This window comes from Apium graveolens, chromosome 6 (assembly GCF_009905375.1).
Source record: "Apium graveolens cultivar Ventura chromosome 6, ASM990537v1, whole genome shotgun sequence".
NCBI lineage: Eukaryota > Viridiplantae > Streptophyta > Magnoliopsida > Apiales > Apiaceae > Apium > Apium graveolens.
Window position 1 is genome coordinate 92,616,793 of NC_133652.1, and position 72,089 is coordinate 92,688,881.

A 72,089-nucleotide genomic window follows, 5' to 3' on the forward strand; every position below is an offset into this window, starting at 1 on the left:
ATATATACACAGTTGTATGTATTTGTATTAAATGCAGTTTTCAGAATTTCTACAGTTTTCTTTATTCTCAAACGGCTGTAATTTACTTAAAAGTATTATTTAATCATTCTATTTACGTTTTAATTCAAGAAATATAAAAGCCCCCTGAATTCTTATTTTCACTTTACGCTTTCTTGCAATTTTTATTCTCTTTCTCTCCCAAAACTCTCAATCTTTCTCTGCAACCTCTACTCACAACAATGGCACCAGTAGTTAAGATTATGTCTCAGTCTGGATTTGTTTATGAAAAGAACAATTGCGTAGCCTTGGTGGAAAAGAATGAAGCCCACTCTGATTATCACAAGATGATGGACTTCATCAAAAACTGCAAACTAAGCTATGCAATGCTGGAAGCCCCAACTATGTATTGTGAGGTAATTGAGGAGATTTGGACAACAGCAGAGTTCAATTCCACAGATATGACCATTGCTTTCTCTCTCAAAGGTAAGGATTATTGTATTAACTGTGATGATATATAGTCTTGCTTTAAGCTACCTGAGAATAATGCCATGACACCACACACTGATAATGATGTATCTGCTATGTTAGATTCCATAGGCTATTCTTTTGATTCTGCTAGTTTAGGGAGCATTAGAAGAAAGGGCCTTAGGAAATAGTGGAGTTTTCTTGGAGATGCCTTTATCAAGGTTTTCTCTGGGAAGATTAGCAATTTTGATGCCATAACTTCATCTCTTGTTAATATGCTCTATATGCTAGTTTTTGATAGGTACTTTAATTTTAGCAACTATGTCATGCTAGAATTAGGTTCCATGTTAGGTAACAAAGCTAATAGACCTCATAACATCTACTATGCTAGATTTTTTATGTTATTGGCTAACCATATTGCTGAAGGTTTGGTCATAACTAATGAGAGAAATAAACTCAAATGTTGGGCACAAGAGAAAAGGATCCTTGCAGACCTTTTGAGAATTAACCTCAACAGCCAGGTGCCATTGGTATATTTACCAATAATGAATGCACCTCAGGTAAGTGAGGTAAATACTTCTGCAACTCCTACTTCTTCCAACCCCATTGTTTCTTTTCCTTCTAGTGTGGTAATGGAATTTGTCTCTTTGTCCCAACAGATTCCTACCAAAGTCACCAAAACTAAAATTCCAAAACGCAATCAAAGAAAACCACCTCTGTTGCTTCTCAAAAGACAACAGTTGTAACAACTACCAAAAACCCTGAAGGGAGTGAACAGGGTGTGAGTGGTAAGGGGAGGGGTGAACATCAAAAAACCCCCAGGACAAGGTGGGAGAGGTGAGTGGTACCCTAGCCAGCCAAGCCACAGTCTCTCAAAAGACTGTGGTGGTTCAAAAGGAATCAAACACATCCCTAGTTGCATCATCCCAAAAGGATGCAGCTATTGAAAATAGTCCCCAACCAAGGACACAGAACAAAAGAGGGAGGGACACTGAAGCCACACATTCACCTATCAAAGCCTTTTCAAGAAGAAGGAAGGCTAAAACCCTAGTTTCAACACAGGGGGCACACACTGCACAGATACATCCACCTGTATCTTTGCCTTCTCAAATTCAGCTTGATGTGGCTCCAGCAAATGTGGAGTCACAGCCCCATTCTCTCATAATAGACACACATCAATCACCAAATTCTCCATCACCATCTCTGGATGTGGATATGATATTCACATCAATTCCTGATTCTCCCTCTTTAAAACTAAGGGAGGAGCCCCACTCAAATCCTGGTGATCATCATCTTTTAGATGATTTGTTGGATCATCAGCCAATTCTTTCAGACCTAGTTGAAGAATCTGTGTCACCTCACTTAAAATCAATCCACACAGATTCAACAATTATGTCACTTTCAATATCTACATCTTTTCCTTCTTCAACGGATATCACTCATCCGTTGACAAGTGGTTGTTCTTCGATGGATAAGCTTAACAGCAGTTATCCATTGATATCATCAGTTTCTACTTCAACGGATACTCCCTATCCGTTGATGGTCTCTACACATATAACTGAATCAATTCCAAGTGTAGAAGACATGGTTACTTTACAATCACTTCTAGGATTGAGGGAAGGGAGTGATAATTTGAGTGAGAAGCTGGGTTGCTCCCAGGCAAAAGGAGAGGTTGAGAGTCAAAATATGCATGCTATTTCTTCCAGCATGGCAAAAGTGAGTGAGAGGAGTGCCACCTTAGTAGGTGAGGGTGAGGGTGAGGGTGTGAGGGTGTGTGTGAGCCAGGGGGGGCTCCTGATGCAAGAATATAGAGAAAATGAGAGAAAAGTAGGTACAGAAGCTATAAGGGTGGACCCAGCCATTGCTAGTGAGTCAATGATTGTGGATGATGCTGAAAAGGAAAGATAATTTCAGCAACATTACAAAGCTGTAATTGATAACATTTCCTTGGACGCTGACACTTTTACTCATCCTGTTTCAGCCTATCAACTGTTGGCTGCTCAGGACAATGTGGAGGCAGAGCAGACTTTGAACATAGTGCACACTTCAGAATCTCTTCAAAGAGATAAAGCTGCTGTTAATAGGATGCCTTCTCAAGCTGGTGAGCCATCTGAAGAGTTTGAAGTAAATTCTAATGATGATGACTCTATTTCTCTGGATGGGAGCATGAACTTAGGGGGAGATGAAGGCCCAAGTTGTGTTCCAAATTTAACTGAATGGGCATGGACAAAGAAATCTACACCATGATAGTTTGGTGTTGCTTTGGTCAAACAGGTTATGGCTATTCAAAAGGCCCTTCAGGAAACTTCATATGCTGGTACCAAGGCTATTCTTCAAGCTCATCTAGACTCTTTACATCTCCTGCAGTTGCAGCACATCAGACAGAATTTGAGTGTGGATGAACTCAAAAAGGATATTGCTGACTTGAAATCCTACAACTCTGAGAAGTTGGATTCAGTCATGCCTTATGGTACAATGCACGATTTGCTGCTGAGATTGAGGAAAGAATCTGATGCTGACAAGCGGCTGGCCAAGTTGGAAGACAGAGTTCAAGTCATTGAAAACTCTGTGGTCACCATTCTTCAAAATCAACAATCTCAGACAAATCTACTATTGCAACTGGCAAAAGCACAAGGCTTGACCCCTATCCTTGATGATAACAAAAAGGCAGAGAATAAAGGGGAAGGGGAAGGAGAGCCATCAATAAAAGTTCAAATATCTAAAGTGCTAGTTCCTTCCATCACCACTTCTCCAACACTTCAAATCAAATGAAAGCTTGATGGAATTGATCTAATCCAGATAGCAGCAGCTGAGATGAAAGTCAAAGAGCAAAGGAGGAGAATTGATGAAAGGTTGCAACAAATATTTGGTTCTACAACTTCAAAATTACAATCTGTGAAGCATAACACAAAGGTGGAGCCAATCATTATGGAGCTCAAGCCAGTAAGGAGGAATAAGGTTGGAGAGACTTCTTCAAAGAATCTGAAACCTATGGTTCTCAAGCCCAACAACAGATCCAACAAGGACTCTACAAAAAACCCTCTAAGCCTTGCTCAGTTGAAAGGAGTGGATTTTCCTCTTCCAAAGCCTGATGAAGACAAGGTTTTGGGTGGTAATATCATGAAGCACAAGGAGACCAAGGATGTGGTTGAAAGAATGAACATGGCTATCATCTTTAGAGAAGGAAAGAGTATCTGTGTGGTACAAGGACATCCCAAATTCTCAATAGCCAAGAGGGAAGAAGCCAGAAGGTTGAAGAAAGAAGCTGAAAAGCTAAAGGATGACAAAAGAGCACAAGCAAAGCTTGAAAAATAGCTAAAATCAAGTCAAGCTGAAGAAAAGAAAGAAATTGAAGACAAGGGTGAAGATGTAGGTATGGGGGACATGTTTAGTGATGATGTGGAAGAAAGAAGTGAGGAAAGAAAGGAATGGTAGAAAGGGAACAGAAAGAAGGCAAATGCAAAAAGGAAGATTGTAGATAAAACTGAAGAAACCCAATCAAAATCCAAACCACTACCTTCTATTCCTGAACCCATTATGCCTGACCCCTTCATAAACATCCATGGTGAAACAATCACTCCTAAGGAGGAACCAATTGATTGGGACACCATCAAATTACCCACCTTCTTAACCACTTCTCCGCCATCAAAGAAACAGAAAAGAAAAATTAAATCAACACCTCCTCTAACCTCAATCAAATTCACTCAGAAGCCTAAGCCTAAGCCACAAGCCTCAAAGGATGATTATGTTCACATTTGTGACATAAAGGAGTTTACAGACATTGAACTCTATCTGGATGAGCTGGAGGAAGTAAGGGGAATAGATGCCTACAGACAGCTACCAGAAAGACTAGTGTTCAAATACAAAGGAAGTGGGGAAAGGACTTGGCCCCTTTATAGAATTCTGGATGAAGGCTATTCTACCTTGGTTAGAGTCTACTCAGCTATAAGAAGGGATTATGGCTTTACCAGGACTGCCAAAACTGAGATTCTCAACAAGATTGCCAGCATAAGGAAAACTTGGTGGGAGTCCAATGCCTTGCCTAGAACATTACTCATCCCAGAGCGTGGAGTTACAGTTCATAAATCACCTCATTGGTTGATGGAGTTCAGAGACAATAAAGGAGTCAGAAGATTTTTCAGACTTGAAGATCTACTCAAGATTGCCAGTAATGAAACTCTCAAGGATATGCAATCTAAGTTGGACATCAATGAAGAAGATGAAGCTGAATTCTACAGACAACTCCAACTCCAAATAGAGGAGAATGACAGGAGGCTAGGGAAGAAAACAAGGGATCAAAGAAAAAGGAATTAATCTGCTCTAGCTAAAGGAGCACCCTTGGAAACAATGTAATTCTTCAATTCTATCTCAGTACATACACTTTTGCAGCACTTTTGAATTTCTACTTTATTTCAGTTCATATAGTTGTCAAGTGTTTTGTTATCATCAAGTTAAGCCCAAATTTATGCCTACAGTTCTAGTAGACATAAATAGGGGGACATTGTTAGATATATGTGTATTAGTTTGATGATAAGTTCAACAAAACACTTAAGTAGAAATCTGGTGTTTGTAGCCTCAACAGATAAGACCAGTCTGGCTATCCGTTGAAGGAGTAGCTTTACTTAGAAATAAGTTTAGTATTGTAGCACATTTCATTCTCTGTATTTAAGTTGTAATTCTTAGATGTTGTGGGAAATTATAAGTCATGTTGACTTCTAGTGGATATGCAAATAGGAGGGCTAATTGTAAATATTTCATGCCTTGCAATTTTGCATAAGTGAAGTAGCTGATATTAAAGGTCTTCAACGGATGAGAAACAAAGCTTCAACAGATGTCTCTAAAGCTTCAACGGATAACATCCATCAACGGATGAGTGCTTCAACGGATAAAGCTTCAACTGCTAATGCATCAACGGATAAAGCTTCAACGGATAAAGCCATCAACGGATGAAAGCTTCAACGGATGCTAAGTTCAATAACAGTTGATAGTGACAATTCATAAGCTGACAGAGGCACATGGGTTGACAGAGAAAAACTGGAATGTGGTAGCCTCTTGGAGGAATCAACAAAAAGCAACATTTCCATTCTGGTGCAAACAAGGAAGTATTCAAAGATTCACAGCTAAACCTAAATTGAATTGGATAGGGAAATGAAGAAGAAACATGTGAAGAATCTTTTAATTGTATTTTACAGTTTTGTCTTCACTTGTAAACTTGGTGATAGATAAACCAAGTAGTAGCTAGTAATTAGAGTGTGAATTTTCCAGAGCTGTTTAGAAAAATCCAGAGAGAAAATCATCTAGTTTGTACTAGGACGCAGCTGTGATTTAATTCTTTGAATCACAAATTTTCTGAAATAACACATCTCTGGTGGAACAATAAATCCACCAGAAAAGTTTTTAAGTTCTTTGTGTTCTTTACATTTGTATTTGAATATATATCTGTCTGTATTAGCTTAAAGTAATTCACACACATTTGTTCATTAAAACACTTAGCCTTAGAAACTGCTCAAAACTTGAAAAAGTTTTGAGATTTACATTCAACCCCCCTTCTGTAAATCTCATTGTTAGTTCACTGGGAATAACAACAGATATTTGAATTGATCATCCGTCGGGTACATTCTTTTTATCCGTCGGGTAGCTTTGTTGATCATTCGTCGGGCAGCTTTGTTGATCATCCGTCGGGTAACTATTTGACACTTGACTCCATTTTACTTATGCAGAATTATAAGACATCTTTTATTTACAATTAGTCAACCTATTATGTATATCTACTAGTAGTCAACATGACTCATATGCTACTACAGAATCTACACAAAGTTGTTTGCAGAAATGTGCTATAATACTTATTATTACATAAGCTACTCGCTCGATGGATATCAGATCATCATCCGTCGGGACTATATTAAATCATCTGTCGGGACTATATTTGATCATCCGTCGAGTGCTACAAAATTCACTAAGTTAAATCTACTAAGGTGTTTTGAATGACTTATCATCAAGTTCAAAACATATTCCTAAAAATCTCCCCCAATTTATGTCTACTGGAAATTTAGCCATAAATTAAGAGAAATTGATGATAATAAAACACTTCTAAAAATACAGATTGAAAATAGTAGATAAAACTGATAAGTGCTGCAATATTTACTGAAAATTGAACAATGCAAAGTATACAAAGAATAGCTCACAATCATTATCAAGGTGCTCCTCTAGTCTGAGCAGATAATCCTATTTCCTTGATTGTCTAGGTTTCTTCCCAAGCCTCCTTTTGTTCTCTTCTATCTAATTCTGGAGTTGTTTGTGGAATTCAAGTTCATCAGCTTCTGAGAGATTTAGCATTCCTTGTATTTCCAATAGAGTCTCATTGCTAGAGATACTCAATTGGTCCTCCAATATGAAAAATCTTCGAACTCCCTTTTTATCCATGAATTCCATCAACCAATAAGGTCTCAAATGCACTCTCTTTCTCGTGAAGGGAATATATAGAGTTTTTGGGAGTTCATCTTTGGCTCTATTACTCCTCAGCTCCTCAATCTTCTTTAGAACTAATCTTCTAGCAGTCACATTGTATCCAAAGTTCTTCTTGAAAGATGAGTAGATCTTTATTAGCACATATTGGCTTTCTAGAAAAATCCTGTGAAGTGGTCATATGATCTCTTTTCCTCCCTTGTATTTGAATACCATCCTTTCAGGGAGATGTCTATGAGCATCAATTCCTCTAACTTCTTCAAATTCATCTAAGTAGAGGTTGATGTCAGAAAACTCTTTGATGTCACATATGTACAACGTATCTCCTTTGTTGACTGTGGATTTAGATTTGACTAGGGTCTTTGTTTTGAGAATCACTGGTTTCACTTTCTTGCTAGCTCTTGTCTTTGTCTTCTTTGTCTTGAAGATAGGAAAGTTTAGCTCAGGAATAGGCAAGCTATCCCGTTCCACTGGCTCATCCTTTGGAATTATGGGCTTACCATGTATATTCCTAGTTGGATCCACCACCTTGAATTCTTCAAATACCATTGAGGGTTTTGATGTTTGAGTTATAGTTGTGGACTTTCTAGGAATATTGTCTTCCATTTCTTCATCATTAAAGTCCAATTTTCTCTTGGAATGGAGCTTGTATCTGAATCTTTTTTTTTGCTGTGGTTCTTCTTGCACTTCCTGATCCTTAGTTTAAGCAATTACAGTTGGTTGTACATGAATTTCTGTTGTGGTTTTTACAGCTTGAAGCTTGGCCAAGATAGCAGCTTGCTTCTTCTTTTGTTTGAACTTTTTAGCATCTAGAGTAGCTTGCTTCTTTTCTTGCCTGATTCTCTCTTTCTCTTCCTTATTAGCTTCCACAAACATGGGGTGACCAGCCACCACACAAATTCCTTACCATTTCTGTAAATCTTGGCTAATAATTTTTTGAGTGCTGAATTAGCTGGATCTTTGTAGAAGGTAATTGACCTAACCAACAGCTTCTTCTCATCTGGCCTAGGTGTATCATACACAGTATCCATAGGATTCTTGTATGAAAACTTTGAATAGTTTCTTTTAGGCTTCATGATGAAATCTGCTTTTGGAGATTTGATGCAAGATGTTTGACCTTTTTCCAGATAATTCATACTCATTCCATTCACAAAAATGTTAATGACTTTAGAGTGATGAATGAACGTTTTGTCTGGCTTCTGAATTGGCCCAAACTTTTGTTGAATTTCTGTATCTATCTTTCTCCATTTTTCTTTCAACTCCTTCTCAGCTGCTTCTACATCAATCTTTAGCAGTTTATCATCTGTGTTTAGCTTTGCTGCTACCATATTTATGATGTCAATGTTGTCCATGACTAGTGGCTTTTTGAAAGTAATTGCAGGCACAATCACTTTGCTGACTTGGATGTTTAGCACTTTCTACTCCCCCTCACTCCTTGATTCCTCTTGACTGATTGGGACAATAGCACTTTCTTTCTCCCCTTTTTGTTATCAACAAGTTGAGTAAAGGAAGAGGTTTGTGCTGCCACTAGCTTTTGAAGCAAGTCTGTTTACTGTGCTTGATGGAGACGTATAGCTGTTAGAGAGGCTTCCATAGCAGTCATTCTTTTATCCAAGGAATCCACCTTGGTTGCAAGATCAGTGTTCTTCCTTAGCTGTCTTTTTATATCAATCATTGTGGCTTCTGGAAGTTTGGCATCTAATCTTTCAGAAATATCCTTCTTTACTTGATTGATCTCTGATAGAAGTGATATCCTGGTTGTGTTAGAGGCCTTGGATTTGATGTAGTTGCAAAGAATTTAGATGTGCCTATAAGAGCTGTCTGGTGCCTGCATCTATGGTAGATTGAATATCATTGTGTATTTCCTGAATTTGATGAATGAGAGTGACCTTAAAATGTTGAAGATCACAGTCCTTGGAGAATGCCCATGAAGGAAGGCCAGATCTAGAGCTGGTGCCTGCTTCTCCCCCTATGTCCATGAGCTCCTCATTTTCACCATCATCTCCAAAGAAATCAGCAGATTCCCCAGTCTCATAGTCAACATCATCATCAGCTCTAGGTGGCATAGCTGTGATGGCATCCTTAGCTCTTTGCATTGATTGGGTGGTGTGCACCAAGTTCAGTATTCTTTCTGTATTTTCATTGCCCTGTCCAGCCATAATTTGATATGCTGGAATAGGATGAGTAAATGCCTCAACATCCAAAGAGATGGAACTTATAACAACTTGATTTTGCTGAGATAATTTCTCTATGTCTGCATCAGGCATTCATTAACTCACTAGCAATGATGTTCATCCTTATATCTCCTGTAACTGCATTTCTCTCAATTTCTCTCTCTTTATGCATCAAAGGCTCCCCTTAGCTCCCCACCCTCACCTTCACCATCTAAGGTGGGACTCTTCTCACTCACTTTTGCCAGTCTTAAAGAAATGGACTACATTAGTTCACTCCTGTTCTCTCCCTTTTCCTGGGAGAAACCCAGACTCTCACTCAATTCACTCCCTTCCCTCAGTCCTAACAGTGATCATATTACTACTAAGTCTTCTGCACTTGTGAGAATTGAAGAAATTTTAAGTTGTACAGAGAAACCCGACGGATGAGGAATATCCATCGGGACAGTAGTATGGCTATCCGACGGATGACTGCTGTCAAGCTTATCCGTCGGAATACAATCACTACTCGACGAATGATGAGTATCCATCGGGATAGAAGAAATAAATGAGTTTGGAGTGGAGACTAATATAGACTCTGTGCAGATTGATGATAATTTAGGCACAAAAGTTTCAACAGTCTCAGAAAGAAATGGCAAGTGAGCCAACAAATTATCTAAAAGATGATGCTCACTTGCTTGGATTTTTGGCTTCTCCAACAGAGTTAAAGATGGAGAATTTGGAAGTGATGTATTTATCATGTCAATATCCAGTGAGTGTGTGGGAGAATTTGGTGTATCAGGTGCTTCAATTATGAGAGATTTTGGCTGTGACTCCACATTTATTGGAGCCACATCAATCTGACTTTGAGATGGTGCAGTGACTGGGTCTTTAGCACCAGTTTGCACTGTGTTTGTGCCCTGTGCATCCCTAAGGGTTTTTGATCTTTTCTTTCTAGCATAAGTTTGTGGTGAGCTAGTGTCCCTACCCCTTTTGGCCTGTGCTCCTGGTTGAAAGCTTGTTTCAATAGTGACATCCTTTTGGGAGGATGAAACTAGTAATGAGCTTATTTCCTTATTAACAACCACAGTTTGTTGGGAAACTATGGTGTGGCTAGGTCTGGGTACTCTCTTCTCACCAGCCTTATCCTTAGGATTTCTTTGATTTTCACCCTGTCCCTCACCTTTCTCGCCCACCTTCACACTCCCCTGTTTTTGTTTAGTGGATTTTGCAACTGGTTTCTTTTGAAAGAAACCAGAGGGGGCTTTCTTAGATTTGGATTTTGAAATTTGTGATTTAGTAGCTTGGGTAGGCATCTGTTTGGTCATTGACACAGATGCTATGGCTACATTTGAAGGCAAAGAAATGTGTGAGGTTGGAAGAGTGGAGAAAGTATAAATTACCTCACTTACCCGAGGTCCCTCCATTACTGGAAAATAGAAGAGGGGCACCTCTTTGTGGTGGTCTGCTCTATTGAGATCTGCAATTATTCTTCTTTCTTGAATCCAACAATTCAACTTGTTGGCTGGGTTCTCAATCACAATGTTCTCAATGAGATGGTTAGCAAGCATCATGAAAAATCTAGCATAATAGACACTTTTACCTCTCTTATTGAGTTCTCCTAACTTAAAGCCTAACTCAAACAAAACCAAGTCACTGAAATTGAAATACTTATCAGTAACTAGCATGTAAAGCATGTTAAGCATGGATATGTTAATAGAGTCAAAGTTGCTAATTTTACCAGAAAACACTTTAGTTACCACATCACACAGATAACTCTATTCTTTCCTAAGACCCAACCTTCTAATTTCACTTAATTTAGAGGTAGTAAGTGCATAGCCCATAGAGTTTAGCATGTTAACAATATCAGTGTCTGTGTATGGAGCAGTAACAGTATTATCAGGAATTCTAAAGCATGCTTTGACAATATCACTGTTAATACAAAACTACTTACCTTTAAGAGTGAATGTGATGGTCTTATCAGTTGAGTTGTACACTGCAGTTGTCCATATCTCTTCTACAACCTCACAGTAGATGGTGGGAGATTCCAACATAGCATAGTTAAGTTTGCAGCCTTTCACAAAATCCATCATTTTGTGGTAACTTCCAGACTGTTGAATCTCCTTGTTCACTAGAGCTGTGAAGTTGTTCTTTTCATAGATGTACCCAGTTTGAGACATGATTTGATGACTGGTGCCATTGTTAGAGATTGAAATTTGCAGAGAGAGTGATTGCTTTTGAGGAAGAAAGAAGTTAGAGGAATTGAATATTAAGAATCATAATAGAATAGAATGAAAATGAATTTAGCTTTTATACTATCTCAGAAATAAACTGACAATAAATAATAAAGTAAAATAAAGTGACCAATAAAAATTTCCCAAAATAGCTGTTTAAAAAATAAACAAACTGTAAAAATTCTGTCACTTATCCGTCGTGTCATGCTTACAAACTGTAGGCATACTCGATGGATAATGTTCAGAGTTTTAACGGCTAGGATTGAGGCAATTCGACGGATGAGGATAAATCAGTTATCCGTCGAGTTATAAAATATTCCAGAAAACTAATTGATTTTTATTAACAATTAATATTCCGATGGATGATCAAACTCGATGGATAATGATCATCCGTCGGGATGTAAATTTTGACTTAACCAAAATTTCATCCAATGCAGAAAAATTAATTAAATTTCTGGCTACATAACAACTTGCAAAATGTCTGAAATGATTCAAGAATAATTAAGCATACCTAACTCACTTACCAACCTTGAAAAGGTGGATTCATCAAGTGGCTTGGTAAATTGTCTGTAAGTTGCTTTTCCCTTGGAACAAAATAAAGTTCCACAGTACCATTCATCACATGTTCCCTTATGAAGTGGTACTTGATGTCTATGTGCTTTGTTCTTGAATGCTGCACTGGATTTTCAGTGATGGCAATTGCACTTGTGTTATCACAGAAAATGGGAATTTTATCCACTTGTAGACCATAGTCCAACAATTGGTTTTTCATCCACAAAATTTGTGCACACTAACTACCAGCAACAATATACTCAGCTTCAGCTATATAAGTAGAAACTGAATTTTGCTTTTTACTGAACCAGGACACAAGCGTGTTCCCTAGAAATTGACAGGTTCCTATTGTACTTTTTCTGTCTATTCTACAACCTGCATAATCTGAATCTGAATAACCAGTTAGATCAAAACCAGAATCTCTAGGGTACCAAATGCCAAGTTTTGTTGTTCCCTTGAGATATCTGAAAATTCTCTTAATAGCTACTAGGTAAGATTCTCTAGGATCAGCCTGAAATCTGGCACAAAGACAAGTAGCAAACATTATATCTGGCCTACTAGCTGTTAAGTACAGAAGTGAGCCAACCATGCCCCTATAAATTGAAATATCCACAGACTTTTCAATAGTTTTTAATTCAAGCTTAATTACAGTGGCCATGGGAGTTTTTGCAGATGTGCAATCCATTAGATCAAACTTCTTTAAAAGATCATGAATGTATTTAGTTTGACTAATGAATATTCTATCACTAACTTGCTTAACTTGTAAACCAAGAAAGTATGTTAGTTCTCCCATCATGCTCATTTCATACTTACTTTGAATCAATTTGGCAAACTTTTTGCAAAGTTTTTCATCTGTAGAGCCAAAAATAATGTCATCTACATAAATTTGAACAAGTATACTAGAGCCATTAACATTTTTAAAGAATAAAGTTTTATCAACAGTACCTCTTGTGAAGTGATTTTCCAAAAGAAACTTTGATAAAGTGTCATACCAGGCTCTAGGAGCTTACTTCAGTCCATAAAGTGCTTTCAAAAGATAGTAGACATGATTTGGGAAATTTGGATCTTCAAAACCAGGAGGCTGACTAACATATATTTCCTCCTCCAAATCTCCATTCAGAAAAACACTTTTGACATCCATTTGATAGACCTTGAAATTGGCATGAGCTGCATAGGCTAAGAAAATTATGATGGCTTCAAGTCTTGCAACAGGAGCAAAAGATTCATCAAATCTATTCCTTCTTGTTGACAATAGCCCTTAGCAACCAATCTAGCTTTGTTCTTTACTACTATGTCATTTTCATCCATCTTGTTTCTGAATACCCATTTGGTGTCAATTGGATTCTTTCTTTTAGGCTTGGGTACCAGCTTCCATACCTTGTTCCTTTTAAATTAATTTAGCTCCTCCTGTATAGCTAAAATCCAATCAGGATCCAACAAACTTCTTCTACCTTCTTTGGTTCTTCCTTAGACAAGAAGCTGCTATATAGACATTCTTCTTGAGTTGCTCTCCTTGTTTAAACTCTAGAAGATGCATCACCAATGATAAGCTCAAAAAGGTGATCCTTAGTCCATTTTCTTTGTTGAGGTAGATTAACTTTAGATGAAGAGGCCTCATTGTTGTCTTGATGTGTGACTGAGTTTAGATTATTAGAAACTTCCCTTGAGTTTGTGACTCTTTGATTTGAGAAAGGAGAGCTTTTTGTAACACCCCCAGATCCGGGGTCAGGGATCCGGGTCGTCACGGTCTTTCTTTCCACAATATCACTTTACTTAATTAATAATAATTAACCTTATGCTGTAATCCCACACTAACACACACCATAACCCGTTATAGTCTCAGAGATGAAATTGAAATAAGTACAAGTCTTTGAATCCACAATTTAAAAGTTATTACAACCCAAAATGATTACTTGATAAATTTACAATTAATTGCCATTATCTGCCACAAATTATAATTATACATAATTGATTCCCAAAAGTAGAAGGTCTGATCTACAGATAGATCTACCTCTGCAGCTATAGCAGCTATGATCTCAACGGGAAGGCGCGGGGCGCTTCCCACACTCTTGCGCTGGGTCTGCTTGAGTCTGGCCATCTTTCCTAACTGTTGTTGTGTGATGAAGAAATAAAGCAAGAGTGAGCATTACAGCTCACAAGATAATATATAGTGTAAACAATAATGCAAGTATCTAAATGGATAACTTACTAGAATCCTTTATCAAGTGCAAGATAATTACTTACTGGATATAAGCAAAAACAAGGGATGAAGTTACCAAATACTTCACTATACTTATATCATTTATAAAGCTACTTGAACTACCAATGTTCAAGGTATAAGGAGCTTTCAACAGTTCATCACATAGATGAGACTACAAGATAAGATTTGAATAGATTAAATCTTTGAAGTATTATTGAAGGAAATGAAGTTATGATATACTTTATTAAGTTCTGATATATATATCCACATATATACCTTCTTTATACAGTTCCTGAAAACCTCTGTCATGTAAAGTATGAACAGAGTTTGTAACATCCAATAAATTTTTGGAAGGGAAAAGAATTGTGGCATAAACCCGATATCTTGCTGATCAGGGAAAGATACCAATAAGTAACCTTTTCTACTAGTAGATGGAAGAATTCCCCACTGGTCATCACCCTGGTCGCAATAGTACCTTATGCTGGACTGCCACTCAGCCACTTACGCATTTGATGGACTCCCACTGAGCCACTTACACTTTCATGGACGCCCACTGAGCCCATGTTGCTTATGCCGACTTGATAGATGGACTTACTTCCCGAACGTTGGGTAAGTAATCAATTCATTTACCAAAACCGCAACCTTGTTGTGAATATAAAATACACCACAGAGCCGGATCCCTCTGGTTTTGAGCGAGTATTTAAATCCCCTTAAAAAGGAAGATCTTAAATATAAAAATAAAGAATAAATTTCAGAAAATAATCGGAGTCATAGGTCCTCATATGAATATTCAAATAATATTCAATTAAATAATATAAGCGGAGTCATCTGTCCTCGAATAAATATTCAAGTAATATTCATTAAATAATATAAAGTGAGTCATAAGTCCTCGAATGAATATTCAAGTAACATTCATTAAATAATATAAAGTGAGTCATAAGTCCTCAATTGAATATTCAAGTAATATTCATTAAATAATATAAAGTGAGTCATAAGTCCTCGAATGAATATTCAAGTAATATTCATTAAATAATATAAAGTTATCGAATAAACCTTATTCGATTAATAGTTTTGAAAACTATATCTCTCTATATATATAAATATATATATATATATAATATACTCGGGAACATCGACTCCCGGTTTAGAAAATGGTTCACCTTTGGGTCCCCTATACTCAGGGTATACGCAACTACTGCTTATCTCTAGCATAGGTATTATGCAACTAATAAGCATTTGAACCAACAGATATATAAATCAAGAATACGAAACAGGCATGCATATATACCATATCACATGCTCCAATATATCGCAAGAATTTGCTAATAACAAATATGCATTTATCAGAAGATCATGCATATACACATATACATCACAACAACAGTTATACGGGTAGAAAACTTGCCTGAGAGACTGGGGGTTACAAATGGCTTGGGACGAGTCTGGTAACCTATAAACAACATATAAGTTGGAATTAAACCAAAGTCACTTATAAATCTATACTTTAACCAATTTAGACTCTAACGCTCGCTTTGCGCTTAACGATTCACTTAAGTCGCTCGAGTACCCTCGGCTCCACCATTTTTAATAAATTAACCATTACGATTTTTAAGGAAATTCTTTCTCGAGTGTCTTACCAACTGCCTATTACACTTTAAATAAATGTTTCATACTCCAATTAGTCATTTAAGGTCTTTAACCTATGTTTCAAAGTAAGGCGAGGGGTAATGGTTCGTTCGCGAAACGTCGCTACTTAAAACGGCCGTTTCTCCTAAACCGTACATCAGAATCAAACGAACCACATATCAAAACGAAGCTCGTAACATGAACTATCTAATCATGGAAATGGTCAAAATATAGCAGGGAGTTCTCGGGTCCTAATGTTAAGAACAAAAACAGCCTAAAGAAAATCGAACATTATGACCGCTATGTTTACGCGATTACCCAAATTTAAAACACTCCGATTCAACCCATAATCAATCCACAATCACAACCCAATCAAAACTCCATCCATACTACATCATAACAGCCCCAACAACTCAAAATTTAAAATTTATACTTATTCTTAAACTTGAATTTAACTACACTTAAGTTCATTAATCAACAATCCAAGAACTACCACTCCAAAAACTTCACAAAATCAACTAATCTCTACATTTACAACTAGCAAACCTCTCATGAATTATAATAACAAAACTAAACCTAATTATTCAAATAAAGTTAGGGTTTGGAGGGGTTATACCTTCCTTGGAGAGTGGAAATTCAAGAGAATAGCTTGGAATCACCCTTAAAGTCCTTATCCAAGCTTAATCTAAACAAAACTTCAAGAACAAAAAATTTAGTTCTTGAAAAACACTATTCACCATCTTCTTCCATGATTTTTAGGAAGAGATTGTGAATGATTTAGGAGCTCAAACTTATAGGATATCCATAACTATGCATAAGGAGTCTTGGATAATTACCTTGTGATTTAACAAAGCTTGGAACTAGGATTTTGATTTTTCTTTCTTTGGAAAAGAAGAAAAGCCGAGAGCAAGATGAAGAAAATGAAATGATCTTTGTGTTTTGGGTGAAATGATTGTTGGATTGTTGTTTTTAGCTTGATTTTGGTTAATTACCTTTTTAACCATGAACTTTGTGTGGTTTTAAATCAACCACACCTCCTTCCCCCTTATGTCATGCTTATGTCACCTTGTTATATCATCATCCCTTACTTGCCCTCTTCTTATTGGTTTGATGACCTCATCATCACTAACCTCTTTGATTAGCTTCTAATTACTTGGCTAATGACCGCTGATCTTTTATACGGTTCGCTTAACTTTCGTTTTCGTTTATCGTTTGAGGGATCATAACCAGGATCTTATTACTTGGGTTCCCTTAACCTTTCTCAATACATTAAATTTCTTTTTATGATCCTCTCTTATAATCCTTTAATTTAAATCCTTTTTATCCTGTTACCTTATACTCAATTCTTTCGGTATTTGGTGGATTTTCGGGAAAAATCAAAGTGTTCGTATTTGGATTCTGACGATCTTTACATACGCTTATATATCATATAGAGTACCAATAAAATCTCAGAATATCCATATAAGAACCCCTACATAGTGTGGCATGAAAAGTTTTCTTATTCAGAAATATCAGCAAAAACACTATTCATAAGGGTTACAAAAAGTTCAAAATTTTGGGGTTATTACAGTCTCCCCTCCTTAAAAGGATTCCGTCCCGGAATCAAATAGAAAACAATTGGGGGGTACTTTTCTAGCATTGCGCTCTCTAGTTCCCAAGTTGATTCTTCCACATTATGATTCTGCCATAGCACTCTGACTAGCTTGATCACTTTGTTCCGAAGCACCTGCTCCTTCTTATCCATAATCTTTACTGGTTTCTCCACGTAAGTCAGATCTGGTTGCATATCCACATGCTCGTACTCCACTATGTGTCTGGCATCCCGATGATACTTCCTTAGCATTGACACATGGAACACATTATGAACTTGTTGTAGGTTCGGGGGTAAGGCTAGCTCGTAAGCCAACTTCCCAATCCGTCTTAGTATCTCAAAAGGTCCAATGTATCTTGGGCTTAGTTTTCCTTTCTTTCCGAACCTCATTAACCCTTTCCAAGGGGATACTTTTAGTAGTAATAAGTCCCCTACTCCATACTCCTTGTCCTTTCGGGCTAGGTCTGCATATTTCTTCTGTCTGTCTTGGGCTGCTACCAGCCGTCCTCTGATGAGATCCACTATGTCTTTGGTCCTTTGGACCACTTCGGGTCCGAGCATCTTCCGCTCTCCTACTTCATCCCAGTATAAGGGAGATCGACACCTTCTTTCGTACAGGGCCTCATAAGGCGGCATTCCGATGCTAGCATAAAAGCTATTATTATAAGAAAACTCGATCAACAGCAAGTGATCATCCCAACTTCCTTTAAAGTCTATTGCACAGACTCTCAACATATCCTCTAGTGTCTGGATGGTCCTTTCACTCTGCCCATCCGTCTGGGGATGGTAAGCGGTACTCATATTTAACATGGTCCCCGCACATTCTTGAAAGCTCCTCCAAAATCTGGAGTTGAACCTGGGGTCTCGGTCTGAGATAATGGACGCTGGGACTCCATGTCGCGTCACTATTTCCTTAAGGTAAATGTCCACCAGTCTATCAACTGTGTATCTCTCATTGATAGGAATGAAATGAGCTGACTTTGTCAGTCGGTCTATAATTACCCATATGGCATCATGGTTGGCTTTCATCCCTGGTAAACCGACAATAAAATCCATGGCTATCTGTTCCCATTTCCATTCAGGAATCTCCAGGGGTCGTAAAAGTCTACTGGGTCTCTGGTGCTCTGCCTTTACTCTTTGGCAAGTCAAACATTTACTTACCCATTCTGCTACGTCCCTCTTCATGTTGGGCCACCAGTAATATTCCTTCAAATCCCTATACATCTTGGTGCTTCCCGGGTGAATGGAATATCTTGAACTATGGCTTTCATCCAAAATCTCGTCTTTAAGCTCTTGAACGTTCGGAACCTAAATCCGGTAGGAGTACCTCATTATCCCTTTATTATCTCTCTCAGTATGGATCTCTTCTCCAGTCATTGATTCTCTGCCTTCATTCATTACTTTCTCTTGGCACAATCTAATCTTTTCCAATAACTCTAGATGCATTGAGATCTCAAAAAGCTTTTCAGTTCCGGTTCCGGTTACCCTTAATTCTATTTCCATTCTCTCAAAATCCTTTATCAATTCTTCCGAAGTCGTTATCATTCTGAGTCTTTCTTTTCTACTAAGGGCATCAGCCACCACATTGGCTTTCCCCGGGTGATAGAGAATCTCACAATCATAGTCCTTGATTAGCTCTAACCATCTCCTCTGGCGCATGTTGAGTTATTTCTGCATAAATATGTACTTGAGGCTCTTATGGTCTGTGAAAATCTCGCACTTCTCTCCATACAAGTAGTGCTTCCAAATTTTTAAGGCAAAAACTATTGCCGCGAGCTCAAGGTCATGAGTAGGATATCTAATCTCGTATTCCTTCAGTTGTCTCGACGCATACGCAATCACTTTACCGTGCTGCATAAGCACACACCCTAATCTTTTGTGCGACGCGTCACTAACACCGGGGCCGTTACCAACCTTTTCTTTAATTCTTGAAAACTGTTCTCGTATTTCTCCGTCCATTCAAACTTCTCTATCTTACGAGTAAGTCGTGTCAAAGGGGCTGCGATCTTCGCAAAGTCCTGTACAAATCTACGATAGTAGCCGGCCAATCCTATGAAACTCCTTACCTCTGTGGGTGTGGTTGGCCTTTCCCAATTTGAGACCGCCTCTATCTTGGAGGGGTCGACCAATACTCCTTCTTTATTGATCACATGTCCTAAAAACTGTACTTTATTCCGCCAGAATTCACACTTCGAGAATTTGGCATATAACTGTTCCTCTCTGAGTATTCCTAGAGCTATCCTCAAATGCTCTGCATGTTCTGCCTCAGTCCTTGAGTAGATTAAAATATCATCGATAAAAACTATCACACACTTGTCCAAGTACTTCTTAAATACTCTGTTCATTAAATCCATGAAAGTCGCTGGGGCGTTGGTTAATCCAAAGGACATTACTAAGAACTCATAGTGCCCATACCTGGTACGGAACGTTGTCTTGGGAATATCTTCGGGTTTAATCTTTAGTTGGTGATATCCAGTTCTCAGGTCAATCTTGGAAAAATAAACAGCGTCCTTTAGCTGGTCGAACAGATCGTCTATTCTAGGTAACGGGTACCTGTTCTTTATGGTTAGCTTGTTCAACTCTCAATAGTCGATGCACAACCTCATGCTCCCATCCTTCTTCCTTACAAATAACACCGATGCTCCCCACGGAGACACACTGGGTCTAATCATACCCTTATCCAAAAGTTCCTGCAATTGGGTAGCTAATTCCTTCATTTCTAATGGGGCTAACCGGTAAGGTGCTTTTGAAACTGGCGCCGTCCCTGGGGCCAACTCAATAGCAAATTCAATCACTCTATCGGGTGGTAATCCCGGAAGGTCTTGTGGGAATACATCTTCAAATTCGTTGACTACCGGAATATCTTGTAAGTTGGGCACCTCCTTCTGCGTGTCCACCACATAGGCTAGGTAAGCCTCATTTCCTTTTCGTAGCATCCTTTTAGCCTGGGCCATAGTCAAAAATTTCTGCGTCTGCCTCTTTCCTCTAAATATGACTTCTTTCTTTCCTGGGATATTTAACTTAACTTTCTTCCCCTTACAGTCTATCTGAGCATCATTGCTAGATAGCCAGTCCATTCCCAAAATTACATCAAACTCCCCTAATTTAAAAGGAATCAGATCAACACTAAAAGATTGCTCCCCTATGCCTAACTCACAGGCGGAGTAAATCTGGTTAACAGGAATAATTTCATGATTGGCTATTTCTACTTATAAGGGTTCTATCAAGGGTTCAGCCTTAAGTCTTAATTTATGCGCAAGGTCCTTTGATATAAAAGATTTAGTTGCTCCCGAATCAAATAAAACGTTTGCACTGACTGAATTTAGAGAAAGGGTACCTGCTATCACATCTGAGTCTTTCATAGCATCCTGGACTGTCATGTTGAAAGTCCTCACAGTAGGTGGCTTATTGGAGGCAGCCCTGCTGGCTCCTGAAGCTGCTGGTTTGTTCATTGGGCATTCCCTCTTCCAATGACCCGGGCGTCCACACTGATGACAAGTGGTAGTTGGAATGACAGCAGGGGTTGATGATGGGCACTTAGTTGAATAGTGACCCTCTCGATCGCACTTAAAGCAGGTTACTGGCTTTCCTTTACACTCCCCAGTATGCATCCTTCCACAAGTGTTACAGGATGGCAATGGGGGTCGAGACTGGTTGGAATAGGACATTCTTGACTTCTGGCCGCTCTGGCTCACATTCACGCTCATTGGCCGCTTAAACCCAGTGTTCTTTCCCGGTAGGGACACTGCTCCTCGATTAAATCTAGTTGGGAAGCTCCTTCCTGCGGAACCTCCACCCATGCTCATGCTTTTCCTCTTTATTCCCTTCTTCTCTCTTTCCCTCTGCATCTGTTCACTTCCGGCTTCTACAATTGTTGCTTTTTACACCAGAGTGGCATAATCAGTAAGCTCAAGGATTGCCACCCTATTCTGAATCCACGGTTTCAGTCCCTGCTGAAACCTCCTAGCTTTCTTTTCCTCGGTGCTCACAAATTCCGGCACAAACCTTGATAACTCAGTAAATTTTGCTTCGTACTCTGCTACGGATAAGTTATTCTGCTTTAGCTCCAAGAACTTGAGCTCCATCTGGTTCTCCATAAACCTCGGGAAATACTTTCCCAAAAATAACTGACTGAACCTCTCCCAGGTTATAATAGCATCGGTCTCCATATTTTTCTTGGCCTCCCACCAGTAGTTAGCCTCTCCTTTGAGAAGGTAGGTAGCAAATACAGTCTTCTGTGCCTCATCGATACTCAAAATCTCAAAGGATTTCTCCATTTCCTTTAACCATGCCCTTGCCTCAACTGGGTCGGCTGATCCGTGGAACTCAGGGGGCTTAAGGGACTTAAAAGCCCTAAAAGAGTTTGCCACATCATTGTTATTTCCTTGAGGGGGTGGGTTGGGTTGACGTTCTAAGTTCTTCCTTTGTAGTTACATGAACTGGCCCATGGGATCCATGCCTGGGTTTGGTACTGGTTGCTCAACCTCAGTTTCTCCTTCTTCAGCCTCTATCTCAAATCCCTCAACATCATATGTTTCTTTCTCCTCTTCATACAGGGAGTCATCCTGTTCAACATAAGCCTCATCTTCCTCTTCACTGTGTTCCTGGTTCCTATCGTCCTGGTTATGGCTTCCCTGATCCTCAGATCCAGGGTTCGCCCTAGTTCCAATCTTTCTTAGCGGCATGATACTGATAATTATTTGGGGAAATTCAACGTTAGGTCACAATCATACACAACATTGTGCCTTGCACAGTTCTATAATGGGGAGAATGTATCTCGCAATTCTATTATATTATGACAGTTCTAATAAGAAGTGCAGTAATAATAATAATAAAAACAGTGATCTCGTCACTAAGGAACTGAACCGAAAGGAAACAAATATATACATAATGTGAGAAATACATAGTTTGATCTGGTCAAAAGTACAACAGTGCTACAGCCATCTGTCCCAAAAGTGATACACAATAGTCTATCTGTCTAGTCAGAAAAAGGGATGCTATATATAAGTCAACTATCCCGGAAAATTGGCTCTTACTAAGGCCTCGACTATCTAGACAACTAGACTATCCCATCGTCAGTCCTGAATCACACACCGGAGCGGGTCAGCTCCCATACCCTTTCCAACGCATGACGGAAGATATAGTCGGCCTGCCGCCTGGAGATCCTACCATGCCTGTCCCCCTGGAGCGATCTGAGTCTCGCTCGGGACGTGAGCTCTATCCCCGTTAGCTCCCTCCTCAAGGATCGGGGTATAGCAGCCCTAGTCTCATAAGCTCGGGTACACCTACCCGCCCTCTCCGCATCCAACTCCCTCCTGGCCTCATCCAGCCGGACCTCAGCAACAGCCACTCGGGTCCTCAATACATCCTGAACATAGTCGTGGGCTAACAAAGACTGCCTATGAGCAGGGTCGAGAGGTGGTGAATCTGGAGCCGCTGGGGGTGCCTCCTCGGTCTGCCTAGGCTCGGAAGTATGGGTCTCTAAGCTTTCATCATAGGGGATCCAAGATAGTGGTGGAGGGGTAGGAGCTCTTACCACCGGGAGTGTGGGTAAAGGGGTACTAGTGTACACTACCATAGCTCCGACACGCTCCTCAGCTACTGGGACCTCATCCGGGTCCTCCTCATCTGAAATAGCAATGACCTCTGTCTCTCACTCCTCTGAGGGGTCCTCCTCATCCTCCTCCATCTTAGGCTCCTCCTGATCCTCGACATCTAGCAGTGCCTCATCATGCTCACGCTCGAACATCTCAGGGTCCTCTATCTCATGCGCCTACACATTAAACGAGCTAAATTACTATCATGATACTTATAAGGGTTCCCGTAAGGGTTTTAACTGTCAGCGCTACTTTAAGTAGTCCGACCATGAACTTGGCAAGAGTTCTTATTATCTTTGTGAGTTTATTATTATATCGTCGCATCATCTCTGAGGTTTATAACGCTTGGCTCTGATACCATTTCTGTAACACCCCCAGATCCGGGGTCAGGGATCCGGGTCGTCACGGTCTTTCTTTCCACAATATCACTTTACTTAATTAATAATAATGAACCTTATGCTGTGACCCCACACTAACACACACCACAACCCGTTATAGTCTCAGAGATGAAATTGAAATAAGTACAAGTCTTTGAATCCACAATTTAAAAGTTATTACAACCCAAAATGATTACTTGATAAGTTTACAATTAATTGCCATTATCTGCCACAAGTTATAATTATACATAATTGATTCCCAAAAGTAGAAGGTCTGATCTACAGATAGATCTACCTCTGCAGCTATAGCAGCTATGATCTCAACGGGAAGGCGCGGGGCGCTTCCCACGCTCTTGCACTGGGTCTGCTTGAGTCTGGCCATCTTTCCTAACTGTTGTTGTGTGATGAAGAAATAAAGCAAGAGTGAGCATTACAGCTCGCAAGATAATATATAGTGTAAACAATAATGCAAGTATCTAAATGGATAACTTACTAGAATCCTTTATCAAGTGTAAGATAATTACTTACTGGATATAAGCAAAAACAAGGGATGAAGTTACCAAATACTTCACTATACTTATATCATTTATAAAGCTACTTGAACTACCATTGTTCAAGGTATAAGGAGCTTTCAACAGTTCATCACATAGATGAGACTACAAGACAAGATTTGAATAGATTAAATCTTTGAAGTATTATTGAAGGAAATGAAGTTATGATATACTTCATTAAGTTCCGATATATATATCCACATATATACCTTCTTTATACAGTTCCTGAAAACCTCTGTCATGTAAAGTATGAACAGAGTTTGTAACATCCAATAAATTTTTAGAAGGGAAAATAATTGTGGCATAAACCCGATATCTTGCTGATCAGGCAAAGATACCAATAAGTAACCTTTTCTACTAGTAGATGGACGAATTTCCCACTGGTCATCACCCTGGTCGCAATAGGACCTTATGCTGGACTGCCACTCAGCCACTTACGCATTTGATGGACTCCCACTGAGCCACTTACACTTTCATGGACGCCCACTGAGCCCATGTTGCTTATGCCGACTCGATAGATGGACTTACTTCCCGAACGTTGGGTAAGTAATCAATTCATTTACCAAAACCGCAACCTTGTTGCGAATATAAAATACACCACAGAGCCGGATCCCTCTGGTTTTGAGCGAGTATTTAAATCCCCTTTAAAAAGAAAGATCTTAAATATATAAAAACGAGTTTTGGGATCCGCTCTAACTTTTTAAAAATCATTTTAAAGACTCGAAAACACTTTAAAGAGTGTTTGGAGTAATGTTGATTTAATAAAGTAAATCAGTCCCAATATATTAGAAAATATCTGAATATTATCATTTAAATAATATTCCCTTAAAGAATAATCTTTATACAAATAATTGAAGTAGAAGTTGTAAAACTTATACTTGAAATGCGTATTAAATAACCAAAGATATACTTATACGAAAGTACTATCTTTATTTAAATAATCAAAAAAATAAGTTTGATTATCGACACCTTATTCTTTAGTAAAATAAAGAATACATTTCAGAAAATAATCGGAGTCATAGGTCCTCATATGAATATTCAAATAATATTCAATTAAATAATATAAGCGGAGTCATCTGTCCTCGAATGAATATTCAAGTAATATTCATTAAATAATATAAAGTGAGTCATAAGTCCTCGAATGAATATTCAAGTAACATTCATTAAATAATATAAAGTGAGTCATAAGTCCTCGAATTAATATTCAAGTAATATTCATTAAATAATATAAAGTGAGTCATAAGTCCTCGAATGAATATTCAAGTAATATTCATTAAATAATATAAAGTTATCGAATAAACCTTATTCGATTAATAGTTTTGAAAACTATATCTCTCTATATATATATAAATATATATATATATATATATAATATACTCGAGAACATCGACTCCCGGTTTAGAAAATGGTTCACCTTTGGGTCCCCTATACTCAGGGTATACGCAACTACTGCTTATCTCCAGCATAGGTATTATGCAACTAATAAGCATTTGAACCAACAGATATATAAATCAAGAATACGAAACAGGCATGCATATATACCATATCACATGCTCCAATATATCGCAAGAATTTGCTAATAACAAATATGCATTTATCAGAAGATCATGCATATACATATATATATCACAACAACAGTTATACGGGTAGAAAACTTACCTGAGCGACTGGGGTTTACAAATGGCTTGGGACGAGTCTGGTAACCTATAAACAACATATAAGTTGGAATTAAACCAAAGTCACTTATAAATCTATACTTTAACCAATTTAGCTCTAACACTCGCTTTGCGCTTAACGATTCACTTAAGTCGCTCGAGTACCCTCGGCTCCACCATTTTTAATAAATTAACCATTACGTGTTTTAAGGAGATTCTTTCGCGAGTGTCTTACCAACTTCCTATTACACTTTACATAAATGTTTCATAATCCAATTAGTCTTTTAAGGTCTTTAACCTATGTTTCAAAGTAAGGTGAGGGGTAATGGTTCGTTCGCGAAACGTCACTTCTTAAAACGGCCGTTTCTCCTAAACCGTATATCGGAATCAAACGAACCACATATCAAAACGAAGATCGTAACATGAACTATCTAATCATGGCAATGGTCAAAAGCTAGCAGGGAGTTCTCGAGTCCTAATGTTAAGAACAAAAACAGCCTAAAGAAAATTGGACATTACGACGGCTATGTTTACGCGATTACCCAAATTTAAAACACTCCAATTCAACCCATAATCAATCCACAATCACAACCCAATCAAAACTCCATCCATACTACATCATAACAGCCCCAACAACTCAACATTAACAATTTATACTTATTCTTAAACTTGAATTTAACTACACTTAAGTTCATTAATCAACAATCCAAAAACTACCGCTCCAAAAACTTCACAAAATCAACTAATCTCTACATTTACAACTAGCAAACCTCTCATTAATTATAACAACAAAACTAAACCTAATTATTCAAATAAAGTTAGGGTTTGGAGGGGTTATACCTTCCTTGGAGAGTGGAAATTCAAGAGAATGGCTTGGAATCACCCTTAAAGTCCTTATCCAAGCTTAATCTAAACAAAACTTCAAGAACAAAAAATTTAGTTCTTGAAAAATACTATTCACCATCTTCTTCCATGATTTTTAGGAAGAGATTGTGAATTATTTAGGAGCTCAAACTTATAGGATATCCATAACTATGCATAAGGAGTCTTGGATAATTACCTTGTGATTTAACAAAGCTTGGAACTAGGATTTTGATTTTTCTTTCTTTGGAAAAGAAGAAAAGCCGAGAGCAAGATGAAGAAAATGAAATGATCTTTGTGTTTTGGGTGAAATGATTGTTGGATGGTTGTTTTTAGCTTGATTTTGGTTAATTACCTTTTTAACCATGAACTTTGTGTGGTTTTAAATCAACCACACCTCCTTCCCCCTTATGTCATGCTTATGTCACCTTGTTATGTCATCATCCCTTACTTGCCCTCTTCTTATTGGTTTGATGACCTCATCATCACTAACCTCTTTGATTAGCTTCTAATTACTTGGCTAATGACCGCTGATCTGTTATACGGTTCGCTTAACTTTCATTTTCGTTTATCATTTGAGGGATCATAACCAGGATCTTATTACTTGGGTTCCCTTAACCTTTCTCAATACATTAAATTCCTTTTTATGATCCTCTCTTATAATCCTTTAATTTAAATCCTTTTTATCCTGTTACCTTATACTCAATTCTTTCGGTATTTGGTGGATTTTCGGGAAAAATCAAAGTGTTCGGATTTGGATTCGGACGATCTTTACATACGCTTATATATCATATAGAGTACCAATAAAATCTCAGAATATCCATATAAGAACCCCTACATAGTGTGGCATGAAAAGTTTTCTTGTTCAGAAATATCAGCAAAAACACTATTCATAAGGGTTACAAAAAGTTCAAAATTTTGGGGTTATTACACTTTTTGTAAGTGATCTATTCTGACTTCCAGCTTCTCTTGATGACTCGACGGATGGTGCACTTTGTGTCCCAACGGATGAAGCTGATTGTCTCCCGACGGATAAGGCAGATTGTCTCCCGACGGATGAAGCATTTTACAACTCGACAGATGTTGAATTATGTGCTTCATTAGTTGTAGATTTTTTTGCATTATCCTTATTCACTATTTCTTGATCACTTTCATCATCACTAACCATCTCCACATTATCAAACTTGAGGCTTTCGTGATAATCTTCGTCTTGCAGTCCTTCAATCCTTTTATCATAAAATACAACATGTACTGATTCCATAAAAATGTTGGTTTTTAGATTGTAGACTCTATATGCTTTTCCCACAGCATATCCAATAAAAATTCCTTCATCTGCTTTAACATCAAACTTCCCATGTTGATTAGTTTGATTCCTCAAGATAAAACATTTGCAGCCAAAGACATGAAGAAAATTCAGAGTTGGTTTCTTATTCTTGAACAATTGGTAGGGTGTTATACACTTTGCTTGATTAATCAAGAAAATATTCTGAGTATAGCAGGCAGTATTCACAGCTTCAGCCCAAAAATATGTTGGTAACTTTGATTCTTCAAGCATTGTCCTTGCAGCTTCAATAAGAGATATGTTCTTTCTTTCCACTACTCCATTTTGTTGTGGAGTTCTTGATGCAGAAAACTCATGCATTATCCCATTCTCTTCACAAAATGATCTCATCACAGAATTCTTGAACTCAGTTCCATTGTCACTCCTGATTCTCCTTACTTTAAAATCAGGATGATTGTTGACTTGCCTTATGTGATTGATGATGATTTCACTAGCTTCATCTTTAGACTTAAGGAAATATGTCCAAGAGAACTTTGAGAAATCATCCACAATTACAAGGCAAAAACTTTTCCTTGAGATGGACAACACATTGACTGGTCCAAATAGATCCATGTGTAACAATTGTAGAGGTTCTTCAATTGTTAAATCAAGCTTCTTTCTGAATGATGCTTTAATCTGCTTTCCCTTTTGACAGGCATCATACAATCCATCCTTAGAAAACTCCACTTGAGGAATGCCTCTAACCAGTTCTTTCTTGACAAGCTCATTCATGGTCTTGAAGTTTATATGGGACAGCTTCTTGTGCCATAGCCAACTTTCATCTTGACTTGCTTTACTAAGAAGACAAGTGACAGATTCTACATTAGATGAGTTGAAGTCAGCTAGATACACATTTCCTTTTCTCACTCCAGTGAGAACCACTTTGTTGCTTCTTTTGTTTGTCACAACACAGGCTTCTGAATTGAAGGTTACTGAATTGCTCTTATCACAAAGCTAGCCGACACTCAACAAGTTGTGCTTGAGACCATCCACTAGGGCAACCTCTTCAATGATGATATTGTCTTTTGAAATTAAGCCATATCCCACAGTATAACCCTTGATGTCATCTCCAAAAGTAATACTTGGGCCAACTCTCTCCTTGAACTCTGTGAGCAGGGTAGAATCTCCAGTCATGTGCCTTGAACAACCACTATCCAGGTACCAAAGATTCTTTCTGTTTCCCTGCACACATCAAAACCAAATCAAGTTGATTTTGGTACCCAAGTTTCCTTGGGTCCTACCTTGTTAGCTTTCTTCTTTGGTTTCTTAGGTTTGATCTCATTAGACTTGGGAATTTCTGATTCATTCTTAGTCATTTGAGTTGGACCTTTGAAACCAGTCATTTGAACACAATTATCATACACATTTTGATTAACAGGAAAAGGCATGCTATTTGCAAACATGTTATTCCAGTAAGGCATGCTAAATGGCATTTGTGGCATACTAAATGCAATATAATAAGGATTAGGTGCAAATGGCATATTAGCAAATTGTGCATTCATATTCTGAGCAGACATATCATTCATAGGCATAAAAGGCATGGCATCCATGTTGGGAAAAGAAGATGGTACAGATATAGGAGTAGGCATGGCAAGTTTGCAATTAATAGATAAATGATTAACACTACCACACTTAGCACATATTTTTCTTGGAGCATACTTATCAGGTGTGTAGTTGTTATGTTTGTTAATCCCTACTTTCCCATTTCTTTTGTTTTTCTTTTTAGTTTCTGTTTTAACCTCAATCTTTTCTAATCTGTCATTCAATTGCTTGATGGACAAATGATCAACATTAACTTTCTTCTCCTTCTTTACTTGACTTGATTCTCCTGAAACAAAGTTTTTGGAAACTGATCCATATTTTTCATTTAACTTGGCAAGCTTAGCTTTGCTCACTGGTTTGCTCTCAGGCGACGGATGTGGCTCTTTGTCACTCGACGGATAATCCTTTTGATTATCCGATGGATGATTCTCATCATCCGCCGAGTCCACATCTGTTAGCAATCCTTCAACCAAATTGGATTCCAGCTTCTCCTTACTCGTTTTCCAGGCTGCATCATAAAAGGACTCGATACCTTGAACTTTAGTGATTTGAGCGTGGACATCTCTGGATGATTTCCATGCTTTAATCACTTCCTGTTCTCATTCAAGCTGCTTCTTTAAAATCTCTTCTTTCTTCAAGGACTCGGTTAATTCATCCTTAGCAATCTTACACTCAATTCTCAATTTTTCAAATTCAATAAACTGAGACTCTAACACATTATTCCTCTCACTTAAAAAGTAATTGTTTTCTTTAATTTTAGCATTTTCCTTAGTGAGGGACTTAAGTGTAACACGCAAGTGATATAATTCTGTAGACATGTCATTGATTGCATCATTACACTCAGCTTTAGATAAATGAGCTAGGTTAGTGGTGATTACCTGATTACTTGAAGAACTTGTTTCCGTTTCATCAGACTTGGCCATCAGGGCTAGATTGACATAGCTTACATCCTCATCTTCATCCAATCCATCATATGCCCAGTCGTTTTCCTGTGTAATGAAAACCCTTTCCTTTTGCTTGAGCAACTCAAAATATTTATGTTTGTAATCAACAGGCTCAAACTTCTTTTTGCTGGAATCTGGCTTTCTAAACTCACTGGAAAAATGCCCTGCCAAGCCACATTTGAAACATTTGAATTTGGATTTATCCACCATGTTTCTACTTGGCTTGGCTACTCCAAAGTTCTTTTTGAACTTCAGCATGGAAAATCTTCTGGAAAGGAATGCTAAATGCTCATCAATATCATCCATGTCATCTTGGCTCAAATGATCTTCATTTTCAGCTACCAGCCCTTTGCCCTTGTTCTCACAGACCTTTGAAGTAGACTCAATAGCTTCTACCTTCATCTCTTTCTCTTTCTCTAACTCAGCAACCAGTGCTATGGACCCTCCTTTATTCCTTCCTTTCTCCATCCTCTCATCTTGCTCTATTTCAAGCTTATAAGTCTTCAGGATGCCATACAGTCTCTCCAAGGTAAACTCCTTGTAATCCTGAGAATTTCTCAATGAGACTGTCATTGGTTTCCACTCCTTTGGAAGAGATCTAAGGAACTTAAGGTTAGAGTCTTTTGTCTGATAGACTCTTCCATGCAACTTCAGAGCATTTAGTAGTTTTTGAAACCTACTAAAGATATCAATTAGAGACTCACTATCTTCACAATGAAAGTGCTCATATTGCTGAATTAGTAGTTGCATCTTATTCTCCCTTACTTGCTCAGTACCATCATAAATAATCTGGATAGTGTCCCAAACCTCCTTGGTTATTTTCCAGTTAATGATGTTATCAAACATATCACCATCAACTCCATTGAACAATATATTCATGGCCTTCTTGTCTTTCCTGACTTGCTCAATATCAGGATCTGACCATTCATGCCTAGGCTTGGGAACAGATGGTTCATTGCCTGTTGCAGCTCTCATTGGTACATGAGGACCTCTCTCTATACAATCCACATAGGCCTCATCTTGAGAAAGAAGATGTAGATGCATTTTCACCTTCTAGTGGTGATAATTGTCTTTATCCAAAAAATGAATTTTAACTCCAACATCCTTCTTGTTCATCTTGCTGTTTGTTGTGATCTTTACACTCTTTGTACTTCAAGAGCTTGCACTGATACCAATTGTTATTCCCTAACAATACAACAAGAATTATAGAAGGGGGTTGGATGTAATTCTGGCTTCTTTTCGAGATTTATAAAAATGTTCTAACTCAATATATATAAGTGTTTTGATTTGCAAAGTGTGGAATAAGGAATTAAGTAAATCAAACATAAAGTAATAAAAACATAAGTCTTTAAAACTTTCTGGTAGATTTGAATGTATCCACCATATATATATATATATATATATATATATATATATATATATATATATATATATCGATTTGAGAACTCTCTGAAGCTCAAATTGGCTCACAACTGCTTTACAAGTGAAGAAACAAACTACAGAGAAATTCTTAACAATTACAGCTTTTTCTATTTCTCTTCTAAACGTGTTTGCTTAGTTAGTTGTTCTACTAGCTACACTTGGTTTATATATCACCAAGTTTACATGGTAATAAGACAGGATAATAAAATAAAACCTATCAAGTCTAACTCCATGTTGCTTCATTACTCTATTCCAACATCTTTGAAAATCTTCATGACTTGCATAGAATTGGTAATGCTTCTTTGTTCTCAATTTCCTACTAAACAGGGTGCCACATTCCTTTTGCAAATACCCAACGCATGTGACTGTGTTGTCACTATCAACAAATATTTGAATTGATCATCCGTCGGGTACATTCTTGTTATCTGTCGGGTAGCTTTGTTGATCATCCGTCGGGTAGCTTTGTTGATCATCCGCCGGGTAGCTATTTGACAGTTGACTCCATTTCACTTATGCAGAATTGCAAGACATATTTTATTTATAATTAATCAACCTATTCTGCATATCTACTAGTAGTCAACATGACTCATAAGCTACTACAGAATCTACACAAAGTTGTTTGCAGAAATGTGCTACAATACTTATTATTACATAAGCTACTCACTCGATGGATATCAAATCATCATCCGTCGGGACTATATTAAATCATCCATCGAGACTATATTTGATCATCCGTCGAGTGCTAAAAAATTCACTAAGTTGAATCTACTAAGGTGTTTTGAATGACTTATCATCAAGTTCACAACATATTCCTAACAGAGGTTACATCACGTTTTGGTGAAAAACCCTAGCAGCTCTACATCCTAGAGAGGCTAGAGAGAGAGAGAGAGAGAGGAATAGGCAACCAAATCGGCTAGTACCGGCTCTGGTGATCGTTGGACGTTCACGTGGATACCTTTGGAGAGCGGATCTTTGCAAGGAGGGCTGATGTGGTTCATCAAGATCAGAACGCCCATTACAGTCAGAAGGAAAGCTTTATTAAGGTACATGATCCTATTCTCTATAATCATCCAGTATTTATACATAGATCATGCGGTAGGGATTCTAAATTTTTGATTTTCCGCTGTGTTAGATGCCCGAATCGCTAACAGGTACCTCAATTCATCATTTGACATTTGATACCCTTAATTAAGTTCTCCAATCATGCTCCACCTTGACAGTATATCCTGCACCTTCTTATCATCCTTTAAACTTTCAAGTAACTCTTTTGCCCATGATGTTTTGACAATAACAACGAATGTACATTCTCCTTACCTTTCATGCACGCTAGAAAGTGCATCAGCCAATAAATTTTCCTTCCTGTTTGTATAAGTAACCAAGTACATATATCCCAATAACTTGGATAATAACCTCTGTTGTAAATTGGTAGTGATCATTGCTAAACAATGTGTTTAATTGTCTAGTGATCGGTTCTAATTATGAATTGTCTCCGCCAATAAATAAGATCTCCACTTTTGTACTGCCATTATTACTGCTAGCATTTCTTTTTTCATATGTGAATAAGCCTAAGTGCTTAGTAGCAAGTCCTTTGCTCAGGAAAGCTATGGGTGTTACATCCTGCATTTACACTGCACCAATTTACCTCACACTACAATAAAAACGTCAATAGACATCAGTTAAAAACTGATATCTATGAAAAATAGAAACCAATGTCTTCGTGATGTTAAAGACCCCCATTAAATAACGGATTTGAACTGATGGGAAAGAGAACATATAACATCAGTTTTTAATGTGAAATCAATATCTATATCTTGAAGTTAAATTTTTAATGCACATCTATCATTTATATATTATTATAATATAATATTTTTATCAATGTAAAAATATGCTATGTAAGCAATAATTTTGCCTCTGACCGGTATAATTTAGTTAACACTGATGTTACTAATACCTTTGACATCGGTTTTCATAATAAAATGATGTTACTAATAGTTTTAACATCAGTTTTTTTTAAAAAAAAAACTTTTTTTAAAAAAAAAACTGTTTTCTATAGTAGATGAAATGATGTCTATTAGTATAATTAACATCACTGTTTTGTAAGCAAATATTTTCTAATGTACTCTTTATCATCGATTTTTTAAATGTAAAGCCTTTGTCTGTTGTGGTATTTAACATCAGTTTTTCTGGATGAACTGATATATATACTACTAAAACTGATGTTATTATGTTAAATTAACATCATTTTTCATTGAAATAAACGTTCCAAATTTTAAAAATATAGATGTTAAAAAATGTCAAAAGGAGAAACTATTAAAATCAAACTCCAATTATCATTACCAAATCAAACGGATCAAGTCCTACAACGATGAAAAAACTAAAAACTTATAATTCTCATGGCTACACTTATAATACCATTGTAATAAATGACAACTTTCGACGACTTTCCTACCTGTAATTATCTCTAAGAGAACCACGCCAAAGCGATAAACATCCGACTTCAGGGTCAAATGTCCACTCATTACATATTCTGGGTCACAATATCCATATGTACCCATGGCCCTTGTTGATACATGGGTGTTATCCCCAACAGGCCCCAGCTTGGCTAACCAAAATTAGATAACTTCGGATGATGATTTTCACCAAGCAATATGTTCGAGCATTTTAAATCACGATAGATCACACGGGGCTTGCTTTATCATGTAAACACTCCAGTCCTTTTGCAACACCAACAACTATTTTCATTTTTGTATCCCGGTCTTTTTGTCAGGTAAAGGATCTGCCAACATATGTAATATGAGCCAATGTGAATTAATTTTTACTTCACATTGAATCTTAGCCTCAACTTTATACCTGCAGAAATACATTACCAGCAACATCCCCGAAGAGGATGCATGTCCCTCTATAAGTCCAATCAACATAACAGGAAAGTGCATCAGCCCCAACTACAAGAACATTTTTGAAGCCAGACCCTGCATATAAATTGCAAGTTCATTTATTAGCAGAACTCATTTATGTGAATTAAAATATGACAATGTTAGAGCATTGACAAAACTTTTAATAGATATAAATATATTTTTACCTCGGATATAAGAAGACCCTGATATAAGACCTAAGATGAATCCACTACAAGCAGTAGAATATCATTTCATGCATCAGACGTAAGCATTAGCTTATATTTGTATCATTCTGACTAGCCATAATATCAATATCACGGTAACTAGCATGTGTTATTTATACATAGAAGAAATGTTAACCTGATCACACACATGACATGTGTCATTTCTTTCCAACCATTGAAGAATACACGCAAGGTGAAAATGATGCTCGTATTTTTTGATAATTTTTGGATTTTCTGCAGTAAAAGCAAAGAGTTAATAAGGTTTACCGTATTAGTGCAGACACAAAGATTGTTTACCGTATCCACGAAATTAGAGGAACTCAAATTTAATAGTGGTGAAAATGAAGAAGTTAATAAGCCAAGATCTACTTCCATTACCTTCAAGACAAGTAGGACAACATTCCTCCTCCTTCAGAACCAAAACAATAGGTTCATTAGACTTCTTGAGTTCACCAGATTTTTCAAGTTCATCTTGCACTTCTTTGGATGAGTCAAGAACTACGTCAGATTGAATTTTCACATCATATTTATTCAAGATATTAGGTGTTGATTCATAACTGATTCCAGAGTTACTTTCTTCAACAGACTGATTGGTTGATGCAGTACGGGGCCGTCCTGAATTTGCATCATATGGTATAGGTGCCAGTAGTGGTATGTAAGTGTATGGAATTGAATTTTATTAGAGGATTATTAGAACAACATTGATTAACAGAACAAATGCTAAGTTTACTAATAATTAAACAAAGTTATAGTGGGTGGGGGGCAGAGGGGTGTTGCTGAAATATCAAGTTATATTTCCACTTTCTATGTGCAGAGATGATAAATCTTTAATCAATACCTGAGGAGCACTTTCAAATAGATCTTCTGGAGTCGACAAACCACAATAAGACTATGTTCACATCATTAGGATGAACTTCTGCCATCTCAAGAGCTTTTCTTGCTGCCTCCGCTTCTAGACCTGTTAAGCTATCTGCCCCTGCAATATGAACAAGCCCAATTGAGCATACTTTTCCTGTGACTATTTTCCTATTCTCACAAAATTTATGCTTCCATGATACCAAAAACTAAACAATGCACATAAAAAAATTAAAGATCCCTGAGGAAAGAAATAGTACTGCAAATTAAAATACTGGTTACCTTCATACTATTTCCGAAAATAGCATGCACTTTACCCTCACAATATAAGAAAGTTCAGGAACATCTAATATAAGCCAGTAGAGGATGGACCCTCTAGCACAGGATCAATTCTTAGCCAGTAAAGATATAAATGTGACAATCCACGACACTTAGATCACAAAGATATTTTGGTAAACATTGTATTGAAAAAAAGATTGTTTCCAAGCATCAAATTTTATCACATCACCCCTGATCAAACTGAATCAAGTATCCTACCATAAATATAACCGTAAGACTACAATCAATGAATAACTCTCCTGCCTATATATATTAGTAATAACTCAGTGAGTCTCGTATAACATACACAATTAGCTAAAAGTTAAACAGGACATATATACACATAAAAATATACATACCCATTGTGAAATCTTTGTTCAAACCAGCTCTCCTGCCTTTGAAAATAACCAAAAAACATTCTCAACTGACCTCCAAACCCGCAATGCGTCCTCCTAATTTCTCATAATGACACATAAGTCATAAAAATATGAATTTGACATAAAAGGGAGCCTCAAAGCATTAGAAACTAATTCGTCGCAAACAGATGAATCAGTCTGTATCTTTTTTTACCAGAAGCCCGACACTATTTAACGGATAACAATAAATGTTTTTAAAACTACATTTATATGCTTAATAATATTTTTATAAATAATATAAAATTCACAACATACTGTATTCATTTACACACACACTGAAATTCATAAAAACAGGGAACATCATATGTAACACTGATATATTAGTAAAGAAAAAATAAACATATACATTTGACAAGATATACACGGGCATATACATCAAAATTGACACCCACGTAATAGTTCTAAACAATTACTAAACTAATTAAAAAATTAACATGCTCATTTTAATCAATTACTAAACTAATAAAAATTAGGGTTTCTAAATAACCATTTAAACTAATTAAAATTAAATAATTAAAAAAAATTAGGGTTTCAAATTGACACCCACAATATAAAAATTAGGGTTTAAAGCTTACCCAATCGAAGTTTTGACCTCTTTAAGCTTTAAATTCTGACTCGAGCTATAAATAAACTCCGTTTTTACCTCCGACGACGAAAAGATAGCAGAGTTAGAGTGAGCAGAGTTGGGGGAAAAAGCTATTAGATCGAGAGAGTGTAATAACCCCAATTTTTGGAATTTTTGAAACCCTTATGAATAGTGTTTTGCTGATTATGCTGAATAAGAAAACTGTTCATGCCACACTATGTAGGGGTTCTTTTATGGATATTCTAATATTTTATTGGTACTCTATATGATATATAAGTGTATGTAAAGATCGTCAGAATCCAAATTTGAACCTTTTGATTTGTCCCGAAAATTCACCAGATATCGAAAGAATTGAGTATAAGGTAACAGGATAAAAAGGATTTAAATTCAAGGATTTTAATAGAGGATCATAAAAAGGAATATAATGTATTGAGAAAGGTTAAGGGAACCTAAGAAATAAGATCCCGGGTATGATTCCTCAAAACGATAAACGAAAACGAAAGTTAAGCGAACCGTATAACAGATCAGCAGTCATTAGCCAAATAATTAAAAGCTAATCAAAGAGATTAGTGGGGATGATGTCATCAAACCAATGAGAAGAGAACCAAGTGTGTTGTTGGTTGAATTAGAACCACACAAAAGTTACCATGGTAAAAAGGTAATAAAACAAAACAAAACAAATCAAAAAATCAACCAACCAAGCCAACAATTCATTTTCACCAAAAACACAACATTTTCTCACCTTTCTTCTTCCATGCTCTTGGCTTTTTCTTCTTTTGCAAAGCAAGAAAATCAAAAATCAAGTTCCAAGTATTGTTAAATCACAAGGTAATTATCTAAGACTCCTTATGCATAGTTATGGATATCCTATAAGTTTGAGCTCCTAAATCATTCTCAATCTCTTCCTAAAAATCATGGAAGAAGATGGTGAATAGTGTTTTTCAAGAACTAAATTTTTTGTTCTTGAAGTTTTGTTTAGTTTAAGCTTGGATAAATACTTTAAGGGTGATTCCAAGCCATTCTCTTGATTCTCCACTCTCCAAGGAAGGTATAACCCCTCCAAACCCTAACTTTATTTGAGTAATTAGGTTTAGTTTTGTTGATTTTAATTCATGGGGGGCTTGCTTGTTGTGAATGTAGAGATTAGTTAGTTTTGTGAAGTTTTGGAGTGGTAATTCTTGGATTGTTGATTAATGAACTTAAGTGTAGTTAAGTTCAAGTTTAAGAATAAGTATAAATTGTTAATGTTGAGTTGTTGGGTCTGTTATGATGTAGTATGGATGGAGTTTTGATTGGGTTGTGATTGTGGATTGATTGTGGGTTGAATTGGAGTGTTTTAAATTTGGGTAATCGCGTAAACATAGCCGCCGTAATGTCCGATTTACTTTAGACTGTTTTTGTTCTTAACATTAGGACCCGTGAAATCACTCCTAGGTTTTGACCATTGCCATGATTAGATAGTTCATATTACGAGCTTCGTTTTGATATGTAGTTCGTTTGATTCCGATGTACGGTTTAGGAGAAACGGCCGTTTTAAGTAACGACTTTTCGCGAACGAATTATTACCCCTCGCCTTACTTTGAAACATAGGTTAAAGACCTAAAAGGACTAATTGGAGTATGAAACATTTATGTAAAGTGTGTTAGGTAGTTGGTAAGACACTCGCGAAAGAATCGCCTTAAAACTCGTAATGGTTAATTTATTAAAAATGGTGGAGCCGAGGGTACTCGAGCGATTTAAGAAAATCAGTAAGCGCAAAGCGAGCGTTAGAGTCTAAATTGGTTAAAGTATAGATTTATAAGTGACTTTGGTTTAATTCCAACTTATATGTTGTTTATAGGTTACCAGACTCGTCCCAAGCCATTTATAACCCCCAGTCGCTCAGGCAAGTTTTCTACCTGTTATACTGTTGTGGTGATGTATATATGTATATGCATTATCTTGTGATAGATGCATGTTGGTTAATTAGCAAATTTTGCGATATATTGAAGCATGCTGAGATGGTATATATATGCATGTCTGTTTCATAATCTGGTTATCTATCTGTTGATTTCAATTCTTATAGTTGCATAATACCTATGCTAGAGATAAGCGGTAATTTGCATATACCCTTAGTATTAGGGACCCAAAGGTGAATTTTTTTTCCTAAAACCGGGAGTCGATGCTCCCGAGTATAATATATATATTTATATATATATATATATATGAATAGTTTTTAAAACTATAAATCAAATAAGGTTTATTCGATAACCTTATTTTATTAATGAATATTATTTTGAATATTCATTCAAGGGCTTATGACCCCGTTATTTTATTAATGAATATTATTTTGAATATTCATTCGAGGGCTTATGACCCCGTTATTTTATTATTGAATATAATTTTGATATTCATTCGAGGGCTTATGACTCTGTTTATTTTTATTAATAAATATTATTATTTGAATATTCATTCGAGGACTTATGACTCCGATTAACTACTAATTATTATTCTTTATTTTATTAAGGAATAATGTGTCGATGATCAAACTTACTTTTGATTATTCAAATAAAGATATTACTTTCGTATAAGTATATCTTTGGTTATTTAAATACTCGCTCAAAACCTAAGGGATCTGGCTCTGTGGTGTATTGTATATTCGCAACAAGGTTGCTATTTTGATAAAAGAATTTTTGATTACTTACCCAACACTCGGGAAGTAAAATTCTTGGAACAAGTTAATCCATTAACAGGCATCGCCTGGGAAATATTGGTGAGTTCTCCTTTCTAACTAGATACGTGTTCTTGGTGGAGTCGTATCAACAAGTTTCTACTTGGGGAAAGGGGGAACGAGCTTTACGTTTCAGAGTCATGGATTTCATCTGAACTAGGAGTGGCGTAAGTGGTCGAGTGGCGCCGGCCCAGCCTTATTATATTGGCCCAAATGGCCTGGAAGTTCCGCAAGACGGTACATTCCTTAGGAGTCCAGTGTTCGGTTGACAAGTAAATCCGACAGGTTCTCCTCTACATGTAGAAAATGGTGGGGTTGCACTACTACGACTGATCATCGTAAGTGGTCTTCCTGGCGCGGTAAACTCCCGTAATGAGTTCATCATCCAATTGGATATTTCTGCAACACTACCCAGAGCACTTCGATAGAAAGGCTACGGTTGGGCGATTGTTGAGTGTTGGCAGGGTCAAGTTTTCAAAATGATGTTTGTATCAAATGAAGTATCTCGTAACTTTATTTTATTTTGATGATAATTTTAAAGATTGATTCTATACAAGTTTTGTCTCATAGCTTAATCTATGGGATGAACTATTTATACATTGAACGGTGGTAGTTCAAGTAGTATTCGGAAAAGATATAAGTATATTGAAGTATCTTGTAACTTCATCTTTTTAACTTATATCTAGTAAATGATTATCTTGTGCATGTCAAAGATTTTCATAAAAACGTTGAGACAAGGTTAGATATATGAGATCACCTTGCAACAATATTTTTTATACAGTTATAAACTGGAACTCTGTGTATATTATATATGTCAGAGGATTTCAAAGATTGTGAAAAGTATATGTATATATATACAGAATATTTTGCGACTTGGTCGCGTTAAGATATCAGCTTGGTTCATTTCTTCTTGACTAAGATTTTCATGAGTACTATGAGAATGCTCATATATTGTTAATCATTATACACATTATTTTGGTGGGCTTGTTGCTCACCCTTGTTTTCTTCTTTCATCACACAACAACAGATAGAAAAGATGAACAAGACCAAGCTTCCAATTCGCAAGCGGTTAGAAAACGTTCCGCAGTTTTCTGGAAGCATTGATGCCGCCGTAGCTGAGGTAGGAGCTACCAATAGGCAAGGTTTCCAACTATTGATGAACCAGACTTATGTATAATATGAATTGTAATAATGGCAAGGAATATGTAAATTATTCAGAACCCCCGTTTGAGGTGAAATGGTTTATAATTGTGGAATAAAATGACTCGTGTTATTTTTGGATATTCATCTCTGAGACTATAACTTGTGGTATGTGTGTTTATTGTGGGGTCACAGTACAGAGTAGTTGATTGTTTATTAAGATTGGGTGTTATTAAGGGAAATAAAACTCGTGACAACCCGGATCCCCGACCCCGGATTTGGGGGTGTTACAGAGAGCATATAGTCGAGTTGAGCACTGATAAGTGGATTTTATATCCACTTGGAACGCTTTATTACAAGCTTAAATTGGTGTTTTGGACTCAAGTTGTTGGTATTTTGATGTGTTTTTGTGTTATTGCATTTCAGGTATCAGTTAAATGAAGAAAAGAGCTTTTAAAGGAAATATGATGAAAAGTGATCATAATTGGAAGCCAAGGCCATTGTCAAGTTGTAGAGAATCTCAATAGCTTCGCGTGGGCAGTTGAATCGCCTAATTCTGACGAGTAGAACTCAAGTTATGGTCAAAACAAGATTCATCAGAATATTTTTCTAGTCAGTAGCTGAGCGCCCGCTCAGCAGAGCTTAGCGCCCGCTCAGGAGAGCTGAGCGGCCGCTCAGGGCGCGGCTGGTCGCTGATTTCGCTGAAAAAGCCTTTTTTTAGTAGAATTTGACGATTTTAAGGGTCCAGGTCCACTAGGGGCGTATATATACTTAAAAAAAAAAGGATTTTCATCATCCGGGAAGATTGGGATACCAAGGAGAAGACCTAGAAGCACAGAACAACTCCGAAAAAGAAGATCTTGTTTTCAACTTGTGATTCTTTGAATTAGTTGTAACTTTGGATGCTCGTTTTCGTTCTTGTTGAACCTAGATCTCGTTTATTCGTACTTTGATTATTATTTAGTTTATTAAGACCTTGTTTTATACCATGCTTTCATTGGAACCCATGGTGACGATGAGTTCGATTATGGGCTAATCGTTGTCATGGGATTCTAGCGGATTTACTTATGGATTTCAATAGTTAATTGTTTCGATATCTTGGTGTGTGGTGATTGATTGATATCCTAGTATGGTTGTGCTTATTCGTCTTATGTGTGTAGCTAACGTATAAGATAGCGTGTTAATCTCTATTGAAGCGACAGTGAATATAGAGGTTTAGAACTTGCCATGCTAGCATAGGTTCATGTATTTGTTATGCATGATTCGTAGGTAACTCTAACCGTTTTACTTGCCCTATGTAATCAAGATAGATAACTTGTGCTTAAACCGTTATGTTGTCAAATTCTATAGACATATAGGGTCTCAATATAATTGGTGTCTATTCAGTTTCTATCTCTTTTGTGGATGTCTGGTAGAATGGTACTCGTGTAACGAAAGTTGGCATTTATCAGTTTCGTGTTATCTGATTAGTGTCATCACCATCACATGCCAAGGTTAAGAACAATAAGGCTATTGAATGGAGTAGTAATGAAGTTAGAATCTCATGTTTATCATATATATTAATTTAACCTCAATTCTCTTAGTTAATGTTATTTAGTATAATCTCTTAGTTTAATAAAAACCCAATTTGTTATTTGTCTTAGCATTGAGCGATAACCATACATTGTTGCATAGGTGCATAAATTGAACTTAACCTAAACCAGTCTCTGTGGGAACGAATCTGATTTATATCTTATACTACTTGCGAACGCGTATACTTGCGTGAATATTAGCGTGTGTTTTCGCCCTAACAAGTTTTTGGCGCCGCTGCCGGGGACTCGGTGTTAATTTTTAGTTTATGTGCTTATCATCAGTGGTTGTTAAAGTTCAGTGACTCAGATTCTTTTACTTTCACGGTTTACTTGTTTGTGTTTCAGGTACTCATTACAATGGGAGATCCAGTAGCACGAACAAGAGCTTTGATGGATTTTTCTCAACCCAAGATCAATGACATTCGATCTAGCATTGTCCGGCCAGCTATCACATCTAATACCTTTGAGATCAAGCCTTGCATAATTCAATGGGTGCAGAATTCAATCCAGTTTGGGGGTTCTCCAACGGAAGATCCCAATACACATATTAGGGATTTCATAGAGATCTGCGACACCTTCAGGTTCAATGGTGTTTCTGAAGATGCTGTAAAGATGAGACTGTTCCCATTCTCTCTGAGGGATAAGGCTAAGAGCTGGTTACACTCTCTACCAGCTGGTTCGATTACTACTTGGGAGGATCTTGCTCAGAAATTCCTTACTAAATTCTTCCCTATGGAGAAGACAGCTGCAATCAGAAATGCTATTACTCAATTTGCGCAGCAAACGGGAGAATCGCTAAGTGAAGCTTGGGAGCGCTACATGGAGATGCTTAGGAAGTGTCCTCATCATGGAATTCATGATTGGATGATTATCACTTGTTTTTACAATGGGTTGGGAGCACAGTCCAGACCCATGCTCGATGCAGCATCAGGCGGAGCATTATGGGCAAAGAGCTATAAGGAAGCTTATGATCTAATTAAACGGATGGCTGCTAATGAATATCAGTATCCAACCCAGAGATATCCACATGGCAAGGTAGCAGGAGTTCTTGAGGTGGATACAGCTACGGTTATCACTGCTCAACTAAAGGCGTTGTCTATGAAGATCGATTCTCTGGCTAACTATGGTGTTAAGCAGATAACCAGTGTTTGTGAGTTGTGTGCAGGTCCGCATGTGACAGAGCAATGTGCTATATCTAGTGACTCAGCTCAGTTTGTGAGCAACTTTCAGAGATCGCAACAGCCAGTTCCTGCCACTTATTATCCTGACAACTGGAATCATCCTAACTTCAGCTGGAGCAACAATCAGAATGCGATGCAACAGCCATTCCAGCAGTTTGCAAATAAGCTATTTAACCCTCCTGGTTTTCTGCAACAATTTACACCAAGACAACAACTCCAACTTCAACAACAAACTAATGATGCAGGTCTATCTTCGAATGAAAAATCTGAATTGGAGGAGTTGAGGCTTATGTGCAAAAACCAGGCTCTTATATGCCAAAGCCAGGCTGTTTCTATCCAGAATCTGGAGAACCAAATAGGGCAAATTGCTAATGCCTTATTGAATCGACCACCAGGAACGCTTCCTAGTGATACAGAAACAAATCCAGGCAAGAGGGAAGTTGAAGAACAGGTGAACGCCAGCACCTTAAGGTCTAGAAAGGTCGCAAGCCCCCAAGTATAGCAAGACGAAGAGCCTGAAAAGTCTCAAGTTCCAGAATCTGAAGTTTTGGCTGAAGAAGATGTGCAGAAGGAAGTAGAGGTGGAACCAAGGAAGACTACTGTGGAACACACTCCTCCTGAGGGTAATACAGGGGAGAAAAAGATCTATCCTCCACCTCCTTTTCCTAAAAGGCTACAGAAGAAAAAGCTGGATAAGCAGTTTGAGAAGTTTCTGGAGGTGTTCAAGAAACTTCATATCAACATACCTTTCGTTGAAGCTTATGAACAGATGCCTAGCTATGCGAGGTTTATGAAAGGTATTCTCTCTCGGAAAGTGAATATCGATGACTTAGAGACCGTTGCTCTCACGGAGGAATGCAGTGCTGTGCTGCAACAGAAGTTGCCTCCGAAGCTTAAAGATCCTAGAAGCTTCACTATTCCTTGCACCATCGGAAACTTGTCGTTCGACAAGTGTTTATGTGATTTAGGAGCTAGCATCAATCTGATGCCCTTATCTATCTTCAAGAAGCTTGGTCTGCCTGATCCGAAACCAACATACATGTCATTGCAGCTAGCTGACCGTTCCATCGCTTATCCACGAGGTATAGTGGAGGATGTCTTGGTCAAGGTGGATAAACTCATCTTTCCTGCTGACTTTGTAATTCTTGATTTCGAGGAAGATAAGAAGATTCCCATTATCTTGGGAAGACCATTCTTGGCTACAGGCCGAACTATGATCGATGTGCAAAAAGGAGAGCTTTCGATGAAGGTTTACGATCAAAAGGTCACTTTTAATGTGTTCAAGGAAATAAAGTTACCCACAGTTAAAGAGGAGTGCTTTAAACTAGAGTAACTGCATATTTTGAATGCACTTCCATGGAAGAGAAAGTTGGATATGCCATTCGATTCTCTTGGGTTAGCAGAGCTAAAATTTTCTCAAGACCGTCTCGAGCCGTCTATTGAAGATATTTCCACACTTGAGCTTCACCCACTACCAGATCACTTGAGTTATTCATTCTTAGGTGCACCCCCTGACAAGGGGTTGGGATATATCTTTGATGATGAAGAGGGTAGCCGAACGGATCCTCTAGTGCCTACAGAGGGTTCTTCTCATGTGCAACAGGTAGTTGATAGGACTGGTATTGGTGATGAGCAGTACAGGCGAGTAATTAGGCGTATGGAGGCCATGCACGACATTCACCGTCATTTTGCTGCAGATTTGACACATGCTTTCGATATTGTTGTTCGAGACACTGGTGGCGAGGTTGATTGGCCACCTGATCCTCCACCCGACGAGGGTGACTCTCCCGCTAATTAGGTATGCCCGAAATCCTTATTATTACCTTCAATGAGGACATTGAAAATTTTAAGTTTGGGGGTGATAATGTAAGGATTAGTAGTGTATGTTCATATAGATCCATATAGATTCATATTGCATGTTTAGTTTTAGTTCATTCATATTTTTGCATGATTATTCATTTAGGACATATTTGTTTGTTTTTATATGATTTCATATAGTTGCATTTGCATGCATATTTAGCATGATCCCTTAAGATGAACTATGATATTTGATAAGTTGATATTGATTTGAGTGTGGTGATGACGAATAGAGGGATGTTTAAGTCTTAATGAATTGATTTGCATGTCGGAAATAAATATTTTCACAAGTCTTATAGGGTTGCTTTTGATCTAGATCATGATCATACTTGTTTGTTGTTGAGATTTAATCACTTGGTTATATTTAGAATTTGTGATATTCTCTTAATGACGTAAAAATACTGATTTTTTTTATCTGGAGAAAAACTTGGATTTCATTGCTAGTTGTTGTAAGGCTAGGTGTCAAATGGCTAGTAGCCGGCTCATATTTTTATGAGTAGCCTAGGGTTGAATGAGATGGAGCGAAACGCACTCATTCAGAAATTGTTGAAAAAAAGGAAAAAAAGAGAAAAAAAGAAAAAAAAAGAAAGAAAAAAAGTATGTGTTTATGCACAATTGATCAAGAGTGAGCTCTTTAATACTCGAGTTATTAAGTTCTAGGGGACTTTGTGCCTAGTGACCTAAGGCTTTTATAGTCTGGGATCCGCTAACCTAACGCTCGCTACATGGGTATTATTGTATAAGTCTTTTGGGACCTCATTCATTGCACGATCAAATAAGCATCTTTGCTATGTGTTCAATAATAGTGTGAATCCTTGTAAAACTCTAGTAGAAATGAGGTGTTGTGAGTCATAATGCGTTTATTGTCTATTCTGTTTATAAACTTTTGATTGTTTCGATGATAGATAAGTTATGGTTATTGATCTAGTATCGAGAGTATATATGCTAAGCATCCACACACGCACGTTTCTGGTTTGTGAGTTGGTTTGTGGGATTTATTCGAACTCTGTTTCAAGTTATTGCATTCTTAGAGGCATTAGTTTATTCATTTGGTTATGGTTATTCTGAGGGGATCGATTGCATTATCATTTAGTTGCATTCACATAGTTGCATTCATGCATTAGGTTTATTTTGTAGTTTTGAGTCTGTTTATGCTTGAGGACAAGCATCGATTCAAGTTTGGGGGTGTGATAAGTGGATTTTGTATCCACTTGGAACGCTTTATTACAAGCTTAAATTGGTGTTTTGGACTCAAGTTGTTGGTATTTTTATGTGTTTTTGTGTTATTGCATTTCAGGTATCAGTTAAATGAAGAAAAGAGCTTTTAAAGGAAATATGATGAAAAGTGATCAGAATTGGAAGCCAAGGCCATTGTCAAGTTGTAGAGAATCTCAATAGCTTCGCGTGGGCAGTTGAATCGCCTAATTCTGACGAGTAGAACTCAAGTTATGGTCAAAACAAGATTCATCAGAATATTTTTCCAGTCAGTAGCTGAGCGCCCGCTCAGCAGAGCTGAGCGCCCGCTCAGCAGAGCTGAGCGCCCGCTCAGCAGAGCTGAGCGCCCGCTCAGCGAGCTGAGCGGCCGCTCAGGGCGCGGCTGGTCGCTGATTTCGCTGAAAAAGCCTTTTTCTGAGTAGAATTTGACGATTTTAAGGGTCCAGGTCCACTAGGGGCGTATATATACTTAAAAAAAAGGGTTTTCATCATCCGGGAAGATTGGGATACCAAGGAGAAGACCTAGAAGCACAGAACAACTCCGAAAAAGAAGATCTTGTTTTCAACTTGTGATTCTTTGAATTAGTTGTAACTTTGGATGCTCGTTTTCGTTCTTGTTGAACCTAGATCTCGTTTATTCGTACTTTGATTATTATTTAGTTTATTAAGAACTTGTTTTATACCATGCTTTTACTGGAACCCATGGTGACGATGAGTTCGATTATGGGCTAATCGTTGTCATGGGATTCTAGCAGATTTACTTATGGATTTCAATAGTTAATTGTTTCGATATCTTGGTGTGTGGTGATTGATTGATATCCTAGTATGGTTGTGCTTATTCGTCTTATGTGTGTAGCTAACGTATAAGATAGCGTGTTAATCTCTATTGAAGCGACAGTGAATATAGAGGTTTAGAACTTGCCATGCTAGCATAGGTTCATGTATTTGTTATGCATGATTCGTAGGTAACTCTAACCGTTTTACTTGCCCTATGTAATCAAGATAGATAACTTGTACTTAAACCGTTATGTTGTCAAATTCTATAGACATATAGGGTCTCAATATAATTGGTGCCTATTCAGCTTCTATCTCTTTTATGGATGTCTGGTAGAATGGTACTCGTGCAATGAAAGTTGGCATTTATCAGTTTCGTGTTATCTGATTAGTGTCATCACCATCACATGCCAATGTTAACAACAATAAGGCTATTGAATGGAATAGTAATAAAGTTAGAATCCCATGTTTATCATATATATTAATTTAACCTCAATTCTCTTAGTTAATGTTATTTAGTATAATCTCTTAGTTTAATAAAAACCCAATTTGTTATTTGTCTTAGCATTGAGCGATAATCATACATTGTTGCATAGGTGCATAAATTGAACTTAACATAAACCAGTCTCTGTGGGAACGAATCTGATTTATATCTTATACTACTTGCGAACGCGTATACTTGCGTGAATATTAGTGTGTGTTTTCGCCCTAACAAGCACATGGAGCAGAAAAATTTGAGTTCTTCGGTCGATGGGGTTGAGCATAGCTGGTCCTTCACTTGAAAGAGTAGAGAGATTTTTTGATTTTTTTTTTGTTTTATGCCTTTTGATATGTAAGTGTTTTTATAATAGTATTTTTTTAATTTTAATTTTTATATATGTATATTTTGAGGGTAAAGTTTAAAAGAGGGGAAGATTAATACTTAAAAATTTTACAAGGCAAAAAATGGGGGGAAGTTTTAAGAGGGAATGAATTATTTGGCTAAGGGGGAAACGGGGGAGGCGCGCTTGATCATTTATTTTAAAACTAACTTATAACATCAGTTGGAATAATGAGGTCGATGTCTATTTTACACAAAGACATCGGTTGGACAAAACTGATGTAAAAACAACTTTATACATCAGTGCCAGGAGCGGCCGATGTCTAAGAGGCGATGTATATTCTACTTTTTCTAGTAGTGTCATGCAGTCATCAGTTTCCAACACAAAAGTTTTGTTGAAGTCATGAAATGCAAGCATTAATATTTTTGTCATAAGTTTCTTTAGTTGATTGAAAGACTTCTCAGTTTGATCATTTCATTTGTATGGCCCTTTCCTTAATAGTTATATCAAAGGTTTACTAATCACTCCTATAATTGCCATCTAATCTTAAAAAATTCTCTCAATTCTCTAGTTGATGAATGCCTAGGTCATTCTAAATATTGATTTGATTTTTGGTAATCTGCAGCAACTTCTTGGCTGGATATCAGGTGCCCCAAGTACACCATATATTTGATGGCAAACTCACAATTTACTAAGCTTGGCACATAAATGATTAACTCTTAATATCTCAAATACCTCCTTGAGATGCTTAATATGATCATCTTCATTTTGAATTTGAATCAAAAAATAATCAAAAAATCAAAAGAAACTTTCTGATCTGTTTCTAAAACACTTCATTCATAAGACTTTGAAAGGAGGAAGGCGCATTTGTGAGCCAAAAGATGTTAGATATTGAATGCTAAGAATATAACACATAGGGGTGGGGGTGAATGTGTTTCTTGAATAATTTTGTCTTTTAAAACTTGTTTGAATTTTGGTGAACAAAGCAGTTAGTAATTTGTAGATATATTGAAGTAAGCATAAATACCACAAACACATAATATCAAAAACTCACTTAATTGTATTAATTAAGTTTGTCTTCCTACAAAATCTGTGTTCTTAAGAAAAATAAGAACTAAGCTTCTATCTTGAGAGTGTACAAGAAAATATAGATCTGTTTGTTACTTGTAAACTAAGAACCTGTGCATGCTTTATAGACTAGCAGCATGGGTTTATAAAACTTGTACTAAAATGTACTAAACCATTTTCTAAAGCAACATATTTCTATTTCCATTTCTGGCTTAGCGAATCTGTGCAGAATCTTGCAGGTCTGTGACAACCCTTTGTCCAGTAAATCTTGGTCATTGATCTTGTATTCTTCAAGCTGCTTTTTAGACTTTCCAATTTTGTGAATGAATTATTTGTTGACTGATAATCTTGAATCTTGAACTTGTCTGTATTCTGAATTTGAGAAGTATGTCGAGATCTCCAATTTGGTCTATAAAGAAATGACATCTCGATAAGTATAATGACTTATCGAGATCTCTGAGTTCTCTATAAGTATACTTGACTTGTCGAGGTCTCTAGATCCTTGCATGTGAAATATTATCGATATGTTCGAGTTCTCTACATGCAAAAATGACTTGTCGATATCTCCAGTTCTTTACATCTTCATTTGACTTGTCGATATCTCTGAGACTTCTCTATAAGCCATTTTGGACTTCTCTACAAGTCATTTTGAACTTCTCGAATGACTTCTCGATATAACTTGATATGTGACTTGTTGATATTGACTTAGAACATTTTTCATAGAATAACTTTATTCAACTCCAAACTTCTACATCTTTTCTCTGAGGCATGATCATGGCTTGATCTTCTTCCAGAGTTTATTCCTTAGCTTGAATCTGTTCACAGAAAAATCCCCCAATCTAATCTTCTAACCATTTTTACAGACTCAAGAAATACAATTACATAATACATAATTGATTATCAAACAACTTACTCTTAGAGTTGTCAATGTGACTTAGTCTTTCACTATGCCATAGATTGGATTCCGCAACCCCACGAAACCGTAACTAAAGGCCAAAAAAGCGTTGCTAAAGGTCAAAAAAAGCTATGACGACTCTTTTCCGGGGTTGCAATTTTAGGCGTTGCCATAGAGTTTTTTGCAACCCCGGTGACACCCTATTGCAACCCTTTTTTATCCGTTACAGAAACGTGCTATTGCAACACCAATGGGGTTGCAATAGCTCTTGAAAAGTGTTACAGTAGGGTTTGTGGGCCGCACAATGGGGCCCACATGTGGGGTATCGATGCAACCTTTTTGCAACGCTTTTTAGTGTTTTTTGCAACGCTTTTTGCTATTTTTTGCAATGCTTTTTAGTGTTTTTTATAACGCTTTTTAGTGTTTTTAGCAACGTTTTTTAGTGATTATTAGCAACAGTATAAAGACCTATTGCAACGCTTTTATAAAAAAAATGCTAGGAACTATTTGTAAATTAACATGCCCATAAATAAGACCATTGTCTTAAACCAACACAATCCACAATGCAAAAACCATAAACATCAATCCACCAACCATCACCATAATACCACTACCATCACCATATTAACATCCTTATACCACTAATTGTCTACCAACCATAAAACAAAAGCGGAAGTTTAAACAAGTTAAAGTTACAATTCAAAATCTAAACATAGTAGTAATGAGAAAAACAAAGTAGAACGAGAATGATAAATATCATTATCACGGCTGCTATAAGGCTTAGTTTGATGTTCATTTAGTGATTTATCTCAGGGAGTGTTTCACAATGTTCGTCATCACTAAAATCAAAGAGACGTAACATCTCTTCTTTAGAAATGGTCCTGTGTACTTGCTGCCTATCAACTACCCTCGCCGCAAGGCTTTCCTTAGTCACCTGATTAAACGAAAAATTTATTAGAATCTCCCAGATGCAAATATTCAAGTACTCTTAAATTAGTGTTGTTACCTGACGTTTATAAATTTTTTCCTCCATAGTACCATGTGCCAACAGTCTGTATGCATATACCGAATTTGTTTGTCCATACCTGGAACATTACGAGGCATTTTTAATTTTGATATGAATTCAACAGTCAAAGAAACGGATGTACATTAAAACAACTTTAATGTTTCGAACCTCCACACCTGATAAATAGCCTGAAGATCGTGTGTTGGATTCCAAGAACCATCAACAATAATTACACGATTAGCAGCCTGAAGATTGATCCCCAGAGATCCAGCTCTAGTTGATATTAAAGTGCATTTAACCCTCTTATTTGAAGGTTCATTGAACCTGCCAACTAACTTTTGCCTTTCAGATCCCTCTGTTCGCCCATCAAGTCTGTTGACCATAAGAAGTGATGTATTAAGTCTGAATATTCAACAAATGAGAAAAACAAGTATATAACCCTGCCAAAATGACCATCTCTTATCCACTTATGATCTTCTAGAAAACTTTAACCGTTAAGTACAAAATGTGCATACAAAAAAGAAGTTAAGTAAATAAGTTGCAACAAAATGAATTAGAAAGCTTTGTTATTGTCATGCTCATTTTTTCTGCCTTTGTAGGAAGAAATGCATATATTTTGATTTTCTTTCCAAACCAATTTACCTAAAAAGTAGGAAGATTTGGACAAGAATTGTTTCAAATAGTTACACTTAGACAGCAACCATACAACCCTTTTTTCTTCATAGCTAGATGTAGCCTTATAGAGTAGAGTATCTAATAGCCTTCTACGCCTATTCATTAATAATGTAAGATCGGGCACAGTACCATGCCTAATACCAAAAATTACTTAAACATGGACTATGATTATAACAGCCTAACAATTGAATAGTAACTTTTTGAAAGAACAAGTCACACTCGAAATATCAAAGAAAAAAGACAAATGACTGAACAGAGGTAACATTGGAAATCAATATGTAAGCATAAGCACGTTGATACCTATAGGCAAAATGCTAACTGAAGGCAAGTATCCTTGACAAATTATGACTTTCTTTCTTCTTTTTTTACATCAACTGACAAAATATGCCTTCAATTACGCTAATACACATATTCAAAAGGTAGGTGATACAGTAACCTCAAGAGATATGCTAAAATACCACTCTGATCCTCCTTTTAACACGGTGTTCATCATGTAAGTAGACTATATACCAAAAAAACTGTTTGGCTAGCATGAAAGTACCGGAGTTTATTAGGAGTAGACCCATAATCAGCAATCCAGATACAATGTTACCTTTTTAACCATGCCATAGGGAAGTTTTAACCTCCAATCCTTCTGTTTACGGCTAAAGGGTCTACCTTTAGCAGCAGGGTCCCTATTTTCCTTCACATCTGCCAGCCTCCACACACAGTTCCCTGATTCTGTTTCAATGACATCCAGGTAGAAAATCATAGTCTTTCCGGGGAATTTTGCGTCAACATCATCTACATAGCTAACTTTCATAGGCATGTCTTGGAACCGTTGCAAGTCATCCGGTACTTTTAGGAGCCGCTCTGCACCAGGAGATGATACCTGCAAAAGAAAAGAAAGGAATTCATTCATACAACTAGATATAAATATCCTGATCTAGTATATGATACTACCATGTACATGGAAAACTTGGAAATGGGAAAATAAAAAAAAAGTTGACGATTTCAGATTATTACTTCGATAGCCAGATCTTCAGGTAGTTCTCCCTCCTGTCCTGCTTTATCCAATCATTTTTTATACTCACGATTGTAGCTCTCAATCACCTCTATTTCTGGACATCCATATCTGATGAAAAACAACATTTGCAGTTACCACAATGTCGGGATCCAATTAACACATTTATATCTTTTGATACTGTTCTTTTCGGGTTTTGTTTCATTATCTTGGAGATTTTGGGGAAGCTTATAAACTATAGATTACAATATGCAGAGCATCTTTATTAAAATAAAAAAAAAGATTCACTTTAATATACATTCCAAAACTTACTTGTTTGGAAGTTTATCGAGTCTGACATAAATGTATCTACGAGGCGTAGTTTTAAAAGAGAATAGCTCTATGTTATCACCAAATTGAGGCAAGACCTCCTGGGCAATAGATAGAGCCCGGGCACCCCAAGAACAGTTGTGTAAAACAATTCCACCCCCGTCTCCTCCATCACCAATCTATATATTTTAAATTAAAAGAGGCCATATTAGCAAATAAGCAAGCGGTGCATATGGATAATAATCAAGTAAAAAAACATGCAGCATAACACACACACCTCAGGCTCAGCTTCATCTTCCTCTTCCCACACATCAATAGGTACTACGTCTTCACTTGCTTCATCTAGTAATATGGATATGTTAGCACACAGTAAATATGAAAGGAGGAAATGTCCTCTTTTCATAATGTTAACATATTCTTCTTTTCTAAATACAATCAGAAATCCAACAAAGTCCCCACCGGCCCACCCTGATATTTACACATATGTCTCAAAATGCAACTTTTGTGTAATTTTAAATTCACAATTTGTTCAAAAAAGAGAATAAAATATATAGACTTTCAAAACTCATATGCAAAGATATGACTTTGCAAACCATGCAACCAAAACATAAAGATTTTGCAACTCCAATCAACAGAAAGCAAGTACGTTCTTTTTTTATTCGTCTTTGGCTTTCTTTAGCAATTCAATCAAATTCAACCTGTATTTTCTACTCACTCAAATTTCGATTTCTTATATCATAGATTATAATAAAACAAAAAATACCTAATAGGCTACAATGCAAGGGAATCCTAATAACAGCATATATTAATTCAACCACTCAACAATAACATAAAAACCCCATCAAACTCTCACAGAACATTCATCAAACAGGTGGTGAGCAAGCAACAAAAACCTAAATCACACAACAAAACTCACATTAAAAATAAAGGGTGTTCCGTGCTTACCTTTAGTATCTTTAGTATCAGCATTAGCGGTACAATTGAAGTAACGAAAATTCACAAGGTCTGTCTATAGCTTGGGAAGAAAGCTTCAGATCTGTAAAAAAAGACTAAAAAAAATAGGAAAAAAAACAAATCGAAAGATACAAACACTATCCGTATCATGAAACTAGGGTTTCTCAAAGCTGCAGTTTGATTAATTGAGATGTTCTTCAATTTGGGGTTCAATTTAAATCCTAAAATCCTAATTACAAACAATATAAGATGATGAGAGATAATGTGAGATGAGGAAAGGGATTTGAGAGAGAGAAAGAGAGACCGGACATAGAAAGACATGAGTGAGAGAGTGGGACTGTGAGTGTGAGAGGAAAGGGCGGAAGGGGGATCAGATTTTTTGGTTTAAGAGGGAAATAATTTTGGTGTAAAGAGGGGAAATATTTGGTGAAATAAGCAGGAGAAAGGCCGAGTCTTTTTTGAAAAAATGTAAAAAATAATTTTGGTGTAAAGAGGGGCCATTTGTTGGTCGGTTGGTTGAAAATACCGTTTTAAATACCCCTCGCATAAATGCGTACTGCCCAATTATCCACTCCGGAAATCTGTCACCGGAAAATACTTTAATAATACTAGGATTTTAGGAGTGAAGATATATATTTCTTTTTGTTTGATGTATGTGAATAGATTGGCATCTTGCAATATTGTTCTGGCAGTTTCAACTAAATTTCTATTTTTCCTTTCAAAAACATCATTTTGTTGAGGTGTTCTTGCAGCTGAGAATTCTTGAATAATGCATTTATCTTTGCAGAATTCACTCGAAGCTGCATTCCTGAATTCTGTGTCATTATCACTTCTCAATCTCTCTACACAGTTTTGATCTTCAGCCTTCTTTTCAACTTTCTTCATGTGTTCAATAATGATGTGTGGAGTTTCATCTTTTCAATGCATAAACTCTAACCATGTGTACCTTGAGTAGTCATCCACCATCACAAGTGCATATTTCTTTCTAGAAATAAATAAGACATTAACTGGTCCAAACAGGTCCATGTGAATAAGTTGCAATGGTGCATTTATGGAATTCACAATTTTTCTTTTGTGACTGAACCTTTTCATTTTGCCCTTTTGAGATGCATTTTTTAAGGACTTTAATTTCACTTCATTCCTTTCCAATTTTTCCCCCAGCACTGCTTCAATTTCACTTGCACACTTGAGTTTGTTTTTCAGATATTCATTTTCTTGTTTGACTGTTTCAAGCTCAACAAGCTGTAACTCTAATTCTTACTTTTCAATCTCAAGCTTCTCATTAATCTTTGACAGTCTACTAACTTCCTCAGTAGCTTCCACCATGCTTGTGTGAATGTGAAATATTTTTACACTCATCTTTTCAACAGTTTCTTTATATTAGCTTGTATTTAAATCAATGGTAGTTAGAGTTGGTACCTATGATTTTGATGAGGATGATTCTCCTTGTTCTAAAGCCATTAGTGCATAATTTCTAGATTCTTCATTATTATCATTTTCATCAGTGTCATCCCAACTCTTACCTTCAGCTATGTAAGTCTTTCCCTCTTATTTCTTCAAGAGAGCTTCATACTTTGCTTCCAACTCCAAATAAGTTTTTTCCTTCTTCACTTTCTTTGGCTTCCCGCACTCAGTTGCAAAGTGGCCCAACTCATCACAGTTGAAGCACCTAATTTTTGATCTGTCAACAGATCCAGTTTTCTAGCCACCTTTGCAACCTGAGTTGTACTGAGTTTTTCCTTTCCAGTTGTTTCTATTTGAGGTCTGTCCCTTGCTCTTGAAGTACTTTGGCTTTTTCACCCTAATGTTAGAAAATTTTCTAGCAAGGTAAGCCATAGATTGATCCATCTCATCTAGCTCCTCAAGGGTATAATAATCATCCTCCTCTAGCTCCAATATAACTTGTTTCTGAGGTTCCTTGTTCTTTTGCTCAACTTCATGAGTGACTGGAGTTTGAGCTTCTTGTTCATCTTCAAATATTGTACTATCATTGACCATCAAGGCACTAGATCCATCTACTACATGTCCTTGGTTTGCCTTCAATGACTTTCTCTGCAATATTTCAAGCTCATATATTTTCAGAATCCCGTATAAAACCTCCAGTGTCATCCTGCTCAAGTCTCTTCCTTCTCTAATAGCAGATATCTTTTGTTCAAGATGGTCAAAAAGAGCTTGAAAAAATTTTAGGTTAACCTCCTCAGCTTCATAATATTTATCATGAAGTTGCAAGTCATTCATCAATTTGTTGAATCTTTCAAAATTTTAAGTAATTCCTTCTTTAGGCTTAGCCATGAAACTCTCATATTGTGACACCAAGATTCTCCTTTGGTTAGATCTAACTTCCTCTGTCCCCTCACACAGTTTCTCAATCTTTTCCCAAATTTTTTTAGCAGAATCACAATTGTCAATGTTATTGTACATCACATTGTCAAGATACTCAATTAATATGAGTTGTAAACTGCTATCCAGGGCAACCTTTTCCTTTCCAGGCTCTGTGTAGGTTAAGGGGTCTTTAGGGGCATAATGTGCTGGTATGACTGTGTCTTCTTCTATAGATTCAGAAACCATGATCATAGGAATGAAAGGTCCATTCTTGAGGATCTGAATATAAATGGGATTTACCATCCTTATGAACAACATCATTTTCTTTTTCCACATTGTGTAGTTGACCTTGTCAAAGGTTCGTATCTTGATGCTTGTTAGTTTCTGAGCACTCATTCTTCCAAGACCTTTATCTGTTTACTTTCAGATTTTACTCTGATACCACTTGTTAGATATTGAATGCTAAGAATATAACCCAGGGGTGAATGTGTTTCTTGAATAATTTTGTCTTTTAAAACTTATTTGGGTTTTGGTGAACAAAGCAGTTAGTAATTTGTAGAGATATTGAAGTAAGCATAAATACCACAAACACACAATATCAAAAACTCACTTAATTGTATTAATTAAGTTTTTCTTGCTACAAAATTTGTGTTCTTAAGAAAATAAGAACTCGACTTCTATCTTGAGAAAGTACAAGAAAATCTAGATATGTTTGTTACTTGTGAACTAAGGACTCATGCATGCTTTATAGTCTAGCAGCACGGGTTTACAAAACTTGCACTAAAATGTACTAAACCATTTTCTAAAGCAACCTATTTCTATTTCCATTTCTGGCTTAGCAAATCTGTGCGTTATCTTGCAGGTCTGTGATTACCCTTTGTCTAGTAAATCTTGGCCCTTGATCTTGTATTCTTCAAGCTGCTTTGTAGACGTTCCAATTCAGTGAATGAATTATTTGTTGACTGATAATCTTGAATCTTGAACTTGTATGCATTCTGAATTTGAGAAGTATGTCGAGATCTCCAATTTGGTCTATAGAGAAATGATATATCGATAAGTACAATGACTTATCGAGATCTCTGAGTTTTTTATAGGTATACTTGACTTGCCAAGGTCTCTAGATCCTTGCATGTGAAATTACTTGTCGATATGTCTGAGTTCTCTACATGCAGAAATGACTTGTCCATATCTCCAGTTCTCTACATCCTCATTTGACTTGTCGATATCTCTGAGACTTCTCTATAAGCCATTTTGGACTTCTCTACAAGTCATTTTGAACTTCTCGAGTGACATCTCGATATAACTTGATCCGTGATTTGTTGATATCTTGACTTAGAACATTTTTCATAGAACAGCTTTATTCAACTCCAAGCTTCTACATCTTTTCTATGAGGCATGATCATGGCTTGATCTTCTTCCAGAGTTTATTCCTTAGCTTGAATCTATTCACTGAAAAATCCCCCAGTCTAATCTTTTAACCATTTTTACAGACTAAAGAAATATAATTACATAATACAGAATTGATTATCAAACAATTTACTATTAGGGTTGTCAATGTGACTTAGTTTTTTATTATACAAGCATGTCTTGCACAACAAAAGGGCATCACCAGAAATTCAAAGTGCCCCAAAAAAGTTTCAAAAGTTATTTTATATGTCCTCCCTGACCCTGAGTTGGTGATATCCACTTCTCAAGTTCGGTTCAGAGAAGATAATGCTTCCCTTAAGCTTTACCGGTAGCTCTTGTATAATTGGGTTGGGAAATAATTTTAATAGTTATAGAATTGAGAGCTCTATAATCTGTAACAAATTTCCAAGAGCTATCATTTTTCTTGATAAACAAAACAGGTGTGACAGAATGTGATAAGGTATTCCTTATAATACCACTTTCCAACATTTACTTGGTAATCCTTTCAATCTCCTCCTTTTGAAAGTATTGACACTTGTAGGGATGTGATTTCACTGGTTGTGCACTTATTTTAATAGTAATATGGTGATCTTGACATCTTTTTGGTGGTAATTTAGTTAGCACCTTAAAAATGTCTTGGTATTTTGAAATTAAGTTAAATCATGGAGCATGGCTTGGATTCTCCTCTTTCCCTTTACCCTTTTCAGTAATTTGCACTCATAAGTATATTGTATCCTCACTTTATTTCAACTCCTTATTAACTTCAGGAACATTGATAATTTAGGGTAGTTCGTCATCCGGTTGCAGTTCAACCCTTTCCTGAATCCAGTTGATAGTAACAACGTCTTTAAACATGTCAAAAATGATATGGCTTACACTTTCCATCCATTTTACTCAAAGAATTATATCAGATCCCCCTAAGCGAATGGTATTCATAGGAGCTGTGAACTCATTACCAACCATATTCCACATAACTGATTTCACCAAGCTATCACAATGTAGTTGTCCCCGTTTGCAACAGTGACATTAAATGTTTTACACTTCTGGATGGAAAGCTTTATTTGTCTTACCAAACCTTGAGATACAAAGTTGTGGGTTGAGCCACTGTCAATCGACACATAAATGGTTCTTTTATTCATCTTGCCAATAATCTTTATGGTATGGTTCCCTTTTCATCCAATGATGGCATGCAGAGAAATAACAGTCTCTGTTTCATTCTCAATAAGTATTTCATCCTCCCAAATCAGTATCAACTCTTCATCCTCACAAGTTCCTTCAATGTCTGCAGATTTATCCAAGATTACATATAGCTTTTTCTTCAAACAAACATGACCTGGAAGAAATCTTTTATTAAAATGAAAACATAATTTCTTATTCTTTTTCTCATTAATCTCAGAAATTCTAAGTTTTCTAGTCTTGATAGTGGTTCCTTTCTCTTGAGCCCTCCCAGACCAAGTAGAAGTGTAAGGCTTGGTTGCATGACTCCCTATTCTTCTTGGACTTGATCCTCCAACACTCCTCTGACTATTTTTATAATACCATTATTTTCAAAAGTGACATTTTAGACCATTTAGCACTCATAAATGACATTTTAGTCCATTGTTCCCAAAATCTTGGATCCTAACCATCAATTTTTAAGGAATTCCACATTTGATAGTTTATAATTAGAATTATTACAGTTATTTCTATTTACCCTTCCTTCATACGAGGTCCAAGTCTGGTATAAAAAATGAGGTGGGGGTGTTTGTTGATTTTGTGAATGAGATTTTTGCAAAACTAAACTTGGAGGAGGTCTGGAAGTTAAGTATTGAGGTATGGATTTAAAAGTTATATGAGGAGGAAGGTTAAAATTAGCATTACCAATAGATGTAACAAATTGGTTTATATAGTGTGGTACATATTATGGCCGAGTAAATTGATAAGTTTGTGACAATGGTGTATGTGTCTCGAGATGAGTATTGTGTAAGGTTTGTTACTAAAGATTCACAAGTTCATTATCGTTAACAGATGGTGGATTATTAATTACTTTACCATTCTCATATAAGATAATAACATCTTTAATAGTACCAAATCTAGTATGAGGTAAGGTGCCATGTTTACCTTGTTCCTTAGGTATAGCCATTGTTTGAGAAGAGTTTCCCTTACCAGTTTCAAGATTTCTACCAAGGACCATTGATGATGAATTTTTTTTAGTAACTCCATTAATTAATAAAATTAATTTCTTAACCCTTGATTATTCTCCGCTATCTTGTTCATGGAAGCATCTATGGAGCAAACTTCACTATACTCTCCACAAGTGATAGTTTTAACCCGACTACTCTAGCTTACAAGCCAAAGTGGTACGTTCATGATTCAAGTGAACATTCTTAGTCGCCATTATCCCGCCAGCCGAGAGCTCGATACTCTGATACTAATTGTCACACTTACAGAAATAAAATAAAGAAATGAAAAATCTGAATAAAATAACAAGAGAATATCATATAATCATTAGCTCTCCCAGTGATGGGGTAAGTGATATATATGGGAATTGTTTTGGACCATGATAGTACAATGACACATGTTCTAGTACCACTACTAGTACCATAATAGCTAATTAAACAATACTTGCGAATAACTAACTTAAAGACTAGAATGACCTCGTTTAGACAATTGAATAAATCTATTCCCGCCAATATCATCACACATATAGTATCCTACGTATCACCGCTGTTCTAAAAAGCGGAAATCGGAATTGTTCGGTGGAGGGACCTTTCCGTGATTAATCGGATAATCGGTGATTAATCGGATTGATTAATTGGAAGAAATTTATTTAATAAATAATAAAAAATAATTCTATTTAAATGTCATTAACCTTCCATAAGATTTACAAAAATAAAACCACATATCATTAATTTAGTATTGATGTTTTAATAGTAAGATTAATAAAAAAAAAACTACTATCACGAGTCCATAATTAATATTTAAGTAATTTATACTAATTAATTACTACTTACTACTCACTAATGTTACTTGATAATTAGAAATTACTACTTACAAATTCAAATCTTAAGATTTTAAATTATTACCTACTTGATATTTAAGTGATAATTATTGAATAAATTTAGAATATCTCAAAATTGTGAATTTATCGAGTAAGCAAGTTGAGTATTGAGATTTAAAAATAATTTATTAGGTATTTGTATGGAGGATTTAGGGATATAAGAATATACGATTGTTTCTGTGTGTAAAAGTGTCAATATGTTAATATATTATTATTATTATTATTAATTATTAAATGTTAATGATTATTTTAAAAAAACTTTATTTTTTTTAAAAAAATATTTTTTTTATTAATTTCAAACTTTGACCGATTCAGCCGATTTTTTCCAAACTGCCCGAATTTTGACCGATTTTTCAAAAAACCGTACTTTGACCCGATTAACGATTAATCGAGACGGGATTCATCCGAACTCCGATTAATCGGTTAATCGGCCGATTTTTAGAATACTGCGTATCACCAAATATTCTGGCTTATGCCTTTGCATGTGATACAAGGAAGATAATAATGTTATAAACCAATAATATTTTTAACTGGCCAATAGTATAATTATAATAATTATATCTATATATAATCAAGCAGCAGTCAATTTATAAGCGGTATTATAAAGTGAATGGGTCAATATTTGATTATCAAAAAATATAAACATTAATTTAACTAGTAATATGGTCTACGCATACGGTTTTTATATGTTTAATTTAGTAAATTTAATTATAAATTTTTGATATTTACGTAAATGTTTAGAGAATATTATTAATATTAACTTTGGATTGAATAACTCATAAGTTGATACCTATAATAAAATTAAGATATGTATTTTACTTAGTTGTGTATATAAAATTAAATTAGTGACTGAATTTTGAGTCATTTTTCGACGTCGAGTACTTAATAACCAATTAAATTGGAGTAAGTTAACCTCTGATTTTTAAGTATTCATTAGACCCCGAATTGATCCCGTCACAAATTTGTATGAATTTTAAAATATATTTCTTATCTTCATAAAAAATATATTTCTTGAGAAAGAAAATAATAAAATATATATAATTTTAAATTTTTATTGTGGGTTGTTGTTTGTAATCTCAATTTTTGGATTAATTTCCATTATCTAAAACAAATAAATAAAATCATCATATTAAAATATATAAAATATTAATTAGTTACTTACATTTGTCTTTAGAAAAAAATCACTATCCAACAAAAATTTAGAAATTGTAATGGTAGGTGTGCATAGTTGCAACTTAAATAATATTACGGAGATATGTAGATAAAAGTATGAAATAAAATAAAATAAAAAATTTAATATTTTAAATACAAGGAAGTTTAAATTTTAAAATATATATAATAAAAATTACACGGGGTCGCCTCGGCGACACTTCGACTTACCTATACTTTTAAAGATAAATGTTTTTTAATAATTAATATTATATTAATTAACATGTATAAGTTACTTTTTTATACAATTAATAATAATCGATATCGTAATTTGAAATTTTGATGAAAACTCATATTAATTGGATCAAATATATTCAACTACAATTTTATTTTAATTGTGGGAAACAAATTCAATATTATTATATGCATTTAACATCTTATAATTTCAAAATTATATTAGTAAATTCATCAAAAAAACCTAAACTTACATTAATTTCTAACAAAGATTAGTTTATTTAAATTTCAAATAAAAAAAAACTCTCGTCTTTTTACCATTTCTCGGCTAGTTTATTTTAGTATAGATAACTAATGATATATTAAGTAAATTATACTAAGTATGTTTTTATAAATCTAACTACCTCAGTCCCACTGATTTATTTACATAGCCAGTGGGAGCGGAGGACAAGACAGTGCATACAATCAATAAAATAAGTGATAGAGGTAGTAGTTAAGCATTAGTTTAATATAAAAGTACAAAGTAATTAGCAGATGGGGAAAGTACCCCGCCCAAATTACAATACATTTTGGCTCCAAAAGCAAAAGCACAGATGCTAAAAATACAGTTGAAGCTGACATGACAAACTATGTTCCCAAAATATACATATAAATATATTTCATACGCCAAAGGTACAAAATGGCAGCTACATTTCCAAATGCAGGAGAATATATATATATATATATATAAATATATTTCATCTGCCAAAGGTACAAAATGACAGCTACATTTCCAAATGCAGGAGAATATCCTTTAATTTCAGGTTCAGTCATGGGTACTGCAAAAGGAAAAAGATTGTCAAATGCAGAAAGGAATCAAATTATTTAAGTACTATCAATAAATTGCAACAAACAGATGCTCAAAAAGGAAATCATCAAAACTCTTGCCTCTAAATATGCAGTGAGTAGAGTGACAATTTCAAAAATTTGGAGAGTGATTTTACAATAAAAAAAAATGTTGAAGTTCCTAATGTCCAGAGAAAGTATAAAGGTATGTGCCATGGATATATAGTGGATTTAGAAAAGGTATGATCAATTCCTCTGCATTTAAGAACAAATATTAGGACACTTTCTTGTCAACTTGGTGCACCTAAATCTAGTCCATAGGCTGATTCAGAAAGGAAAAATCAAATCGCATTCACCCTTTCTGCTTCTAAATTGATCGGCTCCTGTTCAACAACATCCTTCTTCACTTTTTCTGAACCGCCCTCGCTAACTTCAGAATTCAGGAATAAGCCATTTACGTCATCAATCTTCAACCTCTTTGCTTTCAAGTTAACTGGGTCTTATTCAACAACCCGCTTCTTCACCTTTTCCGAACCGTCCCCGACAAAGTCGGAAATCTGAAATACGCCGATTGGCTTATCAAATTTTAACCTTCTTCCTTTTAAATTACTTTCCTCCTCTCTAATTCCATGATTATTCACCCTTTCTGGAGTATCTTCGACAATCATATCATACAAATTCGCAATATCTCCGATTGTAGAGACTAACGATGACGGAGATGATTCGAATTAGGAATCTGAATCACAAATTGGGGCTGAATCGTTTATGATTTGAGACTCCATTGAAATGAAATTGAAGATTTTTAATCTAGGGTTCTTGAGGAATAAAATAGATGAAGCAGATATGGTTCGATTGAGTGTGTGTGAAATAAAATAATGAGTTGGTGGGTGGGATTAGTTTAGTTATAAAATAGGATTACGTTTTCATTAAGTCTGGATTACAGTATCTGTCTGATAATTAAGTTCAATACAATAGTTTTATAATATTAAATTTCTTACTATTTTGGGTAATGTAAGGAAATGAGTGGGACGACTCAAAATAGTAACTGTAAACAATCCAACGGGACAGAGGGAGTAGTAATTTAAGTATTTTTTGCCACAAAATTAATTTAAGTATTAAGTACATTAAAACGTGTTTTAAAAAAAAGTACATTATAATGTGAGAAATAAAACATGAATTGAACAAATTTAAGTATTAGAAAGTATATCATATTTAGAAAGTATATCTTAATTTAAATATTAAGTTGGCTTTTAACCAAATAGTATAACGATGCGAGACAAAATTTAAATTCAAAAGAAATTTTAAATAATTTTTCTCTAGCCCTTTATTTAAATTTTAATCTTGAAGTAGGAAATATGAAAATACTCTTAAAATATGTTTGAATTTCAGAAGGAAATCCATCAATTTTTTTGTAGAAAAAAAGGAAAATCATCAAATTATTTTTATTATCATAAAGTTTTTCTGATAAAATGGACATTGTATTGATTAAGGAAATAAATGAATACAATTAGTATAAGTTTAGAGTAGTGCTAGGTTCCCTAATATATTTTTTCAAAAAAATTCTCAAATGCTGATGTGTCACATTGTAGATAGAAACTTACCTAATAATAATATGAGACTCCGCGTGTATAAATATACGCTCACAAATCAAAAACCGCCATGTATTTGCCACATCATTTGGTAATTTTTTTAAAATTTTACAGCCTTACTTATACCTCCGATATGTTACCTTAAAATCAAAAGTCATAGAGCATAACCGAAGATGCACAAAACCAAATAAAATCAACTACAATTTCATATGCACTACCATACATACATTACTACCATATTTAGCCAATGGAGCCAAGTCGCTCACCAATTCTGAAAATATAGAGAATGGTTTGTCTAAGACTTAAAATCAGTCCACCTCATCTAGCTGATCATCACATGTGAAGACAGTACCACCTTCAAGAAAAATCACTCCCCCGCGAAAGAAATCTCCCTCAATACCTAATCCTGCAGAAATTCAACATCGAGAGCAACTACCAAGTTCATTATATATTGTCATATGGATCACCGACTTGAGCCAACCTAAGTCATTGATCTGGTACAAAACCATATTAAGACCATACTCTGACTTAAATTACAACTACGGTCTGACAATCATTCTTAACGTTGACATAACCGTTCATAGTCATTCAGACTCGAACTAAATGTACCTCAAAAAAATAAGAGAAAATACAGAATTTACAGCACCACCAGATGAGAACATGAGTTCGAATTCTATGAACCATGATTTGTTTCAACCTATTCATATATAAGAACTTCTCACAAACATTAGCTACATAATAGGTCTGGAATCAAACCTAGTTTCCAGGCTTTTCATTTTTACCATTTTCATTTTCTCCTAGCATTGGCCATTCTAGCGCAACATCTTCAACAAACATTAGATCAACCACTTGATTATAACATATTCTATAAGAATTTCTCACAAACATTAGCTACAAAAAAGGTATGGAATCAAACCTAGTTGCCAACCTTTTCATTTTTACCATTTTCATTTTATCCTAGCATTACCCATTCTAGCGCAACATCTTCAACAAACATTAGATCAACCACTTGATTATAACATATTCTATAAGAATTTCTCACAAACATTAGCTACAAAAAAGGTCTGGAATCAAACCTAGTTGCCAGGCTTTTCATTTTTACCATTTTCATTTTATCCTAGCATTACCCATTCTAGCGCAACATCTTCAACATACATTAGATCAACCACTTGGTTATAACCTTCTTCATACATAAAATGTTCTACGAAATCATCTTACAAAGCTTTCAAATATTCGTAATTTATACTTGTTTGTAGGCATCCTTAGAATTATAACAATGATGCTTCCTCTTTTAATAACCATATTGTTTGCACAAAAACACGCAAGCGTACGTGATCACAAGTATTATAAGATTAAGTTCAGTTCGTTCCCACAGAGACTGGTTTAATTCAGAATGTGCACTTATGCAACAATGTATGATTATTATTCACTGCTAAGACAAGTATCAATTTGTGTTTGAGTTAACTAATTAAAAGTAATTATGCTATAATGGATTAACTAAGAGATTGAAATCGAGTTACTTATGTAAAATAAAATATGAGATTCTAACTTCATTAAATAATTCATTCAGAGTTTATGCCTTTAATCATAGTATGTGACGGTGATGATAACTAATTAGATAACACGAAATCAGTGCACGCTATCTTTCGATATACGTGTACCCTACTACTCAGCATCCACAATTTAGATAGAAGCTGGGTAGACAACAATTATGTTTAGACCCCATATGTCTATAAGATTCGAAAACATAACGGTTTAAGAGCAAGTTATCCATTGAGATTACATAAGGCAACATAAGATGGTTAAAATTATACTACGAACCATGCATGGCAAAACATCCATAAACCTATGCTAGCATGGCAAGTTCTAAACCTCTATATCTAATTTCGCATTCAATAGAGATTAATAAACAACTTAGATGTTAGCTATGCATCCAAGAAGATTAAGCACAACCATACGAGGATATCAATAATTCATCACACAGTAAAACTTTAAGGCAATCAACTACTAAAATCCATATATAAATCCGTTAGAATCCCATGATAATGATTAGTTCATAATCGAACATCTCGTCATCATGGGTTCCAATGAAAACATGATAGTAAAAAGGTCCAGAATACTACAAGAGAATATAAAAGTACTAGGGTTTAGAACAAATCCAAAATGAGCATCCAAAGTATCGCCTAATTAGAAGAATACAAAAGAATGATGTAGAAATAAATCTTCTTCTTAGCCGTCTTATATGCTTTAGATTTTCCAGAGTTCTCCCTTTGTTCCTTGTTGGTTAATTCATCTCCTTTTCTTTATTTATATGCTCCTGGTTGACTTGGCCGCTCTCAATATCCAAATCGTACTAAAAGCAGGATTCTGTCTGCCCGACCTAGCGCGGGCACGCTCTGCTACTGGAAAATAGGGCGCGGGCGCGCCTAGCTATTGGAAAAATTTCGTAGTTTTCTTGTTTCTCGTTTTGATCTTCTCGCAAGCTTTCACACTTTATTTCCTGATCTCTTATCACCATAAAAGCATATAGAAGTCCATTTCTGCCTCCAACTAAAGCCCTGCACAGAATCAACATAAAATGCATTAAAAATACCACATACTTGAGGTCAAATCATCAACTTAAGCCGATATGAAGCGTTCTAAATGGATATAAAATCCATTTATCACACCCCCAAACTTAAATCGATACTTGTCCTCAAGCATAAACAGACTCGACAACTACTACTACTAATGCATAAATGCAACTAAATGATAATGCGAAGATCACCTCGGAATAACCATAACCAAATCAATAAGTCAATGTCTCTAAGAATGCAATAACTTTAAACAGAGCTCGACTAAGTCCCATATATTAACTTACAAGCCATAAATGTGAGTGTGTGCTATGTTTATCAGATATACTCCCAACACTAGATCAAAACCATATACTATTCTTCGCCAAAACAATCACAGGCTTATAAGTAGAATGAACGCTAAACACAATATGACTCCAAAACACCTTCATTATCACTAGAGTTAGACAAGGATTCATGTTATAACATTGAACACATTACACACATGCTTATTTGACCGTGCAATGGATGAGGCCTCGAAAGACTTATGCAATAATACCCATGTAGCAAGCGTTAGGTTAGCGGATCCCGGACTGAACAAGCCTTAGGTCACTAGGCACAAAGTCCCCTAGAACTTAATTGCTCGAGTATTAAAGAGCTCACACGTGGTCAATTCTGCAAAATCACATACTACACAATTTTTGTCTTTTTTCTTTTTTTTTTTCTTTTTTTTAATAATTTGGAATAGTGCGTTTCGCTCCATCTCATCCATCCCTATACTACTGATAATATATAAGCGGCTACTAGCCTTTTGACGCCTAACTTTTATTAACAACTAGCAATGAAATCCATGGTTTCCCCCAGTTTATACTTTAGTGTTCCTTAGGTGAATAGCAAACATTTTAAATGTAAAATAGTGATTAAATTCCAACAACCAAACAAGTATGATCCTAATCTAGTCCAAAAGCAACCGATGAGATTTGTGAAAAAACTTTGCTTCTAGACATGCAAGTCAATTAATAAGAACATAATAATCCCTCTATTCAACATCACCACACTCAAATTAACACCAACCAACCAACCAGAAATAGCTCATCGTACGGGATCATGCTTTATGCTATGCAAATGCAACTAAATGGACTTACATAATAAGCATGAACAATTATGCAAACAATTATGGCCTATATGAACAATTATGCAAAATTATGAATGAGCTACCACTACACATACATTATGATTCCTATATGAACACGACTCTACTACTACTAATCCTTAAATTACCACCCCCAAACTTAAAATATTCAATGACCCCATTGAAGGCAATAATAAGAATAACAAGAGCATACCTAGCTATCGGCAGGATCACCCTCCTCTGGTGGAGAATCAAGCGGCGGATACACTGTGCTAGCTCCAAAAACTGGCTAATCAACCTCGACACCAGTGGCTCGAAAAGCAGTACCTAGAGCCTGTGTCAAGTCCTCTGTAAAACGGCGGTGAATGTCATACATGGCATCCATACGCCGAGTCAACCGTCTATACTGAGCATCACCAAGACCAGACCTATCAACTGTCTGATGCGCACGAGAGGACCTAGCAGTTGCCTGCTGCGCACGAGAAGAACCCTCAGTAGGCCTAGGTGGACCCGGTCGGCCACCCTCTAAATGATCATAAGTATTGTTAAGTGGAATTTATATCCACTTAGAATGCTATATAAAGGCTTGAATTTGTGTTTTATACTCTAGAATTTTGTGTATTTGATTCGTTTTGTAGTGTTTTTGCATTTCAGGCATAAATAAAGGAATGGGGAGATTTAGCATTGCTTTGGTGCTAAATTAGTGTTAGGTTGGTGCTCAGGAAGATTGCTCGAGGATTGACATCTCAAACCAACCTAGAAAAACAAGCAGAAGAAGTTTTATTAGAATGTCAACGCGCCCACGCTGTGATAGCGCGCGCCCGTGCCGGGTTGGCAAAAGGACAACGCGCCCGCGCGCGCGTTGTTAAAGCGCGTGCCCGCACCAGGTCGGGATTTCAGAATCCTGTTTTGAATAAAAGATTGATTTCTGGACGTGTCTTCTGATTGGGCTGCTATATAAAGAAAACTTAAAGACGTTTTTCATAACAGAGCTTAAGGAGAAGACATCAAGAAGACCTAGGAGCACAAATACAACCAAGGCGAAGAGAATCTAGTTTATTCTTGTGATTCTTTGTTTTAAGTTGTAATCTTGGATGCTAGTTTTCTTATTTTGTTGAACCTATACTCTTGTTTAACGTACTTTGTTAATTATTCAGTTTTATAAAGACTTAGTTTATTATACCATGCTTTCATCGAAACCCACGTTGATAATGAGTTCGGTTATGGGCTAATCGTTATCGTGGGGTTCTAACGGATTTACTTATAGATTTCTTTATTTAATTTATTTCGATAACTTAGTGTGTGGTGATTGTATGATATCCTAGTATTGGTTGTGCTTATTCGTCTTATGAGAGTCACGAACTTATAAGATAGCGTGTTAATCTCTATTGAAGTGAAAGTGAATATAGGGGTTTAGAACTTGCCATGCTAGCATAGGTTCATGTATTTGTTATGCATAATTCATAGGTAATTTTAACTATCTTACTTGCCCTATGTAATCATGATAGATAACTTGTGCATTAAACCGTTATGTTCTCAAATTCTATAGACATATAGGGTCTTAATATAGTTGGTGTCTATTCAGCTTCTATCTCTTTTGTGGATGTCTGGTAGTAGGGTATTCGTACAATGACAGTTGGCGTTTACTAGTTTCGTGTTGTCTGATTAGTGTCATCACCATTGCATGCTAAGGTTAAGAACAAAAAGGCTATTGAATGAAGTAGTAATGAAGTTAGAATCCCATGTTTGTGTTATATACGTAAAACAACCTTTTAATCTCTTAGTTAATTGCATGTTAGTTAATAATCTTAGTTATAAACAATCTCAACTTGTTATCATCTTAGTATTGAATGATAACCATAACATTGTTGCATGAGCGCATAAATTGAACTTAACTTAGAAGAGTCTCTGTGGGAATGAACTAGAATTAATTCTATATTACTTGTGAACGCGTATACTTGCGTGTAATATTAGCACGTGTTAACGTCCTAACAAGTTTTTGGCGCCACTGTCGGGGACTCGGTGTTAATTTTTAGTTTATGTTCTTGACATAAGTGTTCATTAAAGTTTCTTGACTCGGATATTTTACTTACTTGTTTGCTTGTTGCTTTTCCTGGTTCTCTAGAGAGCGTTTATGCTAACGCGTTCTTGATCTCGAAAGAGAATACTGGATAAAGCAGTGGATGAAGTTTTAGTAGAGGAAGAAGTTCTTGTTGATGAAAAAGTTGAAGAAGAAGCTCTTATTACAATGGGAGAACCAGAAGCGAATATGAAGGCTTTGATGGACTACTCTCAGCCGAAGATTAATGATATTCAGTCTAGCATTGTCCGACCAGCCATCGCGGCTAACAATTTTAAAATCAAAGCTAGCACGATTCAGATGGTGCAGAACTCACTTCAGTTTAGGGGTTCTCCGACAGAAGACCCTAACATGCATATTAGAGAATTTATCCAGATCTGCGATACTTTCAAATTTAATAATGTGTCTGAAGATGCTATTAAGCTAAGGCTTTTCCCATTCTCTCTGCGAGATAAAGCTTAGTGTTTGTTGCATTCTCTACCACCAGGCTCTATCACCAAATGGGAAGATCTTTCTCAAAAGTTCCTTACTAAGTTCTTTCCTATGGCCAAGACACTGCAATCAGGAATGCTCTTACTCAATTTGCGCAGCAGTCTAGAGAGTCTTTGTGTGAGGCTTGGGAGCGATATAAAGAGATGCTTCAAAAGTGTCCTTACCATGGAATGCCTGACTGGATGATCATAAACTATTTCTGCAACGGGTTGGGTGCAACTTCTAGACCAATACTTGATGTAGCATGAGGTGGAGCCTTATGGGCTAAAAGCTACGATGAAACTTATCAGTTGATTGAACTAATGGATGCTAATGAATACCAGAACCCAACTCAGAGACTACCTCAGGGCAAGGTAGCAGGAATTCTGGAGGTAGATGCAGCTACGGCTATAGCTGCTCAGCTTAAGGCTTTAATGATGAAGGTGGATTATTAGGCTAATTATGGAGTGAATCAAATCACTAGTGTTTGTGAGCTGTGTGCTGGTGTGCATGAGACGGAGTAGTATGCTATATCTAGTGAATCAGCTCTGTTCGTGAGCAACTTTCAGAGGTCGCAGCAACCAGTTCCAGCCACATATCATCCCAACAACTGCAATCATCCTAACTTGAGCTGGAGCAACACTCAGAATGTGGTGCAACAACCTTATCAGCAGTATGCTGTAAAGCAATACAACCCTCCTGGTTTTCAGAAATCGCAATATGCACCAAGACAACAACTTCAGCTACAACAATCTAATGAAAAATCTGAATTGGAAGAGTTGAGGCTCATATGTAATAGCCAAGCGGTGTCTACCAAGACCTTGGAGAATCAAATTGGGCAGATTGCCAATGCCTTGTTGAATGATCAACCTGGTTCACTACCTAGTGACACAAAAGTTCCAGGCAAGAAAGAAGCAAAAGAGCAGGTTAAGGCAATTACATTGAGGTAAGGGAAGGTTGCAAATCCTGAAAAATCACAAGTTTCGGAAGATGAAGCTGTGGCTGAGGAAGAAGTGCAGAAGAAAGCAGAAGTGGAACCAAGGAAGACTATTGTGGAACACACTCCTCCTGAGGGTAATATAGGGGATAAACAGATCTATCCTCCACCTTATTTTCCTAAGAGGCTGCAGAAGAAAAAGTTGGATAAGCAGTTTGAGAAGTTTCTGGATTCAAGAAACTTCATATCAACGTACCTTTTGCGGAAGCTCTTGAACATATGCCTAGTTATGCGAAGTTTTTGAAAGGTATTCTCTCTCGGAAAGT

The 72,089-nt window shown here is 36.3% G+C and overlaps 1 protein-coding gene, 2 non-coding genes and 1 pseudogene across 4 annotated transcripts; all 4 read right to left on the reverse strand.

Moving 5' to 3' along the window:
- Positions 1-33,868: 33,868 nt before the first annotated feature.
- On the reverse strand, positions 33,869-36,403 carry LOC141668390 (beta-ketoacyl-[acyl-carrier-protein] synthase III, chloroplastic-like). 2 transcript variants are annotated; one of them, XM_074475267.1, is made up of 7 exons: positions 36,204-36,403; positions 35,510-35,647; positions 35,050-35,286; positions 34,808-34,905; positions 34,633-34,676; positions 34,404-34,522; positions 33,869-34,329 (listed from the first exon to the last, which is right to left on the reverse strand). In XM_074475267.1, the coding sequence occupies exons 4-7, from the start codon at positions 34,831-34,833 to the stop codon at positions 34,249-34,251; spliced, it is 270 nt and encodes an 89-aa protein (XP_074331368.1). In that variant the 5' UTR covers positions 34,834-34,905; positions 35,050-35,286; positions 35,510-35,647; positions 36,204-36,403; the 3' UTR covers positions 33,869-34,248. The 2 variants fall into 2 exon arrangements, with proteins under 2 accessions (XP_074331368.1, XP_074331369.1); XM_074475268.1 differs by lacking the exon at positions 36,204-36,403 and adding an exon at positions 35,809-36,019.
- Positions 36,404-43,014: 6,611 nt separating this feature from the next.
- Positions 43,015-43,121, reverse strand: LOC141670070 (small nucleolar RNA R71). Its single transcript, XR_012554319.1, has one exon. It is a non-coding gene; the product is annotated as a small nucleolar RNA R71 (small nucleolar RNA).
- A 7,461-nt stretch (positions 43,122-50,582) lies between these two features.
- On the reverse strand, positions 50,583-56,650 carry LOC141665312 (uncharacterized; annotated as a pseudogene).
- A 14,262-nt stretch (positions 56,651-70,912) lies between these two features.
- On the reverse strand, positions 70,913-71,019 carry LOC141669117 (small nucleolar RNA R71). Its single transcript, XR_012553411.1, has one exon. It is a non-coding gene; the product is annotated as a small nucleolar RNA R71 (small nucleolar RNA).
- Positions 71,020-72,089: the final 1,070 nt, after the last annotated feature.

Bases quoted from the DNA above. Each gene is read 5' to 3' on its own strand.
- LOC141668390 (XM_074475267.1), bottom strand. From the start codon at position 34,833: ATGACACATGTCATGTGTGTGATCAG. The intron at 34,677-34,807 runs GTTAACATTTCT...TACTGCTTGTAG, and splicing joins CATGTCATGTGTGTGATCAG to TGGATTCATCTTAGGTCTTA. The intron at 34,330-34,403 runs GTATAAAGTTGA...ATATGTTGGCAG, and splicing joins CTGGTAATGTATTTCTGCAG to ATCCTTTACCTGACAAAAAG.